Raw genomic sequence first — 70910 nt, 5'->3', positions numbered from 1 at the left:
GAACTGTGCAAACGGACGTGGTGACAAGCTGTGCCGAGGGTACGGGGGACTTCAGCAACAGAGCTGCAGAAGTGCCTCACACGGCAGCAAACAGCCCTTTTCGTTCGGCTTGCTGGCTGGCTGGGCGTGTAGCACTGTGACAGCAGGCTCGTGATTAGTCACAAGGATTTTGGGTCCTGCCAATGCTCTTTTTGCAAAGGCAGAAGAGGCTGAGTGACAGGAAAGGGGGCTGGGGGTGAGCTGCAGCTCCCGGGGCCCACGATGGCTCGTGCAGGACCAGGCGCAGAGCACCTCGCTGCAGGACGGTGAGGAGGAAGAAGAGGTGCAGTGATTGCTGCTCACAGGCACTTGCCACAGCCATGTTTCCCTGCCTGTTTTTCCATTAGATGTGGCTACATCTCCAAGTCCATTTCTGTTGCCTGCTCTGGCCAAGCCAGGCTGCACTCAGCTGTCACAAGGCCTTTTCCCGTCCCATCACAGGTTAAATCGATCCTCTTCTCCACCAGTCCCTTGCTATGATGCCCTCTTCCTGGTCTCAGTCCTCTCATATCTCCTCTTCACCTTTCCCTTTCCTTGTCTCAGGTCCTGAACCACAATCCACTTTGAGGTAGGGTCTGTGACCTCCCAGACGGCTCCTCCTGGGCTCTTTCCCTTTGCCTCGAGCTACAGCCTGCTGGCCCGAGGTCGATGCTGCTGTTCCTTGGGGCTGACCGTACCGGCATCCCCCCCATGAAGCAAGAGAAGTAACAAGCTGCTGTTCATCGCTTTCCACAGTAACAAAGATGGTGCTTTCTCTTCCCAAAAAAAATCCCCCCTGCCCCAGTTTTGAGCTGCTGTCATCTCCACCACCTCTTGCGCATTTCTGAAGTCTCCAGAGATGGTAAATCTATCCCTAATTTCCCCCTTAAGCTCTTCTGTGCACTGATGCATGAAAGCAGGTTCCCAGGGCTGGTGGTACACGCCTTTGCCAATCTACTGCTGTGCTGCAATCTATCCTTTACAAGGGACGCTGCATGGGGCCAGTTACCTAATTAACTGCTCGTGTGTGCTTGGGAGGGTTCAGGGAGCGCTGATGCAGCCCGGCTAGTTGCATTACCAGCTCCAGTTCTGCAGGTAGTGCCCTCCCTCCCTTTTTTTGGATGAAGCGACAAAGAAACTGCACATTGACAAAGCCTAAAGGAATTTCACAAGAGCCTTGCTATGGTGGTTCCCAGAAAGGTGCCTCCTGCTATCCCACCAAGCTGGAAAAACATGCACCCATGCGTTGGGACTAGGGGGAAAGAAGTCCTGCAGTGCAGTTTGAGGGGCTTCAGCAAATTCATCATCCCACTTTACATCTCCAGCTCACGGCTTGTTGCATTCATAAAGCAGTCTTGCCCTCAAGCTCAGAGATTTCACGGAGGTGAGAAAGGGTCCATGGGTCTGTGCTTCCTAATTTAGGTTTTGCATAAATAATTTTATTGTGGTCTGCTATGATGACTTCAGAAGGCTCAAGAAGGCTCAAAACCAGAGCTGGACTCGCCAAAGTTAAGGCATGCACTTTCTGTAGCCAGCAGCACATGGAGGAGAGACGTGACCGGCATTGTGGTCGGCCACCCTAGGCACTGCAGCCCGGACGTCCATCAATAGCTGGGTGACCCACCAGCAGCCTTTGTCATGAGATGTAAGCAAGGCACAAATTCGCACGCTGGGCTCCCACAGCTCTGCGCTGCCACTCCCCATTGCTGCTACGTGACTCACAGGCAGTTCAAAACCTTCCCTGATAAAGGTTTTGCAGAAACAAAAAGAAATACAGCAAACAATAAGCAACAGAATGATAAAAAAAAAACCCTTGAAGAAGAGCCAATATAAAAATTTCCTAACTTTTATTAATCAGAAGGGACAGCATGATGGGATAAAACCTGGCACTGTTTTTCTCTGTGAATCGCTGTGTTTCCAGCACAACGTGTCCTCCTGAACAAAGCCTGTGAGTCTCAGTTCTCATCAAATGCCTTTGCTGAAGCTGAGCGTATGGTCCTTAAGGATGCAGAGAAAAATGGAGAGCCGTGCTTGGAGGATGACCAGCTGAACAACAGGCGAAAAGGCAGCCACAGTCCTGGGCACACTGAGTAAGAGAAAACCTGGGGAGAGAGAGGCATATTTTGCCAACTGCACTCACAGATACTTAGCCTGCAGCTGGGGAGAGGGTGAGCAGTATGTAGGGTAAATGCAAGCTCACATCCACTCGAGGTAACTCCTTTTCTCATTACTGAGAAATGTAATGCGTGCACTGACAGTGCCCCACAGGCAAATGCAGCACTGCTGTCGGGTCTCCCTGCCAGGGCTGCTTCCTGCAAGGCTGAGTGTTTCCAGGGGCTGGCAGCAGGAATTAGGGTCTTGGTTTGGGGTCTGGCCCAACTCCTGGATTGTTGGCACATGCAAGGTAGGACTCATCACTCGTCATCTCCTCAGCATCCTTTAGCCTATATCTGTGCCGGTGCCTTGTGCCAAAACTCTTGTCCCTCTCCTGGTACTGTGGAAAGCTGACTGGACATGGAGCTGCAGTCTGCGACCAGCGTGTCATCCTCAAGTCATCTGAATGTGGCACAGCTTGGCTCCCGTACACAGCCACTCCAACCCCAGAAGCTGAGAAGGTCAGGGGAAAACCAGCTCCACCTCCAGTCCTGGGCAGGGGTGACAGGTAAAACATGTGCCTGTGCAAGGTAGGTTGGGATTGTGAGGACCTGGGCATGCAGAGAGGTGACATCTGGTCAGCGGCTGCTGCGTGGCTGAGGCCAGCGCAGCATCGGGGAGGCAGCTCAAGGCTGGGAGCAGACCAGCGTGAACAGCAGCTATGCCACTGCAGTGGATGCATGCACACTGCGGTGGCTGTGGTGGAGTTTACTCTGACATGACATTGCTCCTGGTGCCGTGCAGTCCAGCCACAGTCCCAGGAGGGATGGCTACCACCGGGGCCAAGAGGTGTAGGCACCAGCTCCCACTGCCCTGTGCAGCTTTGATAATGCCGGCCCCCATCTTCAGGCTGCTTCTGCCTCTTCCTCCCCAGGGTCTTTCTCCATGGCAAACTCTCAGCCCATCCTTCTCCAAAGCAGGTCTTTTTGTCCCATGTGCTGATTCCCCTTTTTTTCCCAGCCTGATCCTTTCTCCAGCAACAGCTCAAGTTGCAAGAGAGCAAAAGCAGGGTCTTGCAGGCCAGCAGCAAACTTGCTTTTAGCATCCCTGCAATGTCACCATCGGCTCCAGTTGCTTCAGAAGTTAGGCTCTGCTGACCTCTAGGGGACTGCGACAAACCCAAAAGCATAAAGACTTCACAGCTCGTGGCTTGCTACAGCCCTTCACACACTCTTCAGGAGCCCTGTGGTGGGTATAACGTAGCTGATACCCATTTCTGGGCCCTTTAGCACTACTAGAGGCTGTAAATAAAACCCTGGCTCCAACACTGCCTCTTCTGCACCGTTATAGCAGCAATACTTTCAGAAAAGTGTACAAGCAAGGTGAGGTTGTTGTGGAGAGATAATACGTGCTATCAGACTGCCCCATGTAATTGCTGCTATTATTTCAGCGTGGAGAATCACTTGGGAGCTTGAGAGCTTGTGGCTTTCACCCCCTTCTTCTGTATCAGTTTGTCTAATAAAAGGTATAAAAACCTTGCCTTGGTGTCACAACTACAGCACTACTCAGTGAAAAGCATGGATGCATACACCTAGGCATGGGAAATAAAGTTAAATGTGCTTTTTTATGGCATTTCATTACTCGCTAAACACGCGGTGGAAGCAAGAACCTTGTCACAGAGAAGGAACACAAAGACTTGTAGAAAGAAAGCGTGAAATCTGATGTGCTCCTTAAAACAGCATGCGGAGCTGCTGAGGGGGATAACTCTGCATTTCCCAGCTGACTCTGCCTAAGGACAGCTATGGTGGGAGGCCAAGCATTAGGCAGGAGCCTACAGAGGTAACACAAACTGCACCCCTCTAATGGATCTGTTCTCCTTGATACAAAGTCAAAGCCTATCATAGCCCTGGAGTATTCCAGTTTCTTGACTTGGGGAAGGCAGGACGTAACTCTGGAGAGCTGGTGTGGACAGACGCACTCCAAGGCAAAAGTTATGCGCACAGCAGAGTGTCCCCAGCTGCAGCCACCACCTTGTGTGGGACCTCCCCACCACAGCAGGGCAGCTTGTTGTCCCTGGGCTGAGGTCCATATTATCAGAGCTGCTCTCTAAACTGTTTAAGTTGACTTGACCTTCTGATGGAGGAAGAAGTCCCTCCAGCAGACCTGAGTGGGCAGCAGGCTCCAAGTAGCTGAACACATGCTGGGACTGTCACCTCTTCCACAAAAGCAGCTGTATCTGTAGCCAAAGCCTAATTGTCACAGTGGCTTCCACCACACACAAAGGTCTCTCAAGAAGTTGTGGGGCTTCTGTTGCCGGGACTGTGCACCAACACGAGGGAGTCAGTCATGGCAAGCACTCCACCAGCTGCAGGAACAGCTTTAGAGCCAACGCTGAGGGCTCTAGACACACCACAGGGCATGTAATTGCCATGCTCCTACTGAGTGCTCGTGCCCTGGGAAGTGCCAAAAATACAAGGCGACGTGCTAAGTTAAAGCACTTGCTCTTCCACAGGCTGGAAGACGTTCTTCAACCTGCAGGCAGAGGCTCACAACAAAAGGTAATGACTGACAGCGTTCCTTCAACTAAATCAGGGTGAGATGATGTCAAAGTGGCAATTAAAAGTGCAGTGTTCAAAGAAAAGAGACAAATTATTTTAACAGAACCATCAGTTTTCATTTCAGCATCGTTACATGTCTCTTAATTAGAACAGATGTCTCCCTAATCTGTGCAAAACAGAAGAGGGCCTGGGAGGTCTGAAATACTGGCTCATCCACAAATATAACCACCAATTCTTATCTTCTGACAGCAAATCCACCGCCTCAGACTGCGCCGGACTGAACCACCCAGCAGTTCTGGGTCCTGTCCTGCAAAGCAGTGCTTACTCTGCAGCGCCCAAAGCTCAGATGAAACCCTTTTCTCCTCCTTACACCTACAAACACCGTGTCTATCCCACCACGCACTGACACTGCCCAGGAAATGCAAGCCTCTTGTTCCCTTTGCTGCATGCATTGTAGTTACGCTTTAGCCCTTCAAAATCCCTGTTTAGTTGATTTTGCTCACAGAGAAAAGACTCCGTCAGTCATCAGAGTTTGGTAAGCTCTTTAATGGCAAGCTCATGGTGTAACGACACTGCTGGATTTGATGCCTCGGTCGTGGGAGAGGAAGGAGGATCAGAAGAAAGGCAGGGCTCCACTGAAGGCTTACACCTTTTAAAGCATTGAACAAAAGGGCAACATCTTTTGGCGACCCATTTCACAGCTTTGTAGTCCCAAAGACAAAGAGATCTTCCAGCCAGAAAAATGGTGGGAAGCACACCATTGCGTGGCATGGTGCAACATGGTTTCTGCCTGACGTGTTGAGGTCTGACTAGTCCCTGCATTAGTAAAGGAAAACCTGACAACAAAAAAAAATCCCACTGACTGAAATCCAGAGCTGATGTTTTCACCACCACCCCCAAAGATGAAAGCAGACATCCCTTACATGCAGTGTTGCCGCAGATCTTTGCTAACATGAGCAACAGCGTATTGGTACAGAAAGGGAATTTCAAAGTGCAATGTATTTGACATGAAACCGGTGAGCTTTACTGGAGTCAGCAGTAACTAGCTCAAAGGTGTTTTTTTCTGCAGACAAACGAACACCCTTTTTGTTAATCTGTGTATTTGTTTATGACCAAGCTCGTACCGATAGTGCAGTGCTACGCAGCTCTGTGGGAACCGGGGTTTGCAATAATGCAGATGTGACTTTAGGGATTGTCTGTCTTTAAAAAAAAAACAGCAATGAGAAAAAAAGTCAAACACACAGCACATAAATGATAATTTGGCTCACTGAATGGATGATTGTGGGTAAGTGGTTTCCTTCGTACATCTGCCACAGACATCAGATACCAGCAATGCAACTAAGTAAGTCTCAGAAGAAGTCCGATAAAACCCAAGGTGACAGGGTCTGCCCTCAGAGTCTTTCCTGTCAGAGGTAAGGACCAAATTTAAGGAATCTCTTTGCTTTAGTATCTGCCTTGGAAGTGACGTCCCTGAGTGTTCAGCTCCGTGGTGACTCTGCAGGAACCACCTCAAGCCCAGCCTGTTACAGGGTCTAAGAGCCGCTGCCCTGAGTCACTCCTGCCCGGCTGTCACACGAAGACCTCCCAGCTGCAGCTGGCTGCAGAGACAGGCTGCCAGGACGAGGGGAGGTCCTGCCAGAATTAAACAGATAAAACAAAGCATTTCCCTCTGCTCAGCGATTTACAGCAAGGAGCATCCAGCTACAGCCCCTGAAGGGATCCTTCCCAATTTCCCATGTCCTGTGGCCAGACCAAAACCAGCCAGCACAGAGAAAGAGACCTGCAGGCTGGGACAGGCTCCCCAGTGACCTGCAGCTAGAGAGGTCTCATTTTCTGCATGCCCAGCCTGGAAAGCCTCAATGGCTCATGATTTTCAGAGACTGGATTATTTAGCTGAGCATCGCTCCCCATGAAAAGATCTTTGGTTTGGCACCTAAAATGACTGCTCTCTTCTGCATAACCGCTGTCCAGCATGGACCACTCATGGGTCCTCAGAGGACAACACACCTCCCTCACCACCACATCCCCCTGTGAGAAGGACAGCATGGCTCAGTAACACACACTGTGCTGAACCACAGCTGATGCCACAAGCTGTGGGAGGTAAGAGGTGTTTCTCTCCCCCTTCCTCTGGTTCCCCTCTTCTAGGAGTGAGAATTTCTGAGAAGAAGAGAGTGGTAAGGATGGAAACGAGGGAATGATGGACACAGGGCAAGGGTGGACATGAGGGAAAGATGGACATGTGGTAAGGATGGACACAGGGTATGGATGGTAACAGGATAAGGGTGGACATGAGGGAAAGATGGACATGGGGTAAGGATGGACACAGGTCACGGACGGACACAAGGTAAGGATGGATGAACTGGTAACCTTGCCTCCTACCACAGCTAAAGGTGACTGTGAGCAAAATAGCCATGGACTTCAGTCCTGGGTCTCAGTGAAAGATCAGGAAACACGTTGAAAGAGGCTGGGAATCTGTCCTGTATGGCAGCTTTCCGAAGAAAAGTCCAAGATGCCACTGCAATCACTTCTACTGTCACAGTCTCATGTCACACCTTCCAGAGAGGGAATGGGCAGCCACCTACTAAGCAATGCTGTAGCAGAAACTCCTCCCCGCTGCCCACAGCCACCACCTCACACAGCACACCTTGCACGGGACATGGTGCCAACGCAGCAGCTAGCATGCAGGTCACTGGTCTAGTAAAAGTAACTCCAGCTATTCCCATCAAAAGTGCCATTCTTACAAGCACGGGACTTTCAAAGGCACAGCACTATGCACAGAGGGAAACTGCCTCGAAAACAAGCCAGACCAGGGCAGCAGGTGGAGCTGGAGAAGTCTGGTAGGGTTCAGGTCATCACGCTCAGGGGTATGCTATTCCCCTCATTTTTGTGAGGAAAGTTTGCCAATTTTTTCTCTCATGAGCAAGTCCTTTTAAGAGATTTTACTGTGCACCCAATAAAGCAGCTTCGTGCTCCCTGATTGCTGCTCCTACCTACTCATGCAGTATCATAAATAATAATGTTGGGGAAGAGAGAAGGAGAAGGCTTTTTAGTTTGCCTTTTCTCCATCCCTTCCTCTCACAACCATCTCAATGCATTCACCAGGCAGGACACTAACAGAAAAACATGACCCAGCTCAAGGCCCCAGTAATGTCCAGAGCAGCTTTTTTATGAACTGCGTGGGTTCAATAAGCAGATACATGGCAGGACAGTTCGGGCTGTCTCAGGAATCCCGGCATCTCTCTGCTCTTCTCTCTGGCATCCCACGTATTTCTCACGCCCCAAGCAGCACTCTGCTCACTGCATTCATGCAACTCATATTGAGAAGCGCCAGTTCTGCAAGAGGCTCCGCTCTGGTATATTTATATTTAGCCAGAGCATGAAATACCTATGAGAGAAGGGCAAGGGAGGAGAAAGGAGACTCTTCTGTGTCCTTTCACTAATGGTTTGCTCTGAGGATAGGCAATGATAACGCATACCTCTTTTCACCCACAGATCTAAGAGCAGTTTATACCCCTGTGGGCAAATAATACTAATGGCCCTTTTTACAAAAGGCGTAAGGTGGGACTTCCAAAGGAGTTACCCTGCTCCCACTAAACTTCACGGAGGCCTGGATGCATAACTGGACGCCTGCCTGGAATTCCCAGCCGCTGAGATCCACCCGATGCTCAGGGCAAGGCAGTGGCCGAGCTCTGAACCCACATTTTCTCACCGAGTCCCCAGGCTTGCAAGCACTTATGCATGTGTTCGCAAATCCTGTGTCTCAGTCTGGCAGCCTAGCCATGGGGTCATGCTACCCCTGGTTAATTACTGAATGGCAACTAACCTCAATATGTGGTGGGAGAGAAGGAAAAATAAAATACAAATAAAACATAAAAATACTTTGTAATGCAACTAAACCAGTTCTGCGTCTCTTGCATCATTGGGTAAGTATGCAACAAGTAACACAGTAATACAGAAATGTATTTGGTCAAAGTAAGCAATCAGTATTTTTTGATAAAATACATTCTATATTAATGCTCATTCACATTTAATACACATGTAAATTAGATTTTCTGTGTATAAAATTCCAGTTTATTCTCAGTGCTGCCTGGTCATGCTTCAGTTCAGCAGCAGAGCTCAATACATTTGTCTCCCAGCAAAGTGAAAGGCGACAAGAGCACTCAGTTCTCTGCAGGACCAACCCTCACACGTCCCCTGGAGCGCCCAGTCCTGCAGGTTGCCTTTGAACAAAACCTCGCTGGCTTCAGTGGGAGTTTTGCAGGGGCAGGAGCTGCAGAAGGGCCCCCCAGCTGTCCAGCACTTGCAGTCCGGTATGGAGGTCACTCAAACGGCATATGGCATTCCAAAGAAAAAGTGAGTTAGTGAATACAGAAAATACACCGACATAATTAACAGCTTTTTGTTTGCTTGTAATCACATTAATGCTCAACCGCTCATTAACAATTCAATCAATATGCAGGGAAAGGCAGCAGAGTGCAGCACATGATACAACCTCCTGTATGCAGTTACAAGCACTGGATCTTACAGTCTTTCCTTATCTCATGAGCTTCTGCCTATCCCGCTGCCATCCAGAGCCCGATTCTCCATTGAGCCTTGGGAAGTCAATCCTTGGCAGCACTCAGGCCGGTTCAGATTGTGTCCACGCCTCCGTCACGAGCCCCTAACGCCATGCAAGGGGTGCAAGGCGCCTTCGGCTGCAGGTCCTCAGCTACCACCCACATCCACCCTGAACCCTCCCCGCTGTTGTGCCGGCACTCGTCTGTGCAGCCACCTGCTGAACCAGATAGTGGGACTGATCTGGCTGGAAAACTGCCTGTCCGTACAAAGGCGGGGTTATCTCCTAGCCACGCTGGCCCTGCAGCCCAGCTCACGACGCAGCCGTGCCCGGGGCTTGTGCAGGTGTGCACATGGGTGCCAGTCACCTGCACCTAAGCAAACGGGTGCAAGTGGCCAGCAAACCTGAACAGCAGGACTTTGCCCCCTGCTTGCGCTACTGCCAATTGCGTCTTGCGCTACGTTACAGCAGAGGAAAGTCAGCCCCAAAAGATCTACTTGTGCGAGCCGCAACCAAAGGATTGGATGCTACGAAGAGAAAGGTTCTCCCGAAACAAGGCTCTGTTTAAGGTTATGGCATCTGTTTTAGCTGGAGAGGAAAGAAAAACTTAGGGACTTAAAGCCGGGGTGGAAACCACTGGTCTTACACTTTATTTTAGTAAGCAAAAAGCCTATTGCTGCTGTACAGTGTTATACAATGAACTGCCACGGTTCTCACGTCACTAGTCCATAAAAATGTGCTGCGACTATCATGTTTATGCCTGCATGCCGAAAGAATGTACAAAGTTGCATTAAGCTCTGTTTCTCTTTCACTTTTTTTTTTTTGTATTCTTAAACTCTGAGTTTTACAGTGTTGCAGACACTTCTGTGCACACTCAGGTACCACACGTCGTCCCGGTTACGGATGGTCTTTTGCCCCAGATCGGAAAAATCAAGTGCTATGCATCTCTCAAACCATCATCAGAAATGTAAACCACCAAGAAAACTTACTCTCTTAAGTAACCCTGGGAAAAAAAAAAATCTTTTAAAAAAATCTATTGAAAAGGAGAGGTCATAACAATGGGGTTTCCAATATGGCGTGAGTTATTTCTGGGAGTTGTCCAAGCGTCTTCTCTTCACTCACTTTTTGTTTTTATAAAGCTAATTCTGTATAAAAGGGCTTCTGAAGCATGTGACCTTCATTTCACGATTTTAAAAAAATTGAAAAAAAGGAGTAAATTTAGAAACATTTTGCTTGATTGTGGAAAACAGCTGTATTACAACAGAATCCCCTTTGCCGCTTATATTTTCAGTAAAAAAGGCAAGTAAATAAAGAGACCCTGCATCTTCACAGTCTGGCACTCACCCGAGTCACTTAAATCTATGCAAAATAGGTATAAAATACAAGGGGTCATCTTCTCCTTTACATCAAGACCCCACCAAACCCTTCTGGGGAGCAAGTCCCCAGCTAAGTAAAACCTCACTAGTTTTTATATCAGCCAAAGTAGTAGTATTTTAGCTCCCCTCCAACAAGGTGTAAATGCCTGGACTAGCTGAAAGGCTAGGAACAGGTCCAGCATAATTTTAAAAGCCAGGTGCTGGTTTATACCCTTATGGCTTCAAAGTTAAGTTGCACTTTAATTCACGATGCCACAAGGTTTGAGTAATAATTTAGCAATGTATTAAAAACAGCGAAGCTTAAAGTTGGTTATCATGCAGAAGTGGGACAGGCAATGGCTATTTTTTAACTGATTTGTAGGAAAGCAGCATTTGGCTTTGGATCAAATGGTGTTGGAGTACCGGGGTTGGTTATAACACGTACTGCTGATACTAATTACTCCCAGTTATTAATCCAGCACTTGTAAACTCAGGTGTCAGTAAAACACCATTAATACTTCTGGCACCAATACTCCCCTGGATTTCCTGCTTCCCGTTATTTTTGTTAAGCCTTCATGTGCACTTCTGCAGTACCAACCACTATTAAACTAGTGTTTTTCAGGAGAAATCTCTCCAAGTTTGGTACTTTGTCAAAAACCGTAGCTGTTGAACTAAAAAGAAAAGCGCAGGTCGCGTTTGCTCTCTGCGCTGGTTTCCTCGGAAAGGTCACCGGTGAGGACTCGCCACTCTCACCACACGCTTCCTACATTCTCGGTACTCTACATTCATGTCAGCGAACGCTACTCTCGGACACAAATCGAAGAGACAAGTCAGCGACAAAACTACTTCTAGACTGATAATGGCAGAATGCTACCAAGACAACTCCATAGAAAACCCACTGAAGCAGGAGCAAAATTCAGGTCACTTCTTAGCAAAGCTCATCACAGATTATTATTATTATTATTATTATTTTTTAAACCGTTTTGTAAAACTTTTATCCTGGGAGCCAGATATCCCCGTGTGATGTGCTAATTCAAACAGGCTAATGTGGGACCACCTGACCCCACCTGGTACCAAAGGCTTCAGAATTTTTTTAGCTTCTCAGAAAATCACTGCTGACTGACACCCATCTGTTGGTGATCGGCTTCTGGTTCCTCTTCTTCCACATCTGCGTTATATTCTTCAAATGCATCATCATCAACATCTGGAAGCCCAAGTAACTACAAAGAAGAGAAAATACTGTGTAATAGCAAATTACCCACTTGTGCAGCTTCATTGCAAATCTTCACACAACACCTATGAGTCACTTCTTGAAAACCTCAAACCCTGGAATAATAGTATTGCACAACGGTCTCGACTCTCTTTCTCTCCCTCCTGTGACAGAGAAAGTTTTGAAAATGCATCCTCACACCAAATTAAGTGCTCAGAGACCGGAAGATAAATAAAACCAAAGCAAAGCACTTGCAAAAAGCTTCACGTTCTTCCCTGAGGTCGTATCACGCATTGTTGAGTGTTTAGACTTGGCAGTGGTTGAGCTTCAGAAAGAACCATGATAATACTGTAGCAGTAGTTATCTTGGTTTAAGATTGTGTTTGGCAACCCTACAAAAGACAAAGAAGTCTGCATCCTCATGCAGAACTGGCTAGTATGGAGTAGGCAAGGAGTCCCTAAAAACCTAAAGATCACACCATGTTAAGTACTTCTCTTGAACCCTTCACTCCACCACACCAGACGAAGCCTTGCACGCTGGGTGAAGCCCTCACAGTGAGAAATACTGTGTATTCAACTCAAAAATATTCGAGTCCCTTTAGATTTCTGCAAAGTAGATTTGGGCTTGTGAAGAACTGCCAGCCCATGTTCCTTGGACAATGTTTGGATGCCTCCACCTGATGGCTCCAATCACTGCAACGGCACTTGTTTGCTACAGAAAAAGAAGGAAAGAGCGATGTTTGAACTTTTCCCCTCTCCTCCAAAAGGTTGCCAAGCCAACAGAAGCCAGGAAGACAAACCAAATAATAGTCAAAATAATGCATCTGTTGTGGAAATCTCATATTAGAATCCTACACTAGCAGCTATTAATAGCCACAAAGCAAAATCATATGCCAGGCATTATTGCGAATACCATGTATTTAGCTTGCCAGGGCTGGAAGAGCAGCACAGATGCATGCAACACCCTGTGTGGAGAGTGATGCAGCTGTTAGCTCTCGAAAGAGGCAAAGCCCAGAAAAATCAGGAGGAGGGCGAGACTTGCTAGGTGATAGCATGAAAATGAGAAGGCTGTGACCAGGCAGATTTTTAGGGATCTAAACTAATTCAGTCTGTGATCGACATTCAAAATTATTCAGTGGACACAAACACAATGCACAGAACTAGCCTCTGGGTCCAATGAAGCTTGTATTCCTCACTGTCACTGGGAGGAAACCAGCTTTTTAGTTGCAGGGTTTCTTCAGCAGGGAAATGGAAGGAGAATTTGCTGACTAAACCCCCTCCTTCACATTTTAAAAATACTTATGGAGAGACTCCAAGTTGAAAATGTTCTTGTTTTCTGAGCAGAACAAAAGAGTAAATATTCCTATGCATACATATTTTTCAAATAAAATGCTTAAATGAGTGTGAAGCTACTTGGTTCATTTTCAGGATGCGGGGGTTTTGTTTCATGTTGAAGCTAAAATTAAAATACTTGGTTTTTAAAGTGCAAAAGCAAGGCCTCCAGACTTTCTTATCCACTGGTATTATTTTCTCTAAACTGATTTGGTGTATTCAAATTAAATGTGAGTGGTGTACTGCTCCGTTTATATCACCCAGCAGAAAGAGCTTTGATCCCGTTTTTTTTGCCCACCTCTGGTTATAATTCCTCCTTGATTTGCAGGGAAATGAACCACATGAGTCTTCATTTTATGGGATACTGTAAGCCTTTCCTGTGCAAAATTAGCACGGAAAACACAACATACACCACAAGAACCACAAAGACATACACGATCCCAAAGGATGGGGAGCACGTCCTGCTTTTCACACATCCCCTCTCCCTTCGTCCTCGGGAAACCCAGCCCTTCTCTCCCTGGTGCAGCATAAATCAGCGTGATGCTGCAGATGTTAGAGCTTTTATGGAGCATAGGAAGGATGGGGATGGGATGGGATGCTCCTCCAAGAGAGGTGCAGTTTTATTCTCTCACAGACACTTTAGGATATTCCAAGGCACCAAGGACCTCGGCCATGCAGGTCCTGCTTTTAGGGGTCGCATCTTGCCACTTCCCACAGGGCTACGGTCCCTCACCACTGTTAACTCCTTATGGCTCTCTGAACTGCAGTGTCAAATCAGCCAATATCTTGACGCCAAGGAGGGAGGATCAGGGTCCAAAGTGCAGGGAGCTCTACAAACATTGGTCCAAAGCAGAAGGAGGGAGTATGAAAGATGAGGACAAAATAAGATGATGAAGGTGGCCTGAGTTGACCCTAGACTGACTCCCACTTTATCTTCTTTCAAAGACACTTGTTTCTGCATCTAGTCCGTATCTACTTTACATATTAAAGTACCAGCTACATGGCAGACTGGAAAGGACTTTAATGGAGAGTGAAAACAAAGAGGAAAGAGGTAAAACAGGAAAAGGTGTAGAAAGAGAGAGCTGATCCATCAGCCAAATAGGCAAGGGGAACAAATCTGCCAGGTGGGGACACATGGGGAGATGGAGGACAGGAAGGTGGGGAGGAGGGAGGGAGGACAACAAGCAGCGGCAGCACCGCCTGAACTACACCTATTTATTCCTGCTGGCCAAACTACCCATCTGGAGGTAAAGGAGAGGTCGCTGGGACGTGTATGAACTAAATACGTATGGGATAAATGGCTTTTACACTGCAGACTCCCCAGTTCGGATGTAGGCTTTTTAGGTTGAAGGTGAGCTCAATACGGGAGCCCTGGCATTCGCTGCGGGATTGTATGACTCACGTTTTGGTTGTCTGCAAACTCTGCCAGTCGGGGCAATGTCCCTCAGGCATTTTTTATTTTTAATTTGTCTTTCTTTTCTTAACTCTTTCAAAATTCCCTGATTTTATACAAATAACCTAGCAGTTTTTAAGTTGCAAACTCACGAAAGCAGAGTGACATTGCCTCCTACCAAAAGCTGACGCAGAAACACGCTAAAAAATAAGCCAAGTACAAGATAGCCTCAAGTTGCGCCAGGGGAGGTTTAGATTGGATATCAGGAAAAATTTCTTCACAGAAAGGGTTGTCAAACATTGGAACAGGCTGCCCAGGGAAGTGGTGGAGTCACCATCCCTGGAGGTATTTAAAAGACAAGTAGATGTCTTAGGGACATGGTGTAGTGGTGGACTTGGCAGTGTTAGGTTAATGGTTGAACTCAATGATCTTAAAGGTCCTTTCCAACCAAAACGATTCTGTGATTCTATGATTCCAAGACCAAGCTTTAGAGGTCTGCATGATGCTACACTAGAGATAACGTAGTTCTGTCGAATGCCAGTGTGAAGGGCTTAGTCTCCAGGCAGATGTGCTTACAAGCACCAGCATGGACACCTCTGGCACCAGAGAGACAAGGGCATTGGAGGAGCTGGGATGCTCTTAGGCAAATAGTGGTATTTGAGCCCAGTGCTGTTGATACCACTTCATGTACCTGCATGGTGTCCGGCACTTTTGGGTGCTCTCTGAATAAGTGGATAATAAGGCAAACCACAGACTTTTGTGGAAACTGGCCCAGGAAGGCGGTAATGGGTAGAGACAACACGCCCCCCACCACCCTCAGCAAAGAAACAGCTTGACCTTGTCTAGAGCAGGATTTAGAGATGCAGTTTAACTGTCGAGGGTTAACCAACACTTTTTAAAAGCCTCGTCTAAATAAATGTCCTGCCCTGGCACTGTGTTTATGCCCACAAAACATAATGGAGAGATGCCTGAGAGCAGCGAGGGCTGGTGAGCAGTCCCCAGACCACCCTCATTGCCTCCTGTGCCCAGGGAAGAGCAGCGGGCAGAGGGAAATCTCTGTTTTTCACTGAGAGGGATGCCAGCCACTGGGGATCCCCACTCTCACCACCCCTGAAACACTGGGCCCAGTGGCATGAGCATCCAGTCCCTTCCCACACCGCAGCCCCAGGGTAAGCCTGTGGAGACACAGCTGGGCTGTTATCACGAACGTGGGGAGCAGGGCTGAGCTGAGTTACTGGGCAAAAATTGGTCTGGGGGCCCTCGGTTAAGGGAGGGCAGGTGCTCGTGCCATGCACGAGGGCATGGAGAGCTGCAGAAGCACCGCCGGTGTCTCCTACTAAACATTTCCCTTCAAAGGACCCAGACAGAGACTTTCAGAACTGTCTTATAATATTGGCTGTCTGGCTGGAAATACTGAAATGGAAAAGACTTTCAGAAGGTGCTTGATCAAGCAATGCTAAAAACCTGGCCCCTCCTCAGTGTCTCCGACTGAGTAGCCAGGACCATCAGACACTTCAGAAGAGCCTGGTCTGACCTTCAGCAGCAGTTTTTCCTAAACTGCCATTTTTGAAACTGAAATTTGCCAGACTGGTCTCTGACAGCAGACGTGGTTGGGATAGAGGAGAAGAAATGCCCTGCAAATGCACTGTTACCTCCAAGCTGACAGCAAGGTGGTTTCATTAGCAAGACAGGTCCAGCAGAGAAAGGATGGGGGACAGTGTGAAATAATGACAAGGAAATAATTTCCCAATACTGAGGAAAAGTGCTTTTGTTCTGGCAAAGGCCTGAGAGTGCAAAATAACTGTTTCTATACATCTATTGTAACAGCCTTCACTTCCATGCATGTGCTATTTTTATTTTTTTTACAATTTAATTACAATAAGGGAAAGATGTCAATACATTCCTTATTAGACTTGTCTACACTCAACCATATCTCAAATGATAAACCCAGCTTTGTTATGCTGGCGCAAATCTCTCAATACTAGGTCAAAGGAGAATCTGAGAAACTTAATCTTTATGGTACATCCAGGAGAAAACGAAGAGGTACTTGATTACAGTCTGCAAGACGTCTCTGGCAATTGACGATACTGTTTTTGAGCAGACAAAAGCGTAATGAAATTCAACAGCTAGGAAGCAAAACTAGAAAAATGCAGATTGTATAGAAGAGTTTTTTCACAGGAGCATAACTAATGATGAGAAAAGTGCCCAGCAGTGTTGTATCCTTTAAGTCACCTGAAGACTCTACATCAAGACCGGATGTCTTTAGAAAAGACAGGCTCCAGCTCAACCACAATTTATGTGATCGGTTGGGGGAATCATGGGGTGAAATGTGAGGTATTAACAAAGGGCCCAGACTAAGTGAGCATAATGGTTCCCCTTGCTTTGAACCTTTTTATTCTGAAGAGTAGCTTAACTTGGTTTGACTGAAGCCAATTTCTCAGTAACTTAAGCTATGCTGAAATAAATGTGGTTTAAATGAAATAAGTGATCTGTACCAATTTAATTAAGTCTTTTTGAAGTCCTCTTTAGTTAAACCAATGGAAGTGTCTCCTCAAAGACACAGCTCTTCTGAGCAGGAGAAAACAGCTACGAAGATCCAAGAGCTGAATATTGTTCTGGGAAACATATTTATATTTTTGTATGTTTTCACAATTACAAGCAGCTGTACTGACAGATCAGATTTCCAGTCCTTTCTAAGAAAAGTGTGCATCTGTTCTACTTATTTCCAGTCTCTCAAGGATTCTTTAAAACGATGCTCTTTTATGTTGACCAGCTGTGGCAGTCCACAGCAAGGCAATGCAAGGGTGTAACACCGGGAGGGCCAGTGTTTTCGTATCAGCGCTCCAGGCCCTCCCTTTCGCTCTAAATACTTGGGAAACGTTTTCAGTCTTCTCGATTAGTCAGCCAGAAAAAGAGAGGAGGGAAAAAGGGCTACATTTTCAGTTGAGTATAAAAACGTCTATCGGTCAGCTTTTCCACGGACATCACGGGAGCATGGCTCCAGCAACGAACCCCTCTGCTCTGCTTTGCACCAGCCCCTTACCCAGCCCAAGGCACTCAAAAGGAGAGGCTGTGCAAAGGGAGGATTTGGCAAAAATGAAGAACAACAGCCAAACTAAGTCACCTCACCCTGACGAAACCCAGGCTTTGACCCAAATCTTAGTGTTAAACAAGGACAGAGAAAGCTGAGTAGCAGCAAAACAGAAAAATACAAGCCCCCTCCCCACAAAACTCAGCTTCTGCTCCAACTTCTTCTCAAGCAGTGACAAAACTGGCGTTTGCAAATACCAAGTGGCAGCTACCCTAACAGCAAAATCTGGACCACTTGGGGGGAAAAAAAAGCCAACCCTAAAATAAAACAAACCACTCAGAGGAGAGACTGCACTTCCAGCTTCCCAGAGGTTTACTCTTGCTACTCAGATCCTTGCAAAACTCCCCAGTTCCAGTGCCAGGAAACAACTCTGCCACAAAGTCCTGCTGCGCTGACTCGCATCCCGTTCCTCGGAGTCAGCGCTGCATCAGCAGGATGCGAGCCCCTGCACAGCTGGGGAGCCGCCACCGCCGGCTGCCACACCAGTTGGCCTCCCACCCTGCACGGGAATCTCATCCTCTCAAACGCAGAGATGGAAATAAAAAGGCAGCTGGCTTCCAAGAAACAATTTCCAGTTGTCTGATAGCAGCTTACGTGCTAACACCCCTGCGCCCAGGCAGGTGGCTGGAGATATAAGTCCCTGCAGAAGAAAAACCACCTTGCTCCATTCAGCGCTATTCTATTAAAACTCACAGGTAACTGTCAATGTTTAGAAGTAAAAAAGAAGCACTTACGGGTCTGAAGGATTTGAAGACTTTTTCCAATATTTCATGGAGTGTCTTTTTCCCACAGGAGGAGATATAATCCTGTGCGAGCTGCAGAAAAGGTAAGCAGTCCTCACTTTCGCTCCACACATGCTGAAAGCCAACAGCAACACAAGAAAGAAAAGGCATTAACAGGAATTCACTCCAGCCTTTCCACATGATTTTATAAGGTGACATGTTGTTAACATCTGCCAAAGTACACTGGGCCTCCTGCAGTTCAGACCCGCACTGGGGATGGGCATTGCAGGCTGTTTCAGAAGCCACGCTTCTGAGGAGGAACCTTGATTTTCTTAACATGATGCATCAGAAAGCAGGGAAATCAATCCAGAAGAGAAAACGCCTTATGACTGCACCAGCAGTGAAGGGTACGCACGCCTTGCGCACGTGCATTTTAAGAGTAAACGTGTTTTCCTTTGACATCAGCCCTGCTCAGACCTGGAAGTCATGTTGGGTTTCCTCTTCTTCTGCATCATGCACTGCAATGAAGACCTAAAACATCTCTTTGTCTTCCTGGTGTTAGTGCAAGTGTGATGCGACCCTGGAGGTGGAACTTGATGTGCAATTCCCTTGACAATGCAGAAGATGCAATATATACCTGCCAGTTAGACACAGAGCCAGGGAGAGACATTTGGGCACTCACAACATCCTGACACTTCACACCTCCCTCCCTGTTTTGAGGTTTACTCCTCCTAGACCCAAATCTTCTCTTCCTGGGCAGGTACATTTAAACCCATTTGGGATATTCCTCTCGTCTTGCTCTTGCTTTGGAGATGCTGGTTCCCCAGCCTGGCTCTGAAGCCTCTCCCAAAACTGATGCTTATTCTGCTGCTACAAGGTTGTCTGAAACGGAGCTGGTGAGCAACGGTGGAAGCACTCAGGCAACAATGCTTCTTGCGCACAAAGGCAGCACAAGCTAATGCATACTTTTAAAGACCTTCTTTTTGAAGACTTTGTGCATGGGACTGTCCTAGGCAGTCTGCTACACAGAGAAGCATAATACTGCAAAATTCATTTGAAGCTCTTACACCTCTGTTTTCGCACAGCAGCTCTTTTCCCCAAAGTGCCGTGCAGCTTTTTACTGTGCTATAAACACTAGGTTATGCTTAAACAAGGGAAGAGCAGGGTCTCTCTGAAGCTTAACTAACATTCAGGGAAAGAGTCAGGACGACAGATGTTTCAATCCTTAACATAAGGCTTGCACGTCACCTTCCTGTTCAGCGGTGAATACCTGCCAAAGATGCAGTTTTACACTTAATGAAAGAAAACACTATTTAACATCACCTAAGCTGTGTCTTTAAGACGAAAACTGTAACTGCCTTGCTATGAACCTCACTTGACCTACATTTTCTTTGCTGCTTGTTGCACTTTACAAGCATAAACATAGTGAAATGTTTTGTTATGAAAAGAGCCCTGCCTTACTGAGTAGGTTCTGCTCTTTCCATATAACCAGAATCATCTCTTAACCAGTCTGGCAATAAAAATAAGTTCTTTACAGTCTTGCCAACTCTCAAAGGCACATACCACAAGTCTCATGGTACTTCATGCCATCTTAAGAGTCATGGGCCTCGTAGTCCTATAAATATATAACCAAATCTCAGCTTCTGTTTACAAAAAAAAAAATAAATAAATGTCTTCACTTTGTGATTTCTATGGCCTAAAAAGGCAGAAGGTACATGAAGTGAACTCAAATGAACCCTCTTTAAAATATCAAATGAACACTTTTAAACCACAACATTTTAAGAACAGTCTGGAGATTCTGGAGGTCTGGCCCACGATTTCTTAATACTTGGGGTTAGCAATAACTGTTTGGTTACTCCTAATCTTTGAGTCAAACTTAAGAGCTGGATGTTGCAGCTTGGCAATTCATGGCTGGTGCTAAACCTGTTGTAATTGTTCATATGCATAAAATGATTATGACCACTAACATCCTGATTTTTGTTTAAATCGTGGCTTCTCTTGACTACCAGAGCTATACACAGGAGCTTCCACATAAATGAAAATCAGGCCCTGCCCTTTTATAAATAGTAGCTAGTTCGCCCCCCAGGGAAAGTTAACCCCATGTTGTCCTATCATGTTTTTACAGTCTCTTTTTAAGCGGCACCCCACGCTTCAGACTCCAGTGCGAATTTGTCAGCAGTAGCACAGAATAAGATGATCTAGTACAAGGGGAAAACCTAAACGAGTAACTTGATCACTGAACCTTTGAAGAGACTTTTTTGCATAGCATCATAAGGCAATAAGCAAGTAAGGCTTCCAACAACTTCCACAACTGCAGAAGACTTAAAACTTTGGCTGTAGCAACAAACACACTATGAAAGGCCCCACGTGCCATTAGTGCATGCATCTCATTCGGAGATGGCTTGATTTCATCTTCCCCCCAACCCCAAGAAAAATCCTTAACTGTAATAAAGATCAGGGTTATAATATATATTCAGCTGCATCTACAGTTCTCTGTGGACGTTCAGCTCTGCACCGAGGCAGTGCAGGAACTGAGCCTCACCACTGACTCATGCATCTCCAGAGGAACCTACAAAAAGGAATTTTGGCCTCTCAAAATAAAAACAAATCTAATTTGAGGATTCAGCTCTCACTTACAAAGTTAGAGCAGTCAGTGAGGCTGCATATATGGAGATGCTTTTCCTGGAAGAACCCTGACGCCTGAGAACCTCTTTGCAATGGGCGAAGCGGGCTGCTGGCAAACGGTGGGCCACAGTGCTCGACCGTGGCTGCGCAATTAAAAAAATATCAACCTCATCATCTGAGTATGTGTTTTCCAAGCTTGCCCAGTTCTGCTCACTGTTGCTTTGTGTCACTACAAAAGCACACAGCCACTAATTTCCACCTCAGCAGACCTAGGATCATGGTTGAATTATTTAGTTCAACATCTACACACAGGACATAGCTGAAGCAATTCATAGGGTTGCATCTGGAGGGGTTTGCTTTCCCTCACACCTTTAGAATGTTCAGTGTTGCTGGGTGATAGAGTAACTTGCTGGACCACCTTTCTAACCAGACCGCTTGTTGAGCATGGCAGCAAAACTTTTTCTTTGTGGGGATAAGTTGACTTGCAGAAAATATTCAGACTCACTGACTCTGTTCTAAAATATTTTACACAAAATCTTCCATTAAGGTGGCATCATATTTTTATTTGCTTTATTGGTTACTTTGAATACCAGCAATAACACAGTGACAAAACAAATGACAGACTATAAGGAACAGCATCGCAACCCCCATCCTCATTAGTTATGGCTATACAAGCCCAAATAATTTTTTGAGAACGTCATGAGCCTCAGGAGCTAAATTATATGTAGTTCAGCTATTTAAAATGCTGATTCAGAGAGGTTTAGTGTCCAGGTGGTACTAAAAATGCCAACAGGCATCTAGATGGGTCTTCTGCACCCCTCGCATGTTAAAAACCTAGCCCAAAGGTATCTTTTCAGGAAATGAAAATTATATGACGGTTGTGATTGGGAATCTCTGGTTTTACACAAAATTCAGAGTTTTTCTCCCCCAGATTGCATCTTGGCAACCTTCCATGTTTTTCTCTTCCTCTCTTTTAAGTTAATCATGCTCATCATTTGTTAATCATTAAGTTAATCATGCTCATAACCCACTTACCAGTGGGTTATCATGGACTTCTCTAGCACCTCCTACATAGCTTTTAAAGTCGCATTATTATGAAATGAAGACGTAAAGAAAGAGAACAAGAATACCAGGCACCAGATGCTTATTAAATGTGAGGCTCCTTTATAGGAGTCACAGGGTGCAAAAAGGCCATCAAGTGTGTCACCGTGAATTCTGTTTATATTTACTCACTTTCACACTCCATTGTGTCACTGGAGCCATGCAACAAGGCTCAAGTGCAAATGAGAATCGGTCCCCCCGGCTTATGTTAAGTCTCCTTAAAATAAACTTTAGCCTGGAATTGCACATAGAAAGGAAACTTATCTTTTGGAACATAAAAAAAAAAAAAAAAAAAAAAAGACTGCAAAAAACAAGATAGCCAAGCTGGGAGCGGAAATGAAGCCCCACAGTGCACTAGGAGCACAAAACACGATGCTGGCGAATCAGCTCATTAGTGGTTCTTAATCGCGCTAAAGAGACACCACCGACAGGAAAAGAATTAAGAATGGCACCTATCTGCCTGTTTTAAAAGTATTATTACTACAAAAAGTGCCTCAAGTAATCATGCAAAAAAAAGACAGGAGAAAACACGGCCTCTAGTTTTCCACTGTTTACATTCTGCATTTGACAGCAATTGGCCCTTTTGCTCAGTTTTACTACTGACAGCTTTGGGCAGGGAGTCCTTCCCACAGCAACCCTGGAATGAGAATACTTGCCAAAAAAAAAAGGGAAAGTGCGGTTGCAAACCCATAAAAATTGGCCAGTGTTGGAAGCACGGGAATAGGGTCTGAAACTGCTTAAGATTTTTTTTAAAGTTGACTAGATTTTGTTTTGAAAGAGTTCGCTCAATTATTAAGCAGCACATAAAGAAACAATACACGTCTAAGAAAATAATGAGCTTTCTTTGCGACTTCCGGTATCATTAGCATCTAATCACAGCTTTAGCCTAGTCCAGCACTGGATTCATACGCATCCCTGCTTCAGGGTCCAGCAGGCATGGCCCTTTCTGGGCACAGACATCTCTAGAAGGGAACGAGCGCTGGGGTTTGTCAGGCTCATAGGTGCTGGGAGATGGGTGTGCAGGGCTAGTCCCACCGTGGACCAGGAGAATCCACACCCAGAGATGCTCCACTTCCATGGCTGGGACTGCGGCTGAAGGTCTCGCGTATCCCTGGACAGATGCATAACTAAACTCCAGATAACTTCTTTCATAATTCAGCATGACCATCTGCCCAACACAATAAATAAATGTCCTGCTTGCTGAGATTTGTGGTCTTGGAGAAGTCACTTCACTGCTCTTTGTTTCCATGAACCCATCTGTAAAATCGGTTCAACCCGCACTTACCTGTTGGAAAGGGAATTAATGCACATTTGTCAAGCAGGTCGAGGGATGAAAGCTGCTCCGGGAAGGGAAGGACCTACAACATTCCTGCAATAACGGTCTGTGCTAGGAGCTATTTTTTTTTTAAAGTAAAATAAAATCCTTTCATTGCAGTGAGCTGGAGCTTTGCAGGTTACAAACCCCGTGGCGAGGTGCCGCTTTTCGGTAACTCTTCTCGCACTTCTGCTCACCGCCGGGAGGGCTGGGGGCGAGGGGAACACCCCACCTCCCCATCCCAAAGCCACGGGGTGTTCTGCCGGTGCCTTTTCTGCACAAACTTGCCTCCGAACCCCGCGAGGGGCGCGGAGGGGACGCGGCGGCGCCAGGCCGGCACCTGCCCGGGTCCCCCCGCCCCGGCGGGCCCGGGGCAGCGGCAGGGAGGATGGCGGGGGGGGGGGGGGGAGGGGGGGCGGCCCTCCTGTCATCCAGACTCCATTTTATTCCTGCCCATTCTCCATTTGCCGTGACAGCCCTGCCAGTCCGCCCGTCCCTGCGCCGTGCCCCGGCCCCGGGGGAATGGAGGGGGCCGCGGGGGGAGCGGCAGCTGCAGCCCCCGCCGGGAGCAGGAGGAGCTGGGGGGGACCCGCATCCCTCCCCACCCACCCCAACCCCCCGGAGCCCGCAGCCTCCCCGGGCCGGGGTGATGGGGGAGGCAGGGGGGACCCTGCCCGCAGCCCTGCCCGCGGGGCCGCCCCGCACCGGCAGCGGACTCCATTTTGCAGATTGTGGTGCGCGCTGTGGAGGATCCTCCCGCCCCGCCGCCCTGTCCCCGCCACCCCCGGCCCACACGCCGGGCGCCCTCGCAGCCCCCGGCACCGCCGCCCTCCATCCCCGCATCCCTCCGCCCCACCGGGGCACGGCCCCGTCCTCTGCCCCCCGCCCCCCGCCCGGCGCTCCCCCTTCGGGTGCTCCCCCAAGCACCGGGGACCCGCACGGAGGGAGGAGGGGGCTGTCCCAAAGCGGTGCGGGAGGTGCGCGTCCGTGCATGAACACGCACCGATACCCACGCACGCCCGTTGACCGCCCCACACCCCCGGTCCCCTCCCGGGTCACTCACGAAATTGTCGCCGCAGGCGGCCTCCGGGCAGAGCACGTAGAAGGAGACGCCGGGCTCGGCGTAGAAGTCCATGCGCCGCTCCGTCTCCTCGGCGGCGATGAGCTGGAAGGGCGTGCGGGCGCACCACCGCTCCGCCGCCTCCGCCAGCGCCTCGAAAGCCATCGCCGCCGCCGCCGCCGCCGCGATCCGCGCCCGCCCGCGCACCCCGCGCGCGCCGCCCCGCGCCCGCCCCGCGCGCCGCCCCACACGCCCCGCCGCGCGCACCGCCCCCCCGCTCCCGCGACGCGCTCCCCGCTCCGGGCTCCCGCCGCCGGCCCGGGAGGGGGGGTTCGGTGCAGGGGTTGACCTGGCGCCTTCCGGCAACTCGGGAGCAGCAACCCCGGCAGAGCCGTGAAACAGTTTCAAAGAGCGTTACTGCTAAGTTCGTGATTTTGGGGGGAAAAAAGCAAATCTATTAAAAACACGAAATGAAGCCCAACAGCTGCCTTCGTACAGGGCTGAACAGAAGGAAGTTCCAAAAAGCCACCGACACCAGCAGAAACTCAAATTCTTCACTTTATTTCACAGAAGCACAGAATGGCTGGGGTTGGAAGGGACCTCTGGAGATCAACTAGTCCAAGCCCCTGCCAAAGCAGGTTCACCCAGAGCATGTTGCACAGGGTTGCATCCAGGTGGGTTTTGAATATCTCCAGAGAAGGAGACTCCACAACCTCCCTGGGCAGCCTGTTCCAGTGCTCTGCCACCCTCAAAGTAAAGAAGTTTTTTCTCCTATTGAGATGGAACTTCCCATGTTTCAGTTTGTGCCCGTTGCCCCTTGTCCTGTCACTGGGCACCACTGAGAAGAGTCTGGCCCCATCCTCTCAACACCTGCCCCTAAGGTATTTGTAAGCATTGATAAGATTCCCCCCTCAGTCTTCTCTTCTCCAGGCTAAACAGACCCAGCTCTCAGCCTTTCCTCGTAAGAGAGACGCTCCAGTAAAGAGAAAAGAAAGAGGGTAGATTTAGATTAGATATTAGGAGGAAATTCTTTACTGTGAGGGTGGTGAGACACTGGAACAGGTTGCCCAGAGAAGCTGTGGATGCCCCCTCCCTGGTAGTGTTCAAGGCCAGGTTGGATGGGGCTTTGGTCTAGTGGAAAGGTGTCCCTGCCTGTGGCAGGGGAGGTGAAACTAGACGATCTTTAAGGTCCCTTCCAACCCAAACCATTCCATGATTCTATGATTCTGTGATTCTACAATTCTATGTTGGGCTGTCTAAACACAGACAGATTGACCCCGTGAAGCTGGAAAGCTTTATGGTTTGTGTTCAACGATGCTGAGGACCAATGGATTTGCAGTAAGGATCATATTACCCTTCCTAGCATATCCCAAGTCATTATCTGTATGTCTAGCAAAGCATATGAGATACGAGAGCTGATCTGCATTTGTAAAGGGCCTTAGATTTGCATCGATGTCTACTGTGCCACAAAGGAAAACAAATCCCCACAGACCTGGGTGGATTGTTGGCTGGAAGCCCAGGATCTCATGGAGGTGACCAGATAGCACAGAGGCCATACGTGGCAGCAGATAGGAGAGTTTTCAAGGACAAAGGCCACACAATGTCCAGCGGCTGTTACTTGTCTCCAGAGCAATGTTTAACTGCATTTCCACCACAGGTACCAAATGCCCAGCTGAAGGGGTCTGTGTTACACATCGTACACTCCTGTTGTACATATTATAGTTGGTGCACAAATAATTCAACTGGGGCCAAAGTAACTGGTGAGGTTGCAAGCTGCGGAGGGGATGAGGCCAAGCAGGGCAGCGCCAGCAAGGCTGCGGCAAGGAGGCATCCACCCTGCCTCTGGCTAGCCTGGGGCACGCTGTGAGCACCCACGCTGCTCTGCTCGGCCCCACGGTCATCATCCTGCCCCCCACTTAGCCTAGCTGTGGGCACAGGTCCAGCGGAGCTCGGTACTAATGATACCACAGAGAAAAACCTCCACTGGCGTTGGAGCTGAGCACTGAAGTATCAGGAAATACCAGCGACGTGAGTGCTCGTGCAACTCGGCCCCTTTGTGCATGTGGGATGCGATTGCCTGTTGGTTTTTCCACCAAAGGGTGTTTCATTTGTTCCATGTGGATATTCTGGGTATTGCCCTCATTCCTGGGGTGCTATTAGAGTGGCAAATGCTGAGCACTCCTCACTGCACTTGGAGCTGTGCTCTGACTGTGCAAAGTGTGGTAAAAATGACAAATGTTCCACAACTCCTGGCCCAGGTGCCTCAGATCCCAGAACCTGGGGGTGCTCTTGTAGGTACTTACCCTGTTCCCACCACACCTCCCTTTGCCAGGAGAAAATGAGGTAATGTCGATCTCCTACCTACTGCCCAGGCCTGGGGAGATGGGTGCAGCAATACCCACAAAGCGATCAGTGGTGGTAGGGGAGCCTCATGGGGGCACCCATGGAGGATCTGTGGTTTTGCAGGCAGCCTGGGGCCAGAGTGGTGAGTCCTGACCAGCTAGAAAGGCAGTCCTAAACACTTGCCATTTTCCGAAGGAGGCAGGGGTCCTGCAGAAACCCAAACACAACCAGAGGCTGTCGGGGCTCCAGGGGCTGGCAAGGCTGTGAGTCCCGTGCAGGGCTTTGCAACTTCAACACTCTTTCAGTGACCGGTGCTTGGTGGAGTTTTTTTCCAAATGTGTTTACATAATTAGCATGAAAATAGGACATGGAAAAATACAGCCCTTGCTCCTAAAACGTGACATTGTTGGCTTGCCTGCAACCAGTGGGCAGGGTGCCACCACCCAGGCAGACATCTCCCCCGCCACAGTGCTCAGCTGTCAAGGTCGACCCCAATCCTGCTGTCTCTTTGCGCTTCCCCAAGATCCGGTCTTGTTTTCTGTCCTCCCCAAAGATGGTGTCGGTGCTGGTTAAGGATACGGCAGTGGGAGTGAAGCCTTGGCCTTCCCTCTCGCTGGCGGGGCCATGCACAGTTTGGCAGCCGGGTTTGGGGCCGCCCGAGGTGGGCAGCTGCATCCTCCCGGCCAGCAGCGCCCTGGTCCGTGGCAGCAAGGGGGGGTCAAGGCTGCATTGCAAGCAGCCACAATTTCGAATAAACAAGGTCTCGGTGTTAACACCTGTGATTAATGTGCATTTTCAAAGCCCTGCGTGAATGTCTTTTTAGTCCTTAAAACGTCGCTTTGAAGTATGTGCTGTTCGTTATCTCCGTTCCGTGGGGTAGGGAAGCTGACAGCTTTTGAATGAGATTTTAAATATCTTATTGCAGCACACGCCGCAAAATCCTTTGTCACGTCTGACAAAGTGTAGCCAGTCAAACCAGACAGCCGTGCTTATTTGTTTATTTACATGCGATGAGTCTCTTCGCCCTTATACGTGTACCCCAAAAGCAGAATATAAAAAAAACCCGGTAAAGGGCAGTGATTTTGTCAATGCTGGAAGGCAACCTGCAGAAGTGCTGCTTGCAGATCAAGCCAGGCTCAGTGGCCCTGGCCATCGCGCCGATGCCAGGGGCCGAGGGATGGCAACACAGATGCGAGGTGGACGCAGTGCCCGTGGCACCCTCCTGCCTCTCTGCAAGTCAAAAGCAGAAGCACTCGCTGCTCGTTCGAGTAGACGCATAGTTGGTCAGCAGTGCTGTACTATGCCTCAGCTTCTCCAAAACACTGTATACAATCACACGCATGGTTTTGCTTCCGACTTGCTCCAAATACCCATGAGCATCTGTGCCCTGAAGGATGGGCACGTAAGGGAAGCAGCTGTCTTCTTGGGAGAGGAGGAGAGGGGAGGTCAAGAAGCTGTCTGCTGTGGCAAGGAGGGCTTGCAGAAGGGAAACCGCACCAGAGGGAAGGTATTTCCCCCTGCCCTGCCGGGACGCACTTCCATTTCCATCTCCCTCCAGGAAACAGCAGCTCTGGTGCTTTCCATCGCCCTGACCCAGGCCACCGCGAGGTCAGGGAAATGTTCCTAGGTCATTTCAGAGGGATGCCACTAGCCAGTAACTATCACCTACTGGAAATCACATTTCACTTTGAAGAGCATATGGAGAGTATTAGGAAGGGAGACCACGTCCACTGCCACAGCCATGCTAGTTGAATCAGAAATATAAATATTGGCATTTTACAGGTGACATCTGGTTTTATGCAGGTTCTCCACCTTCCCAGAAATGAAATTGTCAGGTCAAGGGTGAATGACAGCATGAGGGTTGAGTGGATAAACCAATTTTCTGCTATTTGCATGGATTGGAGGAGGTGTGGAGGGGAAGGTTTTTAAAGTATCAGGTACCTGGCTCCCAGGAGTTACCTTTACAAAAGCCCTTGCCTCTGAGAAGCCTGGTGATGAGCATGGTCTAGAATACTGGAAACTCAACAGCCCTGTGCTCAAGTGAGGAAGTGAAGAGCACCTCTCTAGGTGTTTACTATTCCCTCACTCCTCCAGGACACAGCGACATTAAATGATGTGGGGAAAAGGGTCGCAGGGGAGGGGGAGCAAGAAGCTGTGGAAAGTGGAAGAGCAGAAGGGTTTCTGAGATTTGTCAGACAAAGGCAACTTAGCCACGGCTGTGGTGTCTCTCCAAAACACTGAACCACTGTTCTCTTCAGCAGGTTAGAAATCTGACAAATCCAGCCCGTAGACTGGCCACCTTCAAGATTTTTTTTTATTTTTTTTTCTTATGAAGAGCCTTCATTGGTCTGCTTTTGGTGAACTGCCAAGCAATTCGCATTAATTCGCCCGACCAGCCGTAAGAACCCGATTGCCCTCCTGCGGCCCTCATTACGCACCCTTCCTGCTGATCTAAATACAGACAGGTCAGGAGGGTGAGCTCCAGTAAATTATTAGAGATACATCCTTAATTGCTGTGCTGCGTCGGCTTGTTCTCTTGCATCTCTGCGCTGTCTTTGCAGTTTGGTCTCCTAAGGAAAGACTGGTTCCCTTGCTCCAGAAGAGAAAAGGATCAAGAAATCCCAGGGGGAAAAAAATGGGCAAGAGGGGCTGGTCCCCTCATGGCCAACTCCTCATAGACCTTCTTTACACCATTGACCTTGAAAAAGAAAATATTTCTCACTGTTATTAGTACTGGCTCATTCGCATCATGCATTTCACATGTCCAAAGCCTTGACTATTGCACTTGCTTGAGAGAGGTGCTGAAACAGCTGTCCCTGCAAAGGCCTAGTCTATGCAGGGCCTTCAGTGGTGCTTGCACCATCACAGCTCTACACACTTTTTCACTGAGCCTGTAACAGCATTAAACATCCTACTGCAGCACAGCAGAGGTGGGTTCTTCCAGGGACTCAAGCTGAGTGACTATTGCCCAGCAGATCAGTTGGGCAGAACTGCTGTAGAACTGCTGAGCATCTACACTAAGGTTACTAAAAAGTGAAAAATTCCTGGCTGCTACGATATTTCCAACCCACCCATCGGGTGCTGCATCCTTCCTGAGCACACAACCGCAACCGCATCATCCCCTGAGGCTGGAGTCCAGGAGCCAGCACACTGGTATCTCACAAATTGTTCCCCACCTGACTTCCCCGCTCCTGAGGATACTCAGCTTTCCAGAGTGTCTAGACAGCGATTTGTATTTTTCTTGTCTTTAATGAGGAATGCAGCTGTGGCTGTCATCTTTGCTTTGGGTTGCTTTTTTTTTAACTCATTGCCATGGTAAATGGAATTGAGGAAAGAGCAAGAAAACTGTGAAGAATGATCCAAGCCAAGAAGATGTTGTAGAGGGAAGGTGAATTAGAAATGCACGGTTTCTCAATTAAGTTTTAAACTACCAATAAAAATCTATGCAGAATGAAGATCCTGCTACTCCCACAAATCCTGACATCCTCTTTTTGAAGTCAATGGTTGAACATCCTATTGCTTTGGCAGTAAGAAATCAAGCACATAAATAGCGATGAAGATCTGGGCTATGAAAAATCCACTTGCTAATTAGCAGCTTTCCCTGGTGGCATTGCCTTCTCCAAAATATGAACTTAAATTTAAAAAATCATCAAACAACCCCCAAATCTGTCCTCCTCCAAGTCCCTGCTTTTTAGGAACAGGAAGATCATGTGCTAAATGTGAGGGAGAATATACTGATGCACTGTCATCTTCCTGGTCCTGCAGGCAGGCAGTTTTGCAGTCTATTGCTCTTGACACCCAGACCAGCAGTCTCATGCCACGTTGCTGGGTGCTGTGCAGTAACAGTGGAGTGGCTCCAGGCTCGATGGTGCTATGCATTTATTAAAGCGACGGCACATTACATTCGTGAGCAGTGTACTGAAATACAATGTAAATATTTGATGACTCAGCAAACTGAGGGTGATTCAAGAGGCAGGATTCACCATGGATCACTTCACCTGAAGCCCTGTAGATATTTCCATCCATCCTCCCTTTATTCTGTCCCTCAAAGCCCAGCATGAAGACTTCATCCTACTGCACGCAGGTAAAAAAACCCACCAGCTGATTTTGAAAGAAGTTGCTTTTCCTTGAAACTTTCTGAAGCTCAGGCCGCATGCACATTTAATATTTGGTGCCCTTTTGAAAATGGTATGATCCATCTCAAATATAGACATGATGGTAGGAATGAAGAGTTGCGAACTTTGTTTAGGGCTGGCCAGATGAGGGTCAGCAAGCAGCCAGCCAGACGTGGCCAGAGGTGAGGCTTAGCAAGCCCAGGCTTGAGGCAGGGATGGGAGAAATCAGGTGGAGAGTGCTGGACAGCTTCTGCCCTTGCGTCTTTTTTGGACAAAGAGGTTGCCATGCCACAGCTCCTGCCTTTTTCACCAGGAAGTATTTGCCAACACTCCTTACCACTGGACCCGTGTAGACATGAGCAGACCATGTGGCCAGGCAAGCCAAGCATGGGGTATATTATGAATTGGTTTATTAAGAGCTGAAAGGTGATTTTGCAAAGACCTGAATCTCATAATGCACCATAATCTCTTCAGGCAAACAAACAGGACTTTTTGTCAATTTATGATCCTTTATGATATTGAAAGGGCACAGAGCTGCAGAGTGTCCCTGATATTCAAATGAATTGCTCCACTAGTATAAAAGATACTCTCATAATAGTCCCAAATTAGTTGATTGCTTGAAGTGCCAGAATTCTTAATGCTCTGCTATTTCAAACATATGGAAATTGATTCAACACTTCTCATCTATTTAGAGATGTAAATTTATTGAAAAAGATGCCACTTCTTCCTAAGCTTCAGGCAAGCTCCAATACTTGGCTTTCTGGGCACAAGCAGGTTTTTATGAGGACTTGTGATTTTAACTACAGTGATTTATTTTCCTTCCAAAGGCTGGGAGAAGCAGAGGAAAAGTGACTGTATTGTCTGCAGGGAGAAAAAAAGATACTGGTACAATCACTGGTGTGAACTGACACAGATACAGCAGTATCTGGCACATCATACCCTGAGGGTCTTCTCCCAAGCAGGGACACTGGCCCAGACCTTGCCCTAACTTCTGTTGCAATTGCTCTGTCAGTAGGTCCACACTGATGTTAGAAGCATCACTTATTTCTGTTACAGTCACTTGCTTTAGGGGAAGAGCGATGAAAAACCAAAGACAGGCAATGATGACAATGACATTGGTCAGGTCAACACCCCATGGCAAAGGAAGCTCCCCCCCTTCCCAAATTTAGCCTAAGCTTCTAAAAGCAAAAAGCATTGATCTGCAATTAAAAGCTCTTCTCTGAAAGTCAGACTGGTTCAGTCTGTTGGCATTCCTTCCTGCACAGGCGTTGATGTTGTAGGCATGAGGCTGCTGTCAGGATTAGACGAGAAAACCTGCAGCCTGGTCCTAGCTCTGCTGCTGACAGCCTTCATTTTGACTTGGCATAGTCACTTAGCACCTTATAAGATGGAGCTTTGTGTGTATTACATAGGAATGCTGTTTGTGCCTTAAAGTTTATGAAAATATGAGTTTCTCCTGTGGAAAAATATTTTTTTTTTAAAGGGTTACATCTCAGCTATTTGATCATGTGTTATTATTCAGCGTGATTCAATTATTAATACCATACTGAGAATGTCTCTATAAAGCCTAATATTATGCTTCTGGGATTAAGCAATATTTCTTAATGTGTTTCTTATCCCAGTATTTTTGCTGAGAAGCTGGAGTGGAGCCAGTTCACGCAAGGTGCCTACATGTTTGCGGTTAGCTCAGGTCAGGAGATCACTTACAAAGGGAATGTCCCAATCATCCCCACTTACCCTGCTTTGGTTTGCATCATGGAGAGGGCACACGAGGTGGATTCCTCTCAGAGGAAAGGTGCACGCTGTGCACATTGCAATCTCAGCACTCTTCCGCATTATGGATCTGCTCCCGGGCTGTACTACTTGCTAGCGTAGTCACAGCTACGGCATATTTACTGCACCTTAAAATCTCTTGATGGCATTTGGGAAGTGAGTTGACTGGCTGGATTAACTAACCACTAAACCTAGTATCTTGACTGGCTAATGTTTAGTCAGGGGCTTTACTATCTTGTTTACATCAGTTTGCTTATGATGCTGAGTCCAGTCTCAGTAGCATGGAAGAAAAATCTGGCTCCGTTCCTGAGGTAAAGCAATTTAGTCTTTTGCATAAGCCTGAAAGAATTAATTTGGAGTAAGACAGGGTTACAACAGAGCTGGTTTTTGGAAGTGACCATTCATTTCTGAGGGTCAGGTTCAATCAGTATCTTTTCTCCCAGTGGGAACCGGTGATCTTTGTTGTCTTAAGACCCATTAGCTTCTCTTTGAAAAGAGCAGGGAACAACCAGAACCTGCTGCTGAGCAGCTCCCATCCCTACCCTTCCCTTCTGCCTTTGCTGTCCACCATCCAGACCCAACCGACCAGCTCTCTTCCCTAATTACACAATGACTGTGTACCTAAACACACTTCTTACACCACGAAGGAGAGGGTGACAACCACCAGCATCTCTCAGGGCATTCAAAGCCTCTCCCCCATGACGGTGACCTCTCATGTTATTTGTGCTGGGCTGCTACAGGGCTACAGTGTGACCTGTCTGACAGGACCCTGTGGCTGGCATCACTGGACAGACATTCACCTTCTTGTCCCCTCCACCCCAGTCCCATCAATGGCCCTGCTGTCATCCCCTCTGTGCAAACCGCTCCCAAACCTCTCCTCCTGTTCAGCTTCCCAGCACACACAGGGCACAGCCTGTAGTTCTGGCATATTTAAAAATTTTGGTACGTGTCCCATATGCTTACAAAGTTTTGGCCACCTTTGTTACGTGTGATGAGCACCCAGGTCTTGTAGCATCGCAGGCTCTGTGATCCCAGCAGACTATCACAATCCCAATACTTATTTGAAGCACTGGGGTAAAACCCAAGCTGCTCCCTGAAGTATTCGATCACTGTTTTCCTGAGCACGTGCTTGTTTATTTTTGTTAGCGATTATGATGTCTGGCAGTAAGAAAATGTTAAGGAGCTATCAGAGCTACAGAGGAAAAAGCCAACTCCCAAGTCACGAAGGGGTGATGGCAGAATTTACAGGCTGGCTGGGGTTGCAAAGAAGTGGACAATTATATCTTACTTGCAACACGTAGGGAATGTTTTCCTTCAGACCAGGCCCTGTACAAGTGTGCCTTAAAGGCTTTTGCACAGTCCTACAACAAAGCGAGCTTGTCTGGGAAGAAACGCAGGTGAAAATTTTCATCCAAAACCTTCAACGTGATATTTAGTGCATTTTTACACTCTGCCCTTCAGAAAGCCCTGTTTTCACAAAAGTGCAGGAGAATTAAAATCACTGGCAGATATACCAGAACCTATGGATTCTGGGGGATTTCAAGTCAAATCTATATGATTCCTTCCAAGATATCCCATCAGTTGTCTCACTTAGCTTGTCAGTGCCATTTTTAAGACACACGGTTCAACTACAACCCAACACCACACACACAAAAATGTCAGCCTCACTCCAGCCCCTGCCTTCACCAGTATCTGCCCAAAAAGTCAGGGAGACGGGGGTTCCCCCACTACGCACAGCACACAAAAAAATCACTGGCATAGCTAAAGGAAACTTATCAGGGCCAAACATCTCACCAAAACCCTTGTGCAAATCCCTTTAGCAAGATAATTTTAACCCACTTTTTCTCCAAACTCTATTTCTCCCACCCACAGGACAACGGTAGCAATGAATTTTGTGTTTTATTTACAACGATGCTGTGAGATGAAGTCAGGCTAGCTCAGGCCATGGTTTCGCGAGAGAGCGTCCTCAATGTACCTGCGTGAGGTATTTCACGCTCTCACATCTCACCGCTTGTTTGTCCACTGTCCAAAGGAACAGTGTTTGGTCCCAGTAAAGGCAAAGCCAAGGAGGAGGAGGAAGATGGGTCCATTCACGAGGTCTTTGTCATTTACAATAAATTTAGAGCAAGGGTGACTACAGCTAATGCGTTTGGAACATTTCAACACCCACCTCCTTTCCTGTGAATTCCTGCAGGACTTTGGTGGCAGAAAGTACTCGTGTGCTAGGAATGATGGAATGACAAAAGAAAGAAAGGAAGGGAGTGTAAGCAGTAGGAATAGGAATAGCTAAACAGATACCTTTCAATTTATATACACACCCTTCTCACCTAAAGCAGAGGTAGTTATCAGCTAACTAACTATTAGTTCGTTAATCAGCTTATCTTTTGAGAATAGGGTTTGGGTGTACAATATACGTAACAATCAATTACTTTAAATTCCCATCTGTCCCAAGGATTCCCCAAAGTCGTCGCAGCTTTTCTTTTTAAGGCAAGCATCAGCGTTGCTTTTTTTCCTTTGATATTACATGTATTTGTGTGCATATAAGAAACTGTAAACAACCAGGTAGATTCAAGATTCATCGTTAGGAGCGGAACCCGAGACCCTCAGAGTTATCAGCAGAAGCCTTCATCCCATCAAAGATGCCCATGGCTTGGCAGCTGTGTTTTCCACAGGCTCTCTCTGACTGAGTGGCTAGCAGGAAACGTGTAACACACTGAACAATGAAACGCAGGCAATTACTGAAAATAAGTGTTCTCCCTTACAAGTAATTCCAGGCTACATTTCTCTTAGCTTCCAAATCAAAAACGAAAGGAAAAAAAAGAAAACAAAGACATGTGTGGATTGTTGGACTTTTTTTTATTCAAATAAATGGACTTTGAAGAAGGAAAAAAAGGACTATAAAGCTTTGCACAGCGAACTGTTTCTATACATCGCTATAAACAGGCACATAGCTAGTCTATAATAAAGCAAACTGTGCAAATCAGTTTAGGCGTAGATTCTTCAAAATAGATGTGCTATGCACAGTTAAGCTCTGAGCTATTCCGAGCAACGCTGAAGAAAACAAACATTTTCCTATCAGTCTGCATTCTCAACAAGATCGGTTCGGCCAAGACTTACAACAGGAGGGGATGCTCTGGTGGAACAAGAGAGGGTCCTGCTGCACGCTCTTACAAACGCGTGGCTCTCGTCAGGGGACTGGGACACGTTTTGCCCCGAGGTGGGTGTGCCTGTGGTTTAGCTGGAGTGACTCAAGCCGTGCCTCCTCGCAGGGCTGGTCAGCCCTTGAGGGTGGAACAAGGGCAGAGGTGGGTGGAAGCTTTTCTGCACATGGCTGGAATTTGGAACACCAGCTTGGGCATTGCTGCAATCGCACTTTAAGGTGTCCAAGATGGACAAGCAGGTGACTGAACCTGTCCTTTTTGAAACAAAACCTTTTAATTAAAAAAAATTACTAACTATAGTTGAAATTAGGACAATCTAATTGAATCAATTTAAATAATTATTGACTATTACTCCTAGAGTAATTCTAATTATGGGAAAAGTCATAAGCAGGCCATGTTTGCTGCTGAAGTTTTAAGCAAAGTCAAACCACTGAAACGGATGAAGTCACTAAGCAGAAGAAACCATCAGAAATTAGAGCTCTCCTGAACTGCTAACCTCGCCATAGCCAGCAGGCAGCTTTCCCATGAACGCAAAGAAATATTTACTTAGTTTCAGTTCATTCAGACAATTGCATTCCATATGCACTGTTAATTCACATTTAAACTAATTGACATACAAAAGATGTTCCTACTTTATGTGGAAAAAGGAGCATAAGATGGTAAGATCCACTAGTGCTAAAACCCCGCAGGATTAGGACCTACCAGGAATAATCAGGAAGACTTTGTTTCATTACCAGGTTTAATCAAAACATATTTTAGGCAACTTATTTCTCCAGCATGTTAAAGATATTGCCAACTAATTAAAAGAATTCTAAGTAACTGCTTTTCTGCAAGTAATTTGAATTCCAATTTCAATCTGAATAAAACTTGCCGCAAATCATGAACAAATGAACAACCATCTAATAAGAATGGATAGACAACTTTTACTATTTCTTAATATATGAAACACAAAATTTTAAGAGCCCCAATCAAAATGTCAGGCTGGCAATGGCTTTAAAACACACTCACGTGCATTTAGAAAAAGGAAAAAAAGTGGCAGCCACCCCCCTTTCTGATCTTATGAGTTGCCTACTGAAGTCTCTATATGGTTCACCTTCACGAAACATGTGCCATGCATCTGTGAGAGCTGTGGGAAAGGTGGAGATCCCAGAGAGCTTCTCTGGCAGGAGATGCCAGGAGCCACTCAGGACCCAGTGGCCGGGAGGGGACAGGCTGGTCACACACACGTAGGGATTGTCCTGCTTATGCCCACGAGCGGGCTGCAGGCCACCGTGTTACTCACCAGCCCCGTGGACAGCCAGATGCTGTAGTCTGGGTGTGGGATGTGCAGCTAAACAGCTCACGAACAACAGGTTGGCCACCCTTGATACGACGCATCTCCAGAGGGCACGAAGGATGGCCAAACGCAGTTTAAAAGCTGTATGTAGTTGTGTGAAAAAGTATCGATTTCATTATCAACACCGAGGGGAAGAAATCTTTTAGGGAGGGATAGCAGGGAAACTTGACCTAGAGTACAAATACAAAACAAGGCAGAAATTGATTATCTGAATGAAGCTTTCCCACTTGCTGATCTAAACTGTAATTAAATTGGTGATTCAAATCAATGTAGCCTGGTGTTGTCTTATCATCTTAAGTTTCATATATTTTATTTACACATAATTAGTAAACTTCCTATGACATGTCCTGGATTTCACAATGCATGAGCAGCCAGTGAATGATAAGCAATGAAAATGCTGCACTGCTGCTTTTCCATTTAAGTGCAAATAATATCAACAGAACTCAGGCATTAGCTCCAGTAACGGGGAAATGGCATCAGAGAAAAGTCTCCCTACTTACTCAAATCTTAAGCTGGGGAAAAGTCAGGAGCAGTATTAGCATTAATTAGACTGCCAACTACCATGCAGATCTCCCGCACCAAAGTGTAAAATCCCAAATTGGTACAAGCTGGTTAGAACAGAGCGCTTTTACTGATGGAGGAGGAACAGGGGAAAAAAAAAAAAAAAAAAAAAGAAAAAAAAAAAAGGAGAGCAATTGTGGCTTTACATCAAGTATATTTCATAATTTTCTGTTAAAATATGTACCCACATCATAAAACACTTTAAAAAAACTCAAGCATTTTTAAATGTATGTACAATAATGCAAAAATATGCCTAAATATGTATCTAATGCAAAAAAATAAACCATTTAATACAATCTCCCTTCAAATGTCCCCTTGCTCTTCAACACCTTAAAAAAAAAAAAAGGAAAGAGCTCAGTAAACAAACAGGAGTTAAAACGCTAACAGATAAACACAGTGAGAAGCAGACACTTAAAAATGGAGAGGCATCCAATTCAGCTTCCCATTCCCCTGGATTACAGCGACAACTACAGCGTCACTTGTCCTATGTCAGTTGAATTTTGGTTTCAAAAAGTCAGTCTGATGTTCAAGCTGTAAGAGGCTGCCTGTGGCACTCATTTTCCACGCGAGCAAAAAAAGTTAATGATAATCCAAATAAGTACCCTTTAAACCCCCTTAAACGGGTGAATTTCACCCTAGGCAAATATTTCATGTTCTGTATAATCCTGCCACGCACAGAGATCCCGTCCAACAAACAACACAAACTAAAGTCTACCTGGACAACTGTGGTGGAAGAGAGACTTCCGCTGTTTCACAATTGTTTAGTCATCTCTTCTTTCTGCATTCTCTAGGAAACTGCCAACAGAACTCTGGTCTTACAATTTCACTAAGTCCAATACCTTGTATTTGTGATGTTGCAATTTCACTAGTAATCGGGCTCCTAAATATTTCTGAAGATTAGGTCTGAATTTCTAGGTTAAATGAGACACTTCAGTTGCACAAGAAAATGCTGATCTGGTTCTTATTTGGATGTGTTCAGGTCACTGATCTATATCCTTTATCTTGCTAGAGTAACTACCCTCAGAGTACAGTTGGCTGTATGTGAAATACAGTTCTTGTCTGCAAAAGCAACCTGAAGAGGTTGCAGTATTGCTCCCTATAGGAAATGTGGTAGGAATTGAAGCTCTGTTTAAAAAACCTGCTTATAAGGCACTGGTGCAGCAAGGTTTGTAACGAACACGGTTTTATGATTCCTCTTTTCCAACTGTTCAAAAGTCAGTTCATTAATATATATTAATATTAACCATAAATAGCAATAAAAAGACACTAGAAAAGTCCCAAACCAAAGAAATCAACTTAGCATTGAAACTTAATTCATGACAGTCCCACTTCAGTGCACACACTAGCTCCTGCATGTTTGGGTTTTTTTTTTAAACTCATTGTTGGCTCATGCTCACCCTATATACAAAAGTCCCCCACGAAGTCATGATGGGCTGAATATCTTCTACAAACAAGAAATTTTTCGATGACATCATAAAGTTACACATTAAACTTACAGATGATGGATAGGAACACAGGAACGTATATTGCCTTACCCACTGTACATATCTATTTAAAGCTTTAAAAGAATAAGAATATACACAAAATATACACTTAATTCACAAAGTAAAACAGCCCTCAACATCTTCTATTTTGCAGGGCTATGCATTTCTTCTATTAAAATTCCACACATGGAACTATCTGTTCCAGTTCCTCTTCGTAAGCAATATGATCACTTCAAGGTAAATTAGTTCTTCATGTATATGTAACAGAAACAGCAAAAGCTCAGCCTCTAGTCATCACTGTCGCTCCCAGACTCACTCAGCTGCAAGTCATTTCCTACATAAACAAAAAACAACAAAACACAACAAGCGGATAGGCGTTAATTCACATTTCATGGCAGTCAACCCATAGAACAGTCACATTTACACTGGAAGATTTAAATAAGAATAACACAAGAAATGAATGCAAACATCATCTGTCATTGAACGGAACTGCTCTTCCCCATGCCCAAGAACATTAAGAGCTGCATGGGGCTAATACACAGTTGGATGGAGGCCAAAGTGAGCATCCTTGGCTCCACAGCCACCAAAGCTGCTCCCTGGTGGGAGAACAGCACTCCCCACGCTTCTGAAGGCATTCCACAGCCTCCACCCAACCAAGCTCCCGTATATGGCTCTGGGACAAGGCACTGGGGAATTCCCTGGCTTTTTCAACCCTTTTAAAATAGATTTTTTTGGTTTAAGGCCATTTTGGTAGACAAGGCAAGGCCTCCACACGTCAATAAACCAAAAGGAATGTTATAGCAATTCCAGCTCAAGGCTGTTGGTGGAACTAAGCTGACACATGCTGTGACAGTGAAGGTCCCCCTCCAAAGTGCAAAGAGAGATCAGACAAGAGGCGGCCAGGACATGGATCAAACTTACAGTCTCAGACCCTGTTTTGCAGAACACTTGTGATTTGGTGAGATGGAGGGGATAAAAGCGGGCAAGAATCATGCTTGTGTTCTGGTAACAGAACCTAGCTCTTCCAGCATTTTCCCATGGCCCTGCCCTGAACACCGCTCCCCTGCAAAGCAGCTATGCAATGACTATGCCCTGGATTTCTTCATCTCCTCTCCCCTTTTATGAAACAAGAACTTGAGTTAGGGGTGATTCTCCCTGTGTAGATGGTCACCAGTGACCTGAATGCTCAAGGATATATTAATCCCTGGCAAAAGAATGTTTAATCCAAAGGCAAAAATAACTACCTGAAAAAAGGAGCTACCCTACCAGTTCCCAAATTCTCCTGGAGTCAGAGGCTTCTTGACATTAAATGACCTGTGCAGTATTGTTGTTGAGGCCCAGGAGAAGCAGGGAGGAGGCAGCTCACAACCAGGAACAGGAAAGAGTCCTACTGACTTTGTTGAACTTTGGATTTCACTTAGGCATTCATTACTGACAGGAAGACTGACAGGCCTCTCCAGTTTTCCAGCTGGCCTTTTCAGCATTGTCTGTGTAACATACTTATCTTCTCAAAGCTGGAAACCCTACACTTATCTGTATTTACACTCCACCAGTTCCCTGTGTGTGGGTGCCAAGAGATGTACACAAGCATGCCTCTAGAGGAACCAAGAACAATTTATGATAACTAAGTTCTAGTTTCTTGTAAATGCAATATTTTAACTACACTGAGCTAAATATACCTGATCTAGCACAAGGAAAGAGCAACACAGATGTACACCATCTCCCCAGAGAGAGTCTCACGGTATAAAACTAGGCTTTAAAAATGTTTTTTACACTTTTTAAACAGTGGAGTGAGTTTGTATTGATTCAATGCTTGTAAACTCTGGAGCTGTAATATTTTAACCTTTTCACAAGGCACTTTAAATGTCCCTTCAAAATGTGGTATTTGTGAAAATGCAGCTGAGCCCAACACAGTATAGAGTAAATACTCTGACAAAGCAATACAGCTAATAAGGAAGGCCACAGAGACTGTGCATTTATGACCACAGGACAGCCTTGTGTCATTCACAATTCTTCACAGACCTTTAACACACATGTCACAACCCCACTATTTATGTCTAATCTGTATTTTCACATTAAAATAATTCCCATCCTCCAGTGTACCAGATCCTCCTGCACTGATGCTTTGCTACCCACTCCTTCCACCTGGAGGCCTGAATCAAGGCTTAGCATGGTCATTGGGGGCCATTGCACTGATGCCCACAGAGTCTAGACCAAACTAAAGAAATCTCCACACCTTCAGACAGGTCTCAGCCTTCTGTTCAAAAAACCTGCCCACGTATTTTGGCCAGTGCAACTCCCTGGGATTACTATTTGGCAAACTGCACTTCAGGGAGATAGCCTAACATGCTAAGAAAATGAGTGGTCTCAAGCAGCTTCCCACAGTGATAAAACACAAGCCTTTACTTACGGAGTGTGTTCATGAGCTGATTGCTTCCTTGTGGCCTGCTGGTGCCGTTAGCAACAGCATTCCTGTTGTTATACTGCTGGTGCGGTGGCTGGGAAGGGGAAACATGTGCTGGCTCTTCCCCCTCACTGCTAGAGCTTTCATCTTCACTCCCAGATGAGCTTTCTGAATCCGATGAGCTGCTTCCACTGCTGCTGCTCATCTGCTCAATAATTTCAACCTCTGCTCTCAGCTCTGAAATAAAAGGACATTCTTCTGGTTGAAACCATAAACAGGGCCCCATGGAATTTTGGAAAAGAATGTGAAAATGCAACAGTTTTGTCAAGTATAATTTATCACATTAAAATATCTCACATGAAAGAGACAGACAGGAAGGAAACCAAAAAATTCTGAAAACTTTTTTACTTAGTTGTTGTAGCTAAATTTAAAGAAGCAACAGCATAGGTTAGTCTCATGAAACCTTCACTGCCATTATTGTTATTTATATACCTTACATTCCCGAAAGCACTTCCTGCTTCATTATTTTCAACAGATTATATGCTCTACATACAAAGTAAGTACATTTCCTGACAGAGTTTTACAGGCCAACAGCCAGCCCATTTTTTAAAATCATCTTAACGCGAAGGAATCTAAATTGGTAGATGTCAGTGACATTTAGGCTTTTGGAAAACACAAAAAGGCGAGGGGAGCATAGGCACATGATCACAACAGAAACTGCCTTGACTTCAGATAATGTATGAAACTGCACCAGCGCAAAGTCACCCAACTCATTTTAAACAAACTTCAGAAGCAGACAGATGACATCAGATAACTTTGCAGTGGGGCAGATGAGAATATCCACATGTTGGCAAGTGGTAATAATGCCTTAACCTGCTATGGAGCTTACAAGTAGCCAGGAAAAAACAGAGACTACTCTGAAACTGGGAAGTTATTCAAGTCAGACACACCTCACTTCAGGGTTTCCCATGCAAAGAAACACTGGAATATCATGACGGTACCGTGACAGCGGCATCAGCAACAGCTAGCGTTGGCTGAACGACTGGTTACTAAACAGCTATTGAGGTCAGTCACCCCAAATCATACCACATTGTTAAATTTGTCATAATTATAAGTGGCCTAAACACTATTAGGGGACAATTCTTTTGTATCTAGCCACAAAGTCGAGTATCTAATGACTCAGTTCACCTAGGCAGGTTTCCATGAGAGAACAATATGCACACATATGTTAAGCAGAGGATGTGAAACCCTCAAAATTTAGGCTTTTGTTGTGCTAGCAGTTATAGAACTGCTAGCTAGAACCCTGTGGGTTAGGACTCAGTGCTTGCCTTGGAGAAGTCACAGGCTAAAGGGACAAGAATGAAAGAATGGAGAGATGAGGTATTATCATCTCTACCTGACAAATGGAGAACTGATGCCAGGAGTAATTCACCTTAGGTCAGATGTGTGTCAGAGTGAGAAGAACCCCAGCTCCTCAGCTGGGGACATCCTTCTTGTGCATGGCATAGCCAGATCATGTAAAATGAGTCTTTCCTTTATGTAAAAATGGCACAATCTTAATGCTTCTTATCTTCAGCCCCTGTAGGAGTAAGTCTGAGCAACTGGAATTCTTCCCTTTTTAATAAGACCCATTTTCCTTGGGTTGCTTAACACTATAGAGTAACAGCTAAGTTCTCAGCCTCCACATGACTTGCTGGAGAGAGTTCCCCTAGCTCAGCATGTATTGATTTTAAAAATTAAGTTTTATTTTGCCAGTTTTAAAACTGCTATTTTTCAATTTCAAGTTCAGAGCTCAATTTCAAATGCTATAGTTACATTGGATCAGAGGCAAGGAAGGTATATTGAAAGGGAACAACCATATGACTAATTCCAGCTGGGTACTTAAGGATAGCGAGGTTGTTCCTCCAATTTACTTCCCAAATATAAATCCCTGACTAGACCACCTGTGTTCTCTGTACTTTATTTGTATGCCAGGTAAAACTTACTCTGTCATCTTAAAGACAGAATCACAGAATCACAGAATGTTAGGGATTGGAAGGGACCTCGAAAGATCATCTAGTCCAATCCCCCTGCTGGGGCAGGATTGCCTAGACCATATCACACAGGAACGCGTCCAGGCGGGTTTTGAATGTCTCCAGAGAAGGAGACTCCACAACCTCTCTGGGCAGCCTGTTCCAGTGTTCGGTCACCTTCACCGTAAAGAAGTTTTTCCTCATATTTATGCGGAACCTCCTGTGTTCCAGCTTGCACCCATTGCCCCTTGTCCTGTCAAGGGATGTCACTGAGAAGAGCCTGGCTCCATCCTCATGACACTTGCCCTTTACATATTTATAAACATTCATGAGGTCACCCCTCAGTCTCCTCTTCTCTAAGCTAAAGAGACCCAGCTCCCTCAGCCTCTCCTCATAAGGGAGATGTTCCACTCCCTTAATCATCTTCATGGCTCTGCGCTGGACTCTCTCTAGCAGTTCCCTGTCCTTCTTGAACTGAGGGGCCCAGAACTGGACACAATATTCCAGATGCGGCCTCACCAGGGCAGAGTAGAGGGGGAGGAGAACCTCTCTTGACCTGCTAACCACACCCCTTCTAATACACCCCATAGCATAAGACTACTGGGAGAAGGAGGAAGAATATATGATTAAGCCAACAGACGATATTACTTTGTATTGTAATGTCTTTCTCCCTTATTCCCTCACAACACAGTCTTGCAGGTTTTAAAAATCCATTTCATGCATGGAGTCTGATGAACAGACAAATGCGCACCTCTAAGTCACTATTCTCAGCCTACCCATATCGAGGATTTCAAATGGTAACTGTTCTCAGTGTTCAAGGCTAAGAAATTCATAGGGGAAAGCTAAAAGACAGGTAAAAACAGAAATAAGGGTTCTTTCCCCTTAAAATGTCCAGATCTATTTTTTTTTTCCTACCTTAATGGTGTAAAATTCACACATACCTCTAGTGACGATTAGAGTTGTTAGTTGTAAGTTATAGTGATAATAATAATATATTGTTAGAATATTCTGGATTGTAGCAAGCACAATCACCTATAGACCACAGTCCATACTGCAAAAAGATTCAATAAACAAGTCTAATAAAGGACAAGTGTCTGAGAATTACACATATATGCTTACAGAGCTAGAGAATCTATGGCTGAAATGGAAGAGTGTGGTCACATGAGCCGAGACAGCCCAGAAAGAAGCATATAAAACAGTGTGAAGATGGTGAAGAGATCTAAGAGGCATTGCTGGTGAAAGGGAAAAGAACTAGAGAACTAGGGAAAAAAAAAAATAAACAAGGAGTTTGAACTCGATACGGCAGGTGAGTAGATAACTGAAGGAAGTGATGCACTCTGATGAATAGGAAAGGAAGATTAGCCTGGCTAATTTTAAACAGAATTAGAGATTAGTGTCAGATTGGAAAGTGAGGGTTTTCTGATGGGGAGGCAGAAAACTGAGAGACCATAAAAAGAGTTTTGGTTATGAGGAGGGAAGGGGAGAATGCCTTGGAAGAAGTGGTAAGGCCCACTATGCTGCATACAAGCAGAGAAAGCAAAACAGTGCCAATATCACAAGCTTCAAGGACTGGGAAGGTAAGGGTGCTATCAGTGACAGTGAGCACTAGTGGAAACTTGGTCTGAACCCATCTTCTAGTCAACTTTTGCCTCAGCTGTTAGCTGAGGCTGTCAGCTTCCCCTCAGGTCTCTCTTGTCTCTTCATTCCTTGAGCCCAGAACTCTAAACACCTTGTCTATGCAGATGAGAAAAAAGTAATTGTTTTCACTAATGTTATGGTGGCTGCTGCATCGCTAAAAAGTCTGTCAGGCAGAACTCCAGCACGACCACTAAGGAAATGTGTTCAAAACACTCTTGTTCAAGACCCGGTCAAAGATGGTGGCTAAGACAACGATGACACCAAAGCCTTGCAGGAAAAACACATCCGCTTTAAAATTGTCCAATATTGCATTTTCCTATTTGCCTGTCATGCTTCGTGAAGTTATAGGTACCGAAGCCTTGGCTAAACATTTCCTTGCAGTGCCTCCAACCAAAACAGTCGTATGTGTATACGTGTACATATATGCTAAGCTGAACAATGAAAGAGTCAGACCTTTTCCAGATCTTTTTGCGCCGTCAGAACAAATGCCTCATGCTGATGCACCTCTAAGGTTTAAAACATAACAAGAGTCAGGATGTGCAGCAGTTACTTTTAAGAAAGCTTTCCACATAGTATAGTTTTGAACACTTGCCTTAATTGAGTCTACCTCATCTGAAAAGGCTGACATTGCTAGGGGAATCTCATCTTTTGCACATTTCATGTTACAACTGTAGGCTTTCTTTCAAGAAAACAAAACGACTTACTGTTTTATACTGGCAGTCAATGCAGTTTTTAGAGTAAAAAAAATTCAAGGTCAGAAATAATTATTCAAACAGAACAGCCTTTCTCAACAGGGCTGTCTTCTGTATATATTCAGTACCAAATGCCCTAATTTCTTTCCATAATCATTACTTCTTCTCTCAATTCCAATAGGCCATGCAGAATTTTTTTAACTAAAGCCCTAACCTTGTGCTGCGAGAATGCCAAGGACTTTTGGAAATAAAGTAATTCAGCTTTAGGGAGGATAAGGTTGTATGCCCACAGCAGAATGCTCACTTAATAATGGTATGCAAGGTGGAGAGAAATCAACTTGATACTGGCACTTTGAGTATGAAGAGACTGCTGCTAGAAGAGGCAGTTTTTTACACTGAAGTGCAAAAAAATTGATTGAGATGTTCTTGAGAGACACACACAGTCCTATGGCATAATCCTTAGAGACTACAGCTGCATTTTTAGGTAAACAAGATATGCTCAGATTTTTAAGCACTGAATTTACAGTCTCCAAACCAGAAATATGTTTCTGTGGTTTTTTTTTTTTCAAGTACAGCATGCTGTAGTTATGTCAATGTTATTAAAAATGTTTCTGTTGTGGTCAAATATGTCTGATAAGTGCTGATTATTTTATGCACATAAATGGCTGTATTGTGGTATATGTGTGCAAATGTTTACCGCTTAATGAAATGTTATCAGATGTAGCCGAGTATTCAAAAGAAGCAGCTCCTACTTTCTCTTTTGCTCCCTTCAGGCAGGAGGACAACATAAAGGCTTGCAGGGGAAAAGATTCCTCTGGTGCAGGACCCTAGACACAGCCTCCCAAAGGCCTCTCTGCATGACTGAAAGGACTGGTTCAACTCCCACATGCTCTGACTCTGTCCTTAGGCACTGTTGTTTGGACAGCTGTGTCATGGGACAGAGAACTGACCTACCTGAAAGTTCGTTTCCCAGCTCATCTGTAAGGGGAGCTACAGGAATGCACAGCTGAGGGTACCGGGGGAAAGCAGAAACCTGTACTGAGGTTACCTTAAAGCTATTGTTAAACATCACGAGGGCTGTGTGTCTTACCACACCCTTAAGCAGGGCATACTGTGAGCAAGAGCGTCATAGCGCCAGAGATGCTTTCAACCACCTCCCTTGGAGATTTTAAGTTCTGTGCTGTGTCCACTAAAGAAAAAACACAGAACTTCAGCTTTATGTTTATCTTTCTTTTGTACAAAGGGTGTACTTCACCCAAAAAGAGAGCTACTGCTTGAATGGAAAGAACACAGTCTCCTCAGAACTTACAAGTCTTTGTTCATAAAAAGACACATTAGGGGAAGACAGTAGGACTGAAGACTCTCTCACGGCTTCTACAGTTAAGTTTTATTAATTATTTTCATTGTATGATGGTGCCATTTAGCTCTACCTTTCCCAAGTAGGTTCTTATGACATAAATTGTGTAGTAATGCTGACGCTTCAGATAATCAATGCTGGAAAAAAGTTATAAAGAGCATATACTGTAAGCACAAAAAGTCCTGCCCAGGTATTCACGCTCTCTCTTTTTGGGCCTTGAATGACTGTCTCTATAAAACACCAACTTGAAGTCCTATTTTTAGTACAAGCCAGGTGTTCTTTTGCTTGATTTTGGAAACAAAACTCTACAGGTTATTTATTTTGAGGTACTTTCTAATGAAAGACGATCAGGTGGCAAAAAAATTACTAAGTTCTAAACAAGGTGACTTGTATTTTAGACCATTAGAAAATGGTCTTTGTAGAATAAATGTCACACTAGACAAATGTAATTATTTTACTATAACATGACCTTTACAAATTGCTGTACATATACAAAAGAGTGCCCCAATGGTTAAGTAACTTTATTACACACCACAAGAAAAGACATTTAAAATTCACAACTGATTAAATTTTAAAATTAATGTATCACCTGTTATCTTTCTCCTTACCTATTACACAGAAAATAAAAATGGCAATGCAGCTAAGGGAACTGTAGCTAACAGACTCTCAGACATTGATTCTGTCTGCTGACTGGCATCCAGGTAGTGAAAATACTACCGCTGCGAAAGAGTGAGACCAGTCAGTGCCTATGCAACCACACAGATAGCTTAGCAGTAAAAATGTCACCTAGTGATCACCACGAACTGAAAAAATACCCTGCTAAGTAATTAGCATAGTCTGGGCAATTAACATACCCTAAGTCTACAGGCAAAAATAGCTATATGGGACAGAGAAAAAAAGAGAAAGAAAAAGAGACCCAGGGTAAAAAAAAAAACTAGACAGAAAGAACAATCTCAAATAAAATTGCCTCTGGTGCCAGACAAGAAACACAACAGAAACAAATAAAAACTTTAAATTTAAATCTTCCTCATTCTGACTGTATTACCCACAGCAAAACCAGATATCACACCAGTATGAAAGGAAGGACATGGGCAAAGAAAGTGCACCCTGCCCACAGCGTTACTTGAGCAGGAGACTGAGTTGAGCCAGTCATCCTGTCAAGGTATTTTAATAGTAAGTATAGCAATTGTATGGCAGATGTGATCAAAGCTGCAGAGGAGTGGTTGTGGTAAAGGGGAAGCTGCAGGGTTGTTCACTCTCTCATCCCTCCCCTACTAGCACTGCTTGACATGGCACAAACTCCATGTCTTGTGATGGGGACACGGCCACCCAGCCCTTCCATCCCACCGGCAAATGGCTCCAACCTTACTCAGTGCAGGAATAACTTTCATCCAAGTTACTTGATTGCATAACTAGATCTTGGACCATTAGCTTTTGTTGTTGTTGTCGTCGTTGCCTAAGATACCCATTCAACTCATCTAGCACTCAGCTGCAGGTTTCTGAATTCACATTTATTTTGTCATCTTTTCAGAACAGAGAAATAGTATGGAAAAGAGAAAATTATCCACAAAGAGGAAGTTCTCTCATGCCAGAGAAATATCTATGCTGGCAAAAGAGAATAAATAATTCACTAAGATCCCTTAAAATGAGATATAAGATGACAAACCAGCCGTCAAGTACCATCTTTTAATCCCTGAACATTCTAATATGTTTTTATAAATTGCACAGTCACAGTTTTTTTAATTATAAAGAAGAAAGACAAAACCAACCAAAACTCAGGAAACTACAAACCCTTCTTTACCTCTCTTAATGTCATCCAGCTGAGGCTCAGGTGAAGGATTATCTTTCAAAGGAGAAGTTTTAGGTCCAACTGCTGGCTTGGTTGGGGCTCTGAACTGTGAAGGAGGCTGAGATGCTCGGGCAGACTGTTGTTCTAGTCGGGCTTGGATCTTACTGCTGCCCTCCGCTCTGAAAAAACAACCAGAAATATTCAGCAGTACTGTGCAACTGTGTCCCGCTTTTTCAATATCCTTGTACTAATGCATCATCTGGGATTTCCTTTTGTACAGATCTCTGCTTTGTTTTATAAAGATAAATAGTGAATTACACTTTCTGTATGCAACACTTGCTTTCAGTAGCAAATATGCATATACAACTACACTGCAACACCCTTACAAAATGTATTTTCAAATCAAGATGTGGTTCAGTGGTGCCAAATTCTCTACTTGAAGAACAATGAAGGCTTTAATTGAGCAATTAGTATTTGTATTTTTAAAAAAGAATAAGCAATCATAGTAATTTAAAGTAACTACCTGATAAAACAAATCCACTCATAACAAAATCCTGCTTAAAACAATCACAGCAAAAGAAACTATTTTCTCACTTGCAATTAAATCACCTCAAACTGAACTCTCTTAGAGGTCAACCTGACTAGAGCAATCATTCTTACTACTAAACAGAGCATGCAAGCACTTAATTCCTGTTTTTCATTCATTTCCTGTTATCCCTTAAAACAGTTTAAGCTGTCTCATTGGTGGGAAAGAGTCTCCAGACTCATGCTATGCCTAGCTGTCTAATTCAAATCAGGTATTTCTTCCTTTTACTGAATCAATGACCTGATTCAGATTGTAGGACAGTCAATATCCTTGGCAGAAAAGAACCCCCAAACAAAATACTTATTCAGGTCCCTCTACGGTACACCATAATGAGGTTAAAATGAGTGGTGTATTTATCGCATAACACCAAAGCCTTTGGGGGTATGGCTTTATGTATCGCAGCACAGAAGCAGCTTATGTGGATATTTGAGCTCAGTTTCTAGCAGGGTTCCAGCTCAGCAATGTGACACTTTGTGCCTGTGAGCTAATCCCACTGAGAAACAAGTTAAACTAGCCTACGTGGAACTTCCTGGAACTTCACCTAAACTGCTTCTGGTATCTGAGCTAGCACATTTAGCACTAACTCTGGTATCCCCATGCCCCATTGAATTGTAGATGCAACCTCAAACAATAAGCACAGAACCACCTCTTCATTCATCACGGAAATGATGAATAGATACCACATTAATACAGCTTATAGAGTCATTTACAATAGAAATGAAGATTTGGGAATACACTCACTTTATCACGTGAAAGTTAAAAGCAAAAGACTGTTTCCAGTATTAATTATGCTCTTGGAACTACAGAAGGTTTTATGTAGAATAAGTGCAATTAACCCCTGCAAATGTCATCCAGATGTCAACACTAAAAACTCTGCTCCCACAGAGTGTCAACAGGTCATTAAAGATCAAAGTAGCCATAAAAAAAAAAAGACACTTCTGATCTAGAAAACTGAATGACTTTGCAAAGCACTATTCCTCAAAACAGGGATCCTCAATTTTTTACTACCCTGCCTCTGCTTGAGAAAAGTTGAAATATTTTTCACCTCACCAGAGCCAAAACTCAGTGGATTCAAACACCTCACTGAATCAAAGCCCTCCTTGCACTTCTTTGCTCCTTTCTGACTTAAGCTTCACCTGGACAAAGTCCAGCAGAACTTAAATTAGGAATTCAAATCTCATCTATGACACGCTCATATCCGCTGGACAAGATGAATGCCACGTGGATGAGTTTTCACATCACCGATTCAGAAGAGTGTTACAGTACACTTAGCTTGAACTCAAGGTGCTCTTGGTAAACTTGCAGCCAACTGCTGATGAGCTGCAACCACATTTCTAGTAGTTTTAGCAGCTAGAAGTTCTACAATAAACACTGCAATAAAGTGTTTTTCTTTTTTTTTTTAAATGTAAAACTTGTAAAATTATTTAAGAGTTTCTTCTTCACAAGACATTCGAGTAACTGCTTTCTGTTTAGATCTCAATAACCTGTGGTCCACTGATGCTGAAAGAACATGATCCAGACTTCAGGTACTTGCAGAGCAGCACGACTACTAAAAATGTTCCAACTGCACACAAACGCTGTAGCATTTGAGCAGCGAAGTTAAGAATATTGGGTCAGAGAGGATTTCTGGCCTCAGCAATTCTTCTAGGCAAAATCTCACAACCATTATTTCTACAGTTTTCTCTCCTCCCTGCCCCAGCTGGAGGCATTGGATTTGTGTTCCACTTTATGTATATCACTGACCCAATACAAGGAGAAGTGTTTCTTGTTCCTTAAGAGTATATTATTAAATCACCATGACTCCTACAGGAAGCTGTAGGGAACAAACCTAGAAAGTCCAACAATCCTTTTGACAGCCTAACATTTCCATGGTCTTTTTCAGTTAAGTAGAGATTCCTGAAACACGTCTCATCCTTTAGCCAGTTTCCAAAGCTTCAAATCATCAGAAGTGTTTCATTGCAAACTATAATTATGTCCTTTCAGCAGTGGAGTATTTACAAATTCTTTACTCTTGGATTCACACTGCTATTTGCATTTTTAGGCAAGATAATTGGCCATGTAAAGCCCATAAGGCTTAGTAATTAAACATCACTACAAAATAAAAGAAAACTGAGTTCTGGTTTAAAAGACAAGTCTGAAGAACAAACTTCAGCAAGAATTAATCCTATCAACAGCCCTGTCCCCAGCTTTACCTTGTTTTCTTGACTTGAATGTTGCTACTAAGCTTTTCCAGCACATATTCCCCAGTATCATGATTGATAATAAGCACACAGTCCTTCTGATATGGCCTTTTATTTCCTTTAAACACAGTCATTGGTGGAGTTGAACCCTGGTATCAAAGAAAGAGCACACATTTTTTTGGTTATATTCCCCTACCCAAAAGTTTACAAACACTAAGAGAAATGAATACACATATTTTTCTGACCAAGAGGCTAAGCAGTTAATGTTTAGTTCCTACAGAAAATGTTCATTCATGAAAAAGGAAAAATACAGTTAATACGCAGTAAATCAGACGTTTCCTCATAGCAATATTATGCCTTTCATCATTTTAAGTGTCTCTGCAGTGACAAAACATCTTCGCCGTGGTTGCCATTATTTACAGTTCTCATTCCCAAAATGGTAACATAACTAAATTTGCACAGCTGGCTCTGACAAGTGTCAGAAATCTTCTTGACATTTCTACTCTAGAAATCCTGGGTTTGGATAAGAAATAAAGTTCTAATTATTCCTGTAGCAGAACTGTTGCCTAAAGAAATACGTGGTCAATTGAAAAATAATTTAAACTGCTTTGTATTCTATCTATCAAAAAAAGCGCAGTATTTTCACAGTGGATTACAAACAGCTGTCACAAACTTTGTAAGAACAGCTGCCTTCTTCAAAGTCAGACTAGCAAGTAGATGCCATGCAATTATACAGAAATGTCTTCTCAAAAGCAAATGGGGTATTTTGATGCCTTCCAGAAAGTACTCAAGTCCACACAATGCTGCATAGAGCCATAAAAGTCTAATGGCTTAGACTGCGAAGCAGTAAAGACAAACTCATGTGGTGGTGCGCGCTGGCTAGCTGATACGGCTGAGATTATGCTCAGGCTGGCTCATACACCTAGGTTTGGGGTGACAGGAGGCAGAATCTATGGTCTATCTCCACATATCAGCATGGACACACACCTGGCCATGTCAAAAAAGGACATTTACTCAAAGGGGATATACAGAAGTATGTTCTCAGCTACAAAACCTTCTCAGACTTCTCTGTAATGTATAGCTACTGCACAAAAGACATTTTTTTAAAAAAGTTTATTCATGTGCACCTTTGCACATGCTGTAGGAAAGCAACCAAAATCAAGGAGAAAAGGAAAAAATGTACTCCTCTACATTTTATTCCAAGTAGCAAAAATTATCATATTTTAACCACTCAGAATGCAACTCCTATTCTCCATATTGCTAATAAACAGAATATGTTTGAATTTTAAATGGCTTTGGAACAGTACTGGTGAAAAATCTGAGCTCCCAGCAAAGACACAATAAGAGATAAAGATAGGATTCAGAAAAGATGTCTCAAGAAAGTTTAGTCTTCAAAGGCATGTTACATTTTTATCATTCCTACATTTAAGAGAAGAAAGCAACATTTAAGAGAATAAAAAGCAAGCTGAAAGTCAAATCTTGCTTGCTGTTGACAACTAAGCCAGGAAATGTGTAAAGCACAAACTTAATGAAAATTGATCAAAGTTTGTTGCCACCATTCTGCTACCCAGAAGCCTCCTAACCCAGGAAAGATTCTGATTTTGGCTAAAAAAAAATAAGCAGAAATGGAACCTTGCTTAAGCAAATTAACAGTCCCACCCTTCTACCTAAGATTAAATGTTTAGATTATATGTTAGTGCCTAAATAACACTGGCTTACAGATTCTGCTGAGTACAGGATAGAAGAAGGAGGTAGGTGAAACAGGTGACATTTAATCAATTTGTTTTCATGTGTGAAGGTTTTTTGACAAACAGAAATTCTTCGTTCCCCAACCAAGCCTGTTTATCAAATATTAAAGCCACTAAATCCACATGTAGAAATAGTACTTCAATTTATCCAAGCAGCAAAGGACACCAAAATACCTCCACTGAACAAATTACCAGAGATATCCTCAGGGACCAGGCAATTTCAAAAAACAACTTAGAATCTGAATCCTATCCAGTTGTTGGGCAACTGCGAACCAAAGCAGGATCCAATAAATTCAGTAAATCTTGTCAGGATGAAATAATCTCAAAACTTCTCACTCTTTTCCAGTATGCTCAGTGTTCTCCGTCTCTCTCTCCAGAACACAGGCAGCACTGCCTTGGAACAACATACACACAGTGGCTGCATTCAGTGCAGTTAGCTGCTTAAGCCTCCGAAGCATACTATAAGCTTAAAGCTGTTCATACTCATGGGAAGACAATCAAATTAAACTCACCAGTACAGAGATTCGGAAAGGGACATTACCAGTGATGTTGTTCATCACAGAAGATGAATGAACAACACTGTTCCCAGTCAATCCAAGATGAATGCCACTGCTATTAATTGCATTGTTAACCTGCTCTCAAATAGCACTACCACGTTCATCATTTTTATGGACAAAAGCCAGTATGTGACCTCCTGCAGCACTAAAGGTGAACAAAGCCACATGAAAAACAGGAGCAGGGGAAGCAGGCTAAAGCCTCATTCAGTGAGAATTATCACAGTACCATCACCTACCAATTAAAAACACCAACGTACTAGAATAAACAATACCAAAAGGATCTGACACACAGTTTCCAAACTGACTGGTGCCCCTCTGCAAACACCAAACTCATCCATGTCTGTGAATTCTGGTTTATTGGCTTGACACACAGCATTAGCTTCAGCTAATAAACAAATCCAGCTCCAGCATGCAAGCACTTTCTTTTGTTTTGGTAAGGAAACCACTGAACCATCAATTACAAAACAGCTGCACCTATAAACAGTTTGATCACTTGTTTTATTGCTGTTTGACCATCATCCTCACACAGTAGATGTTTATAGCATAATTTGAGGAGGAAGTGGATGGGAAACCACTTCATTGCCACACACCAGAATCATCCCCGCCCCGCCTCCACTGACAAAGCTAAAGGCAGGGAACCCTCTATGCTACCTGTACATGTTTTAGTAATGGGAAGAATATGCTTACAGGCCTACCTGTGGCTCCTGAACATCAAACCTTGACTACAGCCCAAATTACTCTGCCTTTCTTCATTAAGCCATAGCACTAAAACCAGATGGAAACCAGATATAGAGCTTCAGCTAACAGTAAAAGTCATCTTGTTATTCAAGAAGACTAGGAAGGAAGGAATCAAAAGTAAAGGACAGACTGCAATCTTATAAACACAACGCTTTACAAAGATCCAATTGTGCAGTCCTTTCCTAAGGTAACAGACTACAAGTCTGGCTGCTCAAATATTGAACCCACTTATATTAACAAAGATGAAAGTGAAAATTACACTTACATTAGACTGTAACTACATTGCAAATTTGCTGGAGAATAAACAAGGAAATATATATAACAAACTTACTGGAATATGTGGCAAAGTGATCGTTACGTCATCTCCTTTACCAACTTGGAGGTCCCCCTCACAAGATGTATCAATTGATGCTGGCTTAAAATCATCTAAAGAGGAAAACAATTGCGATTACATTTAGAGTCTTCAGAAGTGTCATCCTGCCCTGCAAAGAGTCACCGCACATTTACTGTGACTATAGGGAATGCCAAAATACACGCCAGTGTTTACAGCAGGGGTGGGATAATGCACCAATATGTGTCTACGCTCAGTGCCCCAGTCATATGATGGTACCAGATGCTAAACTTTCTTTTAAAATGGAAATAAGGTTCTAGACCTTGTGTTTGCAGACCAAAAACAGACTTCTCCAAACCCCAGGCTTTGAGTGACACTTAATTTTGCAGGCAAGTGTAAAACTGTACCACGCATCTCAGAAGAGCATCAACTTCAAGACCCAGCGCTCTGCGTGGCTCCTGCCAACTCCAAACCTGAGGATTCTCTCTCTGTGACAAAGACCAATTTAGTGACACCAACTCATTTAGCCTTACTGATATTTCTGGCTATTTAACAGCCATCTTGCCTCCACAGTACCCCCTCAAGGGTAGAGAAGACCTCAGATCTCACCTATGAGGAAAACTGAGGTGCTGATCTTACTTCAGCAGGCTCCATGCTAGTCCAAAGCCACTGTGGATGGAAAGCATGACTAAGGTGAGACACTGTAATAGCTTTAAACTAAATCTAGTTTTAAGTATTTTTGCTGCATTGTATAGAATGCTTTGTCCCTCAAACAAGGCACTTCTGTTTAGTGTACTTATTTGAACTAAGAACATTTTAACTTAACTTAAAAGTATTTCCCCCTCATTATTCTGTTCTGCTGATGAGCCATAAAAAAAGGAGAAAAAAATATAAGAACCTGTAATATTTTGACAGAGAATTTAGGCAAAGTGAAATAAGATCAGACAGATACCAGTTGCTTTGTTTGTTTTTAAAATAAGCCTCCCTCCAATCCTAGCGTCTCTGGATATGAAGAGGCATGATCATATTCATGATTGAGGCCTTTAAGTACTGCATTAGTTAAGAAATTAATATCTCAGAACAAATTTAAAACATAATTCCACTATGAAAAGCACATTTGCAGAAAAAAGAACAAAACCCCAGCTTGTAATAAATTCTCATTAAGAGGATGTTAATGTCTAATTGAGTTTTACTTTGACAGCACAAGCAGAATCAGGCACACTTGACTTAATCCTCATGCTTTAACTGCCAGACCAAATCATACCCTTCATTTTCAGAGCAATCTATTTCTAGCTATTGTTTCCCACCTACTTTATGTGCAAGCTTGCTAAATAAAACAAACCAGCTGTACCAGAGCTATTGTCTTTGCCAAAAAGGGATCAAGAGTTTCAACAGCACAGTCACTAAATTAAAAGGAATATCACTATCACGCTTCTTTCCTAGGTATCAGCAAAATATAGTCACTCTAAACAAACACGCAACAAACTGTTTTCATTTGGTTAGCTTACGAAGTGTACATGCTTGGCTAATCTTGCTGTAGATGCAGCGCACATATGTCCCTTCAAACGTAACCACAGTCCTTTTTCCAAAAGTCAAACTTTTTTAAGATGTGTTTTCCAGGGATAATCCATTTTTTCAGTACAGTATTTCATAAATATTATGGAAAGGAATGAAGTATTTTAAGAAGGCCTAAACAAATTTAGCCTACAAAATCCTCTTATTGTAGTTTATGTGAACAGGATTACGGGAACAATATAATGCTCGGATCCCAGATAAATCATTCCAGATCAACAGTTAGAAAAAAATGTGTAACCAGGAAATGAAGAGATCTCACTTGAAAGTCACGGATAGAAAATACAGCACACAGAAAGCTCTTTTGAAACAAAACTGCATTCTTGCAGTTGTAGTCTGAAGAGCTTTCACTTTGCAATCCCTTAAGAAATCGATTATTTGAAGCACTTTCAATTCTAGAAATCCAGTGTACTTCTATCTGGATATGGCTTGGATTTAATTCATACACTATCAGACAACAACCTCACTCATTTGATAGTTGGGCTATTTTAAAATTTTAATTTCTGAATGGAGATTTACTAGTACGTTAGTGCTGGATAAAACTGCTCAGTGTTATGTATAGTTAAACGTACCAAACATATGGTATGGTATTTTTTAGCATGGTGGAATTATGTATAACCAGAGGGGTGGAACACAAAATTTAAGCGTTAATCCACTAAACAGAGTTTACTATTGAGCAAAATAGCTTTGCCTCAATCATTGACCATCTGCTTGAGTAACAGCTCAATCTAGAAAGCTGTTCTTTCAAGTCCCACTCGGGTGACTAATATCACTGAGATTACTTACTCGTAGTATATGAATACAGGCCATGAGACTGGGTCTACGATTATGCATCATAAAACACAAAATCCTACTGTTAGCTGTATAAATTCCCCACCTTAATACAAAGCTCCTGCAATATAACTTTAGTATTACTTTCATTTACTGTTGATGATTTACTACTAATTTTAAATCCTGGACTCATTTAGGGGAAGAAAAAGCAACTTCTTGCCCACAGAATTCAAGTACAGAGATACACTGAGCTCCTCTTCAAAACAATCTTCTAATATTAAATTAAATGTACCCAATGCTAAATAGAGCAGTTGGAATAATAGGCAGTGTCTTTAAAAAACCCCACGTGTTCTTCCAATTATTCCAAACTTCGTATCTGCTCAAGACCCTACCTCAGGATTTATCTTACACTTATTAGCCAGTACTGTATGTGTTTGAGGCGTTTCTGCTCGCTTTTCCTGGGAAGTGACTTATTACAGCTGGCTGGAGTCAGGACAGCCAGGGACAGGGCTGCTGGGTTACACGTTGCCTCATCACGAAAATAGCCAGTTAAAAACCAAACTGCGGGTGCTTCGGCTGCCGACCAGCCGCGCTCCTCCCCAGGCACTCCTGCCAGGCTGGGGCCTGCTGTGACCTGTCCTGCAACTGCCATAAAAAAAAAACCAAAGTAAAATAAAATAAAATAAAATAAATAAAATAAAATAAAATAAAATTGCAAGCCACCCCCTCACAGAGGGGATGGCTTTATGCTCCTAAGCGGTTCACGCACGTTTCATGAAAAACCTCATAATCTGTTTTTCCGCCCTGGCCTGCCTCGCTCAAACCTCCTCAGTAACAGCGCGCTCAGCCAACATCCACCCTCCCCTTCTCCCCTCGGGCTGCCCGGGCGGGACACCTCTGTGGGGAAAACAGCCGTGGGGGTGGCGGGGAGGGAGGACGGGCGCTGAGGGGAAGCGGGGAAGGGGGGAGACGGGCGCTGGTGGGGGGAGAGGAAAAATTGGGAGAGGGCGCTGAGGGGGAAGGAGGAAAAGGGGGGAGAAGGGCGCTGGGGAGGGAGCAGGAGAGAAAGGGGAGACGGGCGCTGAGGGGGAACGAAGCCCTGGGGTGTCGGCGCGAAGGAGGCGGTGAGGAGCAGCGGCGGCCAGGGCGAGAGGAAGGCTTCGTCGTGGCGGGTCGGAGGCCCCCGCAGGCCGGCGGGGAGGGGACGGCCCTTAACGAGTAAGAAGCCGCGGCGGGACTCCGCGAGGAAACCTTGGCGAGGACGGCGGGGCGCAGGGCAGGTACCGCCCGCCGCCCCGGGACCGCCCGGCGGAAGGGGTCCGAGGAGAGGGGGCTCGCCGGCAGGAGCGGTGGGTGCGGCAGGAGAAGCGCTGCCGGGGCAGGCGGCAGGGGGACGGGACGGGACGAGCGGGAGCAGAGGGGGGAGGAAGGGGCGGCCGCGGCGGGGCCCGCCGGGAGGGAGAGGGGGTGGCGCTCACAGCGGATGGTGTGGAAGGAGGCCTTGGGCCGCCGCTCGAAGCTCTCGCCCAGCTGCAGCGGGTGCTCCTCCTTGTCCAGCAGCGAGTTCGCCGAGCCGTTCATGACCCCGGTTCCGTCCCGTCCCGTCCCCTCGCCTCCCCTCCCGGCTCGGCCGGTCCCTTCCTCTCCTCCGTGCGCTGCCGCCCGGCGCCCTTCCGGGGACCGAGTGCAGCCGGGAAACAGCTCCGGGGCCGGCAGCGGCGGGTACGGCGAGGCGAGGCGGGGGCGCTGGGCCGAGGCAGGGGCTGCTGTCCCCGCGGGGTGGGCGCGGGTCCCCGGAGGGGCGTCCCTCAGAGGGAGGGGTCGGAGCCCGGCGCTCCCCGCCCTCGGGAGGGGAGGGCAGGGCAGGGCAGGAGGGGCCTTCCCTGCCGACACGTTCAGCGCGGCGGTGGCGGCCCCGGCCCCGGCCCTTCTGAGGGAGCAGCTGTGGACGGGAAGCTGGTTTCCCTGTGGGGGGACTGGGGGCTTGCACAGAGGTGTTACCTGTTTGCGGTCTTAGGGCTGGATTGAACACCTTTTAAAACGGTTTTTAGCCTAAACATAGGCTGTTAAAACCGTGTTTATCATCGTGCTAACTTCCCACCGCAGCGGTTACTGAGCGCAAATGGGTCAGTGAAAGGACTAGCTTGGATTTTTTTTTTCCTAGCTTGTTCTATGAAGGAATATAAACGTTGATCTTTTTGTAGCGTGCCAGGCATGGAGAAGACATTTTGCTGATTAAACTTTTTTTTTGAGGATATACTCTTCTTGAGGAGACTTTCTTTCAAGGGAACCTCTTCTCTGTGACCTTGTATGTTGTTTTTGAGGGAAAAAAAGGAGTGTCTGTCTCCTGTGAAGCTGGATAAAAGTTTGACAGTTCTTTATTTCATTTGCACATGGTATTTTACGTTCGTGTTTGCATCATGTAAGATAAAACATGTAAGTGAAGTACTACTATTTTTTTGCTCTAGGGTGGGTATTGGTGGATTTTTTCTCATTTCCAGACACCAATGTCTGATTCTGGACACTGACATAAGCGAGTGGAATGTTTTGGCTACCTGGGCTTCCCTGGGAGTTAGTGGGCCATGTAGGATTTAATTCACATGGATCTGGATGTTAGTGGCGAGGCAGAGGTCAGAACTAGTTTAACATCAGATAAAAGGTTTGAATCCCTTCCTAGCCCATGCAGAACTCTTTTCATTGCTCCATTGTTGTTAACTTAAAACTGGTGTGGATCCTCAGGAGGAGGCAGTGGAAGGAGTGCTGACATAGGCCGGCTATGGGCATTTTGGCCACAGCACTGGTTTTGCTCTCTTGTTCGAGGGATGTGGTGTTATAAATGCTGATGTTTTCACCAGTGTTTTCTCACAGAGGTGAGAGCAGGAAGGAGGAATGCTAACATAAACACAGTTTGTTTCATCAACTTTAATGAGACTGTTAAATGTCACCTGTTTTTCAGTTACAGTTTTTCTGAGGTATTCTAACTGGGGTTAACAAGAAACAAGGCCCTTGCTTTCCTTTGAAAGACAGTTTTAGTGAAAGTAAGCTTAGAGCTGTACCATCTTTCTGTTATTAGGTAGCTTTCTAGGATGCAGAGGGAAGACCAGCAGACTCTGTTAAGTATCTTCAAGTTTGACATCAGTGTGATGTCGTATGCAGTTGTTTGGATGGATGATTTCTGAAATTAAGAGAAATATGGTGGGATTTCAGTCCATCAGGTAGGACAGATCACCATAAAATTGTAGTAAGTGCACACTGTAACTCCTCATTTTTTCTTCTGCTTCTAGGTCCTTGGTTACTTACCTAAGTTAAGTGATGGAAACATACACTAAAGAAAAAAAGTCACCCTTGAGTCTTTGGCATTCATATTTGTGTGAAAGAATCTAGGATGTTCCAAGAAAACACATCAACCAATTGCTTAAATATAACAACAACATCTACTGAAGATGGTGCTTTCCAAAAAAAAGGCCATAGTGCAAGAATCCTTAGCCGAGAAGAAGCTGAGAGACTTGCAAAGGATCGGGTTTTGGTGTCTGAGTTCAAACAACTGAAACTGGAGAAAGAGGCACAGAAGAACTGGGATCTATTTTACAAAAGAAACAGCACCAACTTCTTCAAAGACAGACACTGGACAACCAGAGAGTTTCAAGAGTTAAAAGCATGTCGGGAGGTGAGATCTATACACTTCCTCTGTAAAAGTTGGGATTGATTGTTTCCAAATGGTTTAATAATACTTATAACAAAGCTATTAGGCTGTCACATGTGAAGTTTGCAGTGCCCTGTGTAGTTTCTCTTAATATCAAAGATATCTCCTCAGAATCAGATGCATCAGTTCGGTTTCAGTTTATAACTGATCCATACTGGATGCTAAGAACAAAATCTGGAATATTTGTGTACTAAATAGACAACTTTTCTCTCTGTGATAAGACATTTTCAGATGCAAGTCGGTGCACTTCAGAACACTACTTTAAAGAAAAGCATCCAGAATTACAGGCTAATTGAAAACATCGTTAAGGGGAATAGCCAGATGCATCTGTTGTTCATTATAGCTGAATGAAAGACAAGACAGAAATGGTACAATAATCTGTTGATTACTTAAGGGGTAGATGACTAAAGAAATATTAAAATATTCTAAAAAGGTTTGTAATTTTGCAGAAATCAAGATTATCCAATGGATGCCTACTTTGGTTATTGAATCAATGGTACTTAAAATTGATTATGGCTTTTAAAATGCTGATTGAACAGTGTCTCTGCTTATATCATGAGGAAAACAAAAATGGTGTGCTTTATCGTGTATTTCTTCCTCCCCAGTTTGCAGATCAGAAACTGACCATTCTGGAAGCGGGCTGTGGGGTTGGGAACTGCTTGTTTCCACTCTTAGAAGATGATCTGAATATTTTTGCATATGCCTGTGATTTCTCTCCTAGAGCTGTTGAGTATGTGAAGGTTGGTGTGATATTTGGAACTTCTTTTAGAGTGTCGTTAGAAGCTTCTGAAATTACAAACGACTGGAACGACAGACTTCTCTTGCCTTCCTTTTTGTCAGAAGGGTAGAATAGCTTTTGCCAAAAAATAACTGATCTGTTTCAGTGGAGCTCCTATGCAAGAAGCCGAATCATTGCTTGAGACCTAGTTTTTCAGCGTCAAATGTAGCATTATGGTAATATATGTATATTACTTTACTTGAATGATTTGTGAAGACTCTTTTTTTGTGAGTGCTACTATGTCTCTGCTGACTGTGCAGTACAAGCAAAATTTGTTTGGGATGGAAGCTTGCCCTTGATATTTGTGGGGCAGAGGGAGTGCCAAGGAGAATCTTGAAAACAAGGCCATGAAGGTTATTGTTAAGGAAATTTGTAGCCTGATTAGAAATAGGTATGGCTATACTTATTCATAGGTAAGTGGTACTGCAGTTCAAAGTTAAGTCTTCCAGCAAGGCTGGTGGGGACTTTGGGCTTTAAAAGTCTCCTTGTTCATTAAGTTTGTAATCATGGGTAAATTTCTATATTCTGTTATTTGAAAGCATTCTCTTGTTGGGACATTTGTGACTGAGAACCACAACACACATACTGCATATCTCATGGGAAAGATGGAAAGAAATACATGTGGCAAACAGTAGAGGACAGCAGCTCCCTGGGATGCCACAGCTGCACTGCAAGATGAGGTTGGGCTGAGTGTGTACCCTGGGTTTTGGATGTCTTAGCAGTGTCTGCCTCCACTGCTCTTGCTGAACTTCTTTCTTGCCAAGACCAGGTTTCCTTTTACCCAGCAAAACTATGGGCTGGAACACCCCAGCTGCAGGTTATGTGACATGAACCCGAACTGTTTACAGTCCACTTGTAGCTCAAGAGCTGTACTTTGATCACCTTGTAATACAGAATTTCTTGTAATAATATTTCTGTATTTTTAAAGAGTGGAAGAAGTGGTAAAACAGAAATGTTATGTTTTCTGAGCTGTCTTAATGCACATTCCTTCTCAAATTCCTGAGAGCAGACTATTCTAGTAGTTGTAGTTTCGCTATTATACTATGCGGCAAAGAATTTCTGATTGAATTAGTCACCTGTTGGAAGTTAATGTTCTTTTGCCACCATGTTTTATGTCGCTCTACTGATTGGTTTCACAAGCTTTTTACTTTTCTGCAATAACAAATGCTGCGAATTCCCAGTGAACGCTTACTCTTTTCATTTCCCTAGAAAAATGCCTTATACAGTACTGAAAGATGTAAAGTGTTCCAGTGTGATCTTACCAAAGATGATCTTCTAGAAAACATGCCAGCAGATTCTGTGGATGTTGTCACACTTATATTTGTGCTTTCTGCCATTCATCCTGACAAAATGCATCTTGTGTTGAAGAACATTTACAAGGTAAAACCAGTCGATTTCCCAGCCTTTAAAGCACTTTCCTTCTTTTTAGCTTGAAAGTACAATTTTTATTTTGAGGAAATAACACCTCTTGTAATGGTGATCTTTAATACTATATTTTATGGATGTATTTAGTTGGTTCACCTAGTATGCGGGACTAAAATATGTTTTACAATGTTGTTTTTTTCTCTGTCCCTATTGTGAGGTTGTTTGGATTCTGGCCTAATGCATGCCATCTACATAACAAAAAGGTATTTTGAGCCTTTGACTTGGGCTCCTGGGTTGTATGCTACAAATAATGTTTATGGATTGCAGAAATGTCTGTGTTGATAAGGTGTGAATAACAGTGAACCAAAATTGCCTTCCAGAAGATACAGTGACTTGCAGTTAGGGTGTTATTGTTATTATTAAACACACTTGATCTGTCGTGATTTGGAAGTGGGGTGTTCAGAGATCAACATTAATCTAAAGAGACTGATCTCCCTGGGCTGCCTTTGTTAGTTGGTAGACTAGGATAGGCCCATCCAGAGAGTGGTTTAAACAATCTGAATTGTGATTGTTCTAAATTTCCCTGAGATGTCATATATTGACTGGAGAGGGAAACAGTCAACATATTTTTTATTTATGCATATGTGTGTATTTGGGGTTTTATATTATCAGGTATCCTGTTTGTTTTATCATCAGTAGTTCGAAAAGGGAATGTTAGATTTTTTGGTATATCTCCAGCTGTTTTCCAAAGTCGGGATTGGTTCTTAGCTCATGCACATGAAAAGGCTAATTGTTGTTTTCTCTGTGGAGATGCCTGGCTCATTTAACTGGCTTGTAGGTTTCTGCACAAATTTGCAAGTGGCAAGTACTCCTTTTCTCCTCTAACAAATACAGCTGGTATTTGATGAGGTAGGAAAGTTGCATGCATCAATTGTCTAAAGTCAGCATGGCCAATGACCATGTATTGCTGAATTTTAAACTCTCCATGGCTTGATTTCTTTACCAAAGAGCATTTAAAAACCCCTCCAAACCTGCAACCCATTTTCCTGAATTTGTTCCTTTTTTATTTCTTATTATATTGCAACATTTTTATTTCTCGCATGAAAGAAGAAATGTCATGGTATTCTAAACTTCATTGTTAATCATTGAGCAAAATCAGGTGCTAGACTGTATGCTACCCAACAAAGAAAATGCCCTGTTAGGACTTAATTTTTATCGTTAAACTGTATATTTTCTTCTTTCCTCTGTATTTGAAGAGTGTTGCAAAAAGCTTACTTAGCTGGTCAGCACCCAGCAGGTATCTTAAAACTATTTGTAGTCTAGTGTTCGTGGGGAAGCATTTTTAAGAGCGAACAGTCCAGTTGTATATACAACTTTTTTTGTTGCACAGGGAATGACTTCAATATATATATCACTTCTGTATTTGATGTGTTAGGATACCTTGTCTTAGTTATACGTGTATGTGTCTGTATATGTATACAAATAAATATATATATATGGCTAAATCCATTTACCTTATTAAAGCATATATGTATTATGTGACAGGTATTAAAACCAGGCAAGTGTGTCTTGTTCAGAGACTATGGACTGTATGATCATGCAATGCTCAGGTTTAAATCTGGCAGCAAACTTGGAGAAAACTTTTATGTTAGACAAGATGGGACAAGATCGTATTTTTTTACTGAAGGTAAGACATACTGTAGAGTGCTTTCTTTTCTGTGAATCTTCTGTTTAAATTTGCTTCAGGGAATTGCCAACATGCCCATGGAAGTCTTGTTTTACACAGATGAACTGTTAAATTGTGGTGTACTTCATTTGCCATCCTTTTGGGGAGGAAAAGGGTGTTTAGACTGGCAGGACTTTTTGGAGCACTCTCTTGTTTACAAGCTTCTTGTATGTGCTATAATGCGCCAAGAGCAGCAGTTTCTGAATTTGCTGAATTTAATTCACATTTGTTATCAAAGGGAAAAAGGCCAATGTTCAGTAACAGAATTGATCATCTTCATGAAGCAACTAAGCAGTTATCTTAGTGATGTTCTTTTTGCAAGGCTATTCCTGGTGTGCAAGATGAGGTCTACTGAAGAAGTCAATGACTTCTAAAGCAGAACCGTGACTACAGCACGGAGAAGCTTGTGCACAAATCCTGCTGAGATAGCACTGACTAGCTGTGGTGACTCTGTCTTCTGTTTTTTTAGTAAAGATGGTGCAAAAAACATTTCCGTGTGATACAGTGTTTAAACAGTTTTTCGTTCAGTGCTTGTAATCCTTTAGGAAGGAAGGTAATTATTGCAGTTTACTGCAATTGAAGCGCAGAGACATGAAGGAATTTGCCTAGACTCTCACAATGAGTTGGGATTATAGCTCATCTTCTAACTCCCAGTTCCTCATGCTAAACTTGAGTGAACCGTTACTTCCTCCTATCAGTTATAGGGCATTGTGTAGTAAGAGCTGTGTGTTTATTTATGTGGGGCTCTTTGTTCTTAGTCTAAAGCAAAATACAGCCACTGAAGAGACCGATTTGGAGCCAAGTAGATGTTATTCATATTTTATGACATAATGTATTACCTAATTGCTTCTGATATATAAAAACCATTAATCTTGTCTGAGCTCTCTCTATTCTTTATAGGACAGTGATGAAATCTAAGATAATGCAGGCTGTGCTACAGCTTCATTGAAGCATTTCTAGAACTGTTACTTATTGAGTGATTTTTAGTTCGGTTTAAACAGTTAGCTCTTACAAAGAGAATGGATGCTAAAGGGAACAAATAAGAGACTGACCTAGCTGTGGAATTTTAAATCCCATTTTTATTGTGTGTTAGAATTGTTTCTGAATGAGAAATTCCTTGCTAGTATACATGTTTGCTTTGGGGAAGAATTGAGGTAGGGAGGAGGAAGAGGAAGGAAGGAGAAAAGAGAGAATTTATCTTATATCGCTCATATTAGCAATTGTTTTGCCTTGGGCTAGTCTGTGACTATCTCATGGACCACCTCTGCTCCCATTTTTAATCATTATGATCTCATTCATATAAATATTGCTTAATGCTTGAGAATTCTTTTGTTACTAGAAACATGACTCCCATAATTTCTGCAGAGTTTGCAACCCGGGCTATTTTTCATTTGTTAGCACTACACTGGTACACCAAGTAATTGCTGCATGGGATGATTTGAATGATGCTTATTTACAATATGTTTGGCCTCAGATAACAACACTGAGCTTCTTCCATGGAAAAAAAATACCCATTCTTCCACTGTTTGAAATAATATTAAATTTATGGAGGAATGCATGGTTGTAATTTTGTGTTATGAAATATGTGCAACTTACAATGAGATTTCAGTAGGTCCACAGTTAAGTGCTGTTTATTTATATTTCATTGATGTGGTTCCCCCATTTTACATGAACACACTGTGTTTACAGCCAGTGCATGTGGCTTCATGATGGTCTTAGGTTGATATAAGCCTGCACTACCGCCAAAGTAGGTGGTCTCATCTTCCTTCCTCAACACACTGCCTCTTCTAGTGCTGGGGTTCCTTAACCCACATGATCAGCCTTTTCATTGAGCTGATCCCCCTGAGCAGTGAAAAAATGGCATGTCTTTGTTTTCTATCAAGTAGCACAAGTTTAGAATGGCTTAAATTTATTGTGAAATTACCGCCTGAGTAAATGAAACAAGGTACAGGAAAGGAAAAGTGATAATTTTTAATTGATGTGACAAGCCAATAGCATGAGCAGCCCTCTCTGCTGCATAGATCACCCTGTTTGTGAGGTGCTTTTGCCTTCCCTAAGGGAGATATGCTTTGAGTAAGATTCTTTTGTTTGTGGAGAATACTTCCAGTTTGACTTAGTGAGGCTTGGTACCACCATATCCACTTTGCCATTTTGTCCATTTTTCTGTTGAGCGATGGCATGTGAATGTCTGGTAACATAGGGTGGTATTCTTCCTCAAGCAGAGGTGCGTCTACAAGGCTGGATTACGTTTGAAATATTTGAAATAAGTGATGTATTCAGCTAGCGAAGGTCAGCTGCACAAAGTGAAAACGCACTCGTGTCAGTCACAAGAAGAATGACAAGGCTCAATAAAAATAAGAGATGTGGCAAGTTTTGGAAACTAAACTGAGTAACTAGCTTAAGCCCTGGTTTTGCTTAGGTTGATGTTTCTGAAGGAGATCTGTATTGATTTTTTTTCAGCAGTCTGCCTGCATAGAACAGCTTGAAATCTGAAGGCCTGTGTGATTTTCATGCTGTAACACATAAGAACATATGTTCATAGAAGTGCCGACTAGTGTTTTAAAAATAGCTTAAACATAATATTTCATCTTATTTTTTTAAATTCTCTTACAGAGTTCTTGTCTCAGCTTTTCAAGGCTGAGGGATATGAGCAAGTGGTCAATGAATATGTGCAGCGAGAAACTGTGAATAGGAAAGAAGACTTGTGTGTTCCAAGAGTTTTTCTTCAAAGCAAGTTTCAAAAGCCTTTCAGTAAGACACAAGTTCTTGCTGATTAGCAACAGCACTGCTTGTTTGGAATGGAAGCTACCATGTAGTTTTTTCTTGTGTGTGCTCATCGTTCTGGTAAACCAGAAATGACTGCATCCCGTACCTCTTGTTGGTTTTCATCCTCAGATATGAAATAGGAATACTATTTCTAACTCAAATTTAAGATGGTTTAGTGATGCAGGCAACCTGTTGAGTATCTGTGTTCCTGCTTCCGAAGTAAATTCTGTGCAGCATTGTTGGAGGAGCAGGTAAAGCACACTAACTATGGTTAATTTTAAGCACTAGTTTTCATTAGTTATTATCATAATTGTTATTTCCATTTTTATTAAAAACTATTTTTTAAATACATATCCTGTCTTTCCTATCACTTATGTTCTTTGGGGCCTGTTAAAGTTACAGTGTTTCATCTGCTTTCAGTACTTGGACTTCTGAGCATAATTTCTCAGATACAGGAATGAAACAGACGCAGTGAGTGGTATAATGTAAACTGCTCTTAATAATGGTATCTTTTTAATGTGCTCAGCATTTAGATATGTAAACAAATGTTTATTTTCTAAATAAGAACTTATCTGATTTCATGCTTGAAGAAAGTTGTTAGAGGATCACATTGTCTTTATCCTTAATTCATTTCAGATGTTCTTTGATGAGCAGAAATAGTTGAGGTTTTGCAAGTCAGTTTCCCATTTTGAACTGAAATCAGTGAGTCAGAAGTACTTTATTTCATATCAAATGTAGTCAGCTGCTTCTTTCCTGAGCAGAGGTCTTAATTCTTTTCCATTGCTTTCAGGAAAGTTGTTGGTCTTTGCTGTTCCTATCAGTAAAAGCCACGGTACTGGTGCTATGGCTCGTAGCCTGCCACAGACTTAACTGCTTGAAGGAACGTCATCCTTTCCCTTCAACAGCCCTGGCGCTTTGCGCTGCAGAACCTCTTCTTTGTTCTTGGATGATATAATCTCAAAAACATGTCTGGATCTTTAGCCTACATTTTGAACAGCTGCTCTGCAGCAGAGGAAGCTCAGAAGTATCTGGTGACTTGTGTAATGGGCTGTGCTGATCTTGTGTAATGTACACAAGTTGCAACAAGGGAAATTCCAATGAAATACTAAGATTTTTTAATTTTTTATGTGTAAGGGGAGGTCAGATACCGGGACAGGGCCCAGAGAGGTTGTGGAACCTCCATCCTTGGAAATACTCGGAAATAGACTGGGCAAGGCCTTGAGCAACCCGTGGCTTTATTTGAGGGTGGCCCTATTCTGAGTAGGGATTTCATCTCTTGCAGCATATATTAGTATGTGATTGATTGACTGAGGCTTTCATTCCACTGGACTTGCGTGTTGCTAAATGATCCAGTCATACACATCTGATGTGGACCAGAGGTGAGTATTTGCCTGTGTTTACGACAGACTAGCCATAGGATGTGATAATGATTTTTTTTCAGCACTCTTAACACTGGCTGTGTGTGCATGGAGGGAAAGAAGTAATAACTTTGCCAGCATAAAGCCTAATGTTACAAAGTTAACCAGTCAGAATTTTTTGAACAAATTGGAGCTGCCAGAGGTCTTATTCAGTTGATATGTTTATAAGTAAATTTGCAGCAGATCATTGCTTTGCATCAGGGCACCATATCTTTTTTTTGGTCTGATACCATGAGCCCCAAAGCTGGATTTATTGTATCGTCAAACTTTGGCCTCAGAGGAAAAGGCAATTAAACTGCACAATTCTCCTAACGACTCTTTGAGGCGGGTTATTACATGACATCTCCTTTTTTTATGGAGAGTATCATCCCAGGGATTTATGCATTGCTGACCCCTGCTGTGCAACCCGTTAGCACTTTCTGCCGTGCTAGTAATAAATATCTAGTAACATTTATAGTAAATGAGAAAATATGTTAAAAAAGGGTATAACAATGATAGCATTATTGTGATCTGAGCAATCATCATTTTGTGGCTTCCCTCAGCAAATCTTTATCTTTAGTACAGCAGTTCTGCAATGACTGCATGTAGTCTGAGCTCTGTTGATTTTCAGTGGGGTTTGAACCCTGTAACACCAAGTGCCTTACAGGACTGGGTGTTTGGTCCTTTTAGAGTGTATAGCACATAAATAAAACTGAAGGATTGCCTTGCGTAGCGCCTTGTCACTTTGCCATATCATCAGCAGCATATGCAAAGGCAAGTGCACTGAATTGGGCATCCCAAAAAGGAAATGAAATATAGGCAAGCATTAAAAATATAAATCAAAAGGCTTGAGTCAACCCAATAGACCTAGCTGCAGACAGCCATTGACTTCATTTTTACACTGAACTAACTATTGCTTGTACAATAATACACCTTTTTGTGGTTGGCTGTAGCTTCAGTGTTTCTGTGTATTTCTGCTTGAGGAACTACTGTCACTTCTTGTGTAGCAACACGTTAAACAGAGAGCAGTATTTCTCATTTTTTTATTTCTTGTTCGGTCTCATTTCCAGTCGGACCTGGAAATAAAAGTAGCATGCGTTAGCACCCCTGCCAGAAAGGCCTTCAGCTGTAGTTGTCATAAAGCAGAGGTTATTTTGAGATGAACGGTCAGAAAGCTTTATTTGGTCTCTATGCTTCTACTTCTGTGAACTCTAAATCATTGCAAGTTTTTGTAAGTGTGGTAAAGTTTGAGGAAGCTGAGTCAGCTCTAAGAATTCCTTGCCTCATCATGTGAGACACAGTAACTGATGGGGTGCATGTGGCTGTTATAGTGCTGAGTAAAGTGGATATACTCCCCCCACAACCCTTCAGCCCTTCCAAGCTCATGTAAGCTCACCAGAGGTAGCACAAGCCAAGGATACCTGTACCTAGTATCCTCATTTGAAGAACTGTCCTTAGGGAGATGTGGTAATCAGGGTAAATAGTGTCAAAAGGACTTGGAAAAAATATACATGCACTGAATCGTGCTCACCTTACTCAAACAAGATACCATGCCGTGATTATAATAAATGTCTTGATTGTTCTTTGATTTAAGTTGTC

At 44.2% G+C, this 70910-nt stretch overlaps 3 protein-coding genes across 5 annotated transcripts; 1 reads left to right on the top strand and 2 right to left on the bottom strand.

Moving 5' to 3' along the window:
* Positions 1-8729: 8729 nt before the first annotated feature.
* Positions 8730-24593, bottom strand: MTURN (maturin, neural progenitor differentiation regulator homolog). Its single transcript, XM_068405157.1, has 3 exons — positions 24432-24593; positions 18340-18462; positions 8730-11800 (listed from the first exon to the last, which is right to left on the bottom strand). Exons 1-3 carry the CDS (start codon positions 24591-24593, stop codon positions 11690-11692), a joined length of 396 nt encoding a protein of 131 aa, XP_068261258.1. The 3' UTR covers positions 8730-11689.
* A 10903-nt stretch (positions 24594-35496) lies between these two features.
* Positions 35497-59402, bottom strand: EAF1 (ELL associated factor 1). The gene is made up of 6 exons (XM_068404846.1): positions 59055-59402; positions 55234-55328; positions 51872-52008; positions 49106-49272; positions 41612-41842; positions 35497-39535 (listed from the first exon to the last, which is right to left on the bottom strand). The coding sequence occupies exons 1-6, from the start codon at positions 59155-59157 to the stop codon at positions 39489-39491; spliced, it is 780 nt and encodes a 259-aa protein (XP_068260947.1). The 5' UTR covers positions 59158-59402; the 3' UTR covers positions 35497-39488.
* On the top strand, positions 58658-68265 carry METTL6 (methyltransferase 6, tRNA N3-cytidine). Of its 3 annotated transcripts, none has more exons than XM_068404844.1 (6): positions 58658-58925; positions 60861-61243; positions 61885-62019; positions 63267-63437; positions 64968-65109; positions 67762-68265. In XM_068404844.1, exons 2-6 carry the CDS (start codon positions 60962-60964, stop codon positions 67923-67925), a joined length of 894 nt encoding a protein of 297 aa, XP_068260945.1. In that variant the 5' UTR covers positions 58658-58925; positions 60861-60961; the 3' UTR covers positions 67926-68265. The 3 variants fall into 3 exon arrangements, with proteins under 3 accessions (XP_068260945.1, XP_068260944.1, XP_068260946.1); XM_068404843.1 differs by lacking the exon at positions 58658-58925 and adding an exon at positions 59065-59298; XM_068404845.1 differs by lacking the exon at positions 58658-58925 and adding an exon at positions 59975-60012.
* Positions 68266-70910: the final 2645 nt, after the last annotated feature.

The sequence above is a fragment of the Nyctibius grandis genome, chromosome 7 (assembly GCF_013368605.1).
Source record: "Nyctibius grandis isolate bNycGra1 chromosome 7, bNycGra1.pri, whole genome shotgun sequence".
Lineage (NCBI taxonomy): Eukaryota > Metazoa > Chordata > Aves > Nyctibiiformes > Nyctibiidae > Nyctibius > Nyctibius grandis.
This window is presented reverse-complemented; position numbering and strand designations above follow the sequence as displayed.

What these genes read in the sequence shown, in the direction of transcription:
- MTURN (XM_068405157.1), bottom strand. Translation starts at nt 24,593, where the DNA reads ATGGCTTTCGAGGCGCTGGCGGAGGCGGCGGAGCGGTGGTGCGCCCGC. An exon ending in CCGCCTGCGGCGACAATTTC is followed by an intron (nt 18,463 to 24,431) that starts GTGAGTGACCCG and finishes GTTGGCTTTCAG; the next exon opens with CATGTGTGGAGCGAAAGTGA. An exon ending in TCTTCAAATCCTTCAGACCC is followed by an intron (nt 11,801 to 18,339) that starts GTAAGTGCTTCT and finishes TCTTCTTTGTAG; the next exon opens with TTACTTGGGCTTCCAGATGT.
- EAF1 (XM_068404846.1), bottom strand. Translation starts at nt 59,157, where the DNA reads ATGAACGGCTCGGCGAACTCGCTGCTGGACAAGGAGGAGCACCCGCTG. An exon ending in TCACTTTGCCACATATTCCA is followed by an intron (nt 52,009 to 55,233) that starts GTAAGTTTGTTA and finishes CTTTGATACCAG; the next exon opens with GGTTCAACTCCACCAATGAC. An exon ending in ATTCAAGTCAAGAAAACAAG is followed by an intron (nt 49,273 to 51,871) that starts GTAAAGCTGGGG and finishes TTGTTTTTTCAG; the next exon opens with AGCGGAGGGCAGCAGTAAGA.
- METTL6 (XM_068404844.1), top strand. Translation starts at nt 60,962, where the DNA reads ATGTTCCAAGAAAACACATCAACCAATTGCTTAAATATAACAACAACA. An exon ending in AGTTAAAAGCATGTCGGGAG is followed by an intron (nt 61,244 to 61,884) that starts GTGAGATCTATA and finishes CTTCCTCCCCAG; the next exon opens with TTTGCAGATCAGAAACTGAC. An exon ending in TGTTGAAGAACATTTACAAG is followed by an intron (nt 63,438 to 64,967) that starts GTAAAACCAGTC and finishes ATTATGTGACAG; the next exon opens with GTATTAAAACCAGGCAAGTG.